Genomic DNA, 72,089 nt, shown 5'->3' with positions numbered 1-72,089 from the left:
TGGTTACAGGGTGTTTCCAACACTCTGGTGGTCAACTCCACAATGGTAAGCATGCAGTGCTTGCCTTGGTGGGTTCATGGCAGTGTGATATAATTGATCTGCCAGGCCTCCCCATATTGATATTGCAGCCACCGTTCTCTGTACCAGAGAGGCTTTACTCGCTTGGCTCGCTTGATTATGGTGCATGTTTTGCTTTCACGGAAAACCTGTGTGATGGCTTCAGTGTTCAGGCCCATCCCTGGATCACCCCTGTCTCTGTACTTTGCATCTCTTCCTAGATGTCCAGATGTTGCACGGGCCCACTGAGCTACGAATAGCTCACCCTTATGCTCCCAGTCCGGGTCCATCTGAGCCACTTCAATTTTGACAACCTCGTCTACCTGTTCGTTGTTTCGATGTTCTTCATAGAATCATAGAATCGTCAAGGTTGGAAAAGACCCTTAAGATCATCGAGTCCAACCGTCAACCTGTCACTGCCAAGTCCATCTATACCATGTCTTCAAGCACCGTATCTATCCGTTCTTTAAATACCTCCAGGGATGGAGACTCAACCACTTCCCTGGGCAGCCTGTTCCAATGCTTGACCACCCTCTTGGTGAAGAAGTTTTTTCTAATATCCAACCTAAACCTCCCCTGGCGCAGCTTGAGGCCGTTTCCTCTCGTCCTATCGCTTGTTACTAGGGAGAAGAGACCGACCCCCACCTCGCTACAACCTCCTTTCAGGTAGTTGTAGAGAGCAATAAGGTCTCCCCTCAGCCTCCTCTTCTCCAGGCTAAACAACCCCAGTTCCATCAGCCGCTCCTCATAAGACTTGTGCTCTAGACCCTTCACCAGCTTCGTTGCCCTTCTTTGGACACGCTCCAGCACCTCGATGGCCTTCTTGTAGTGAGGGGCCCAAAACTGAACACAGTACTCGAGGTGCGGCCTCACCAGTGCCCAATGCAGGGGCACTATCATCTCCCTGGTCCTGCTGGCCACACTATTCTTGATACAGGCCAGGATGCCATTGGCCTTCTTGGCCACCTGGGCACACTGCTGGTTCATATTCAGCTGGCTGTTGACCAACACCCCCAGGTCCTTTTCTGCCAGGCAGCTCTCCAGCCGCTCTTCCCCAAGCCTGTAGCGTTGCATGGGATTGTTGTGACTCAAGTGCAGGACCCGGCACTTAGCCTTGTTGAATCTCATGCAGTTGGCCCCGGCCCATCGGTCCAGCCTGTCCAGGTCCCTCTGTAGGGCCTTCCTACCCTCCAGCAGATCAACACTCCCACCCAACTTGGTGTCATCTGCAAACTTACTGAGGGTGCACTCGATCCCCTCGTCCAGCTCATCAATGAAGATGTTCAACAGGACTGGCCCCAGTACAGAGCCCTGGGGAACACCACTCGTGACCGGCCGCCAACTGGATTTGACTCCATTCACCACCACTCTCTGGGCTCGGCCGTCCAGCCAGATTTTAACCCAGCGGAGAGTGCACCCATCCAAGCCGTGTGCAGCCAGCTTCTCCAGGAGAATGCTGTGGGAGACTGTGTCAAAGGCCTTACTAAAGTCCACGTAGACAACATCCACAGCCTTCCCCTCATCCACTAAGCGGGTCACCTTGTCATAGAAGGAGACCAGGTTAGTGAAACAGGACCTCCCTTTCATAAACCCATGCTGGCTGAGCCTGATCCCTCGGTTGTCCCGCACGTGCTGCATAATGGCACTCAAGATGACCTGCTCCATGACCTTCCCCGGCACCGAGGTCAGGCTGACAGGCCTGTAGTTCCCGGGATTCTCCTTCTGGCCCTTCTTGTAGAGGGGCATCACATTTGCTAGCTTCCAGTCATCTGGGACCTCCCCGGTTGACCAGGCTGCTGATAAATGATGGAGAGTGGCTTGGCCAGCTCCTCTGCCAGCTCCCTCAGTATCCTCGGGTGGATCCCATCCTGGCCCATGGACTTATGCGCATCCAGGTGGAGGAGCAGGTCAGTGATTGTCACCTCTTCAACAACTGGGACTTCACTCTGCGTCCTACCTCCATCTCCCAGCTCAGGGGCCGGAAAAACCCGAGGATGACTAGCTTGACTATTAAAGACTGAGGCAAAGAAGGCATTAAGTACCTCTGCCTTCTCCTCATCCTTCAGTAGCACTGCTCTTAAGCACGTGAGCATCTACATGACATACCTTTACAGCAAGGTTCCCTACCTGGGCAGAAATGTCCTGTCACAATGCAGCAGCCCAGATGGGCTTATTTCTGTGCTGCCAATTGGTCTTCTTCCACTGCTGTAGACACCCTTTGGCCCCTCTTCCCTCCAGGGCCTTATCCCATGGGACTCTTCCAAGCAGATCCTTGAAAAGGCCAAAGTCTTCTCTCCTGAAGTCCAGGGTTGTGAGCTTGCTTTTCACCCTCTTCCCTCCTTCCCCTCAGGATCCTGAACTCCACCATCTCATGGTCACTGCAGCCAAGGCTGCCTTTGACCTTCACATCCAACGAGCCCCTCTTTGTTGGTGAGCAGGAGGTCCAGCAGGGCACCTCTCCTCATTGGCTCCTCTGTCACTTGGGTGATGAAGTTGTCATTGATGCTCTCCAGGAACCTCCCAGATTGCTTATGCCCTGCTCCGTTGTCCCGCCAGCAGATATTGGGGTGGTTAAAGTTCCCCAGGAGGACCAGGGTCTGCAAACGTGAGGCTGCTCCTAGCTGTCTGTAGAAGGCCTCATCCACTTGTTCTTCCTGGTCAGGCAGACTATAATAGACATCCACTACAACGTCTCCCATACCTGTATGCTCTTTAATTCTTACCCATATACTCTCAGTTGGCTCATCATCCATCCCCAGACAGAGCTCCATACATTCCAGTTGTTCTCTAACATAAAGGGCAACTCCCCCTCCTTGTCTTCCCGTACAGTGGGAATTAGTGTACAGGCACTTTAGAGAGGCACCCCAGCATGCTAATTTCCCAGGAAGGATTTTGGGGATTTCTCCATAACAGTGCCTTGTAGACACTTCCTTGCTTATGTGCAAATGCTGGATATGACCCTGCTTAAGCCCCATTTTTTTGGTTTTGTGATCCTTTTCTGTCACACCACCCCAGGCCCCCCCCTCCTTGTCTTCCTTGCCTCTTCTTTATTGCTAACAGCAATTTTCTCTTCTTTATTGTTAACAGCTCCTGCCTGACTCCCCCTTAGGCATGTCTGGGCAAACTTTACTGTTTTACTCTTGCAGCTTCAGATATGACCTTCTGCTTCAGCCAGCATGGCTCTGAGTTGGTGGATTGCCTGGATGCAAGCTGGGAGCTCTGCGATACATCCAGTACTGACACTATTTGCGTATACTCTCATTTATTTTTATCTTTGGCTTTCTTTGGTGTACATGCTTTTCTGCATAGCTAAGGAAGATAATCACAGCATAAACCCAGTAGTCAATGGCCTGTCAATATTTTTAGCATGATGGCAAATTGTCCAGAGTCTATATTTTGGCTAAATACATACTGTGCAGATCCAAAAAAAATTCATTTATGTTCCACATAGGAAAGTCTCTGTCAAATCAAATATATATGGCTATTGCCACCTCTTTGGCCAAATTTTAAATTATATTCAGGACTCTTTTTTGGTTATTTCTTTGAGAAAAGGTTCATTTTTTCTATATTAATAACAATCTAAACTAGTAGTATTACATATTACATTGAGATAAATATTATATGTTTTCTGTATTCAGGACTGTCAGGGTGGGGGCTTTTTGCCATATTTTTTTAATGTCAATACTACACTAATTTTAATTTCTCCAAGATGGTTGTAGCAAACTGCATCCAGGTCAACTTTTCCCAGTCCCATAACTGTGTTTAAGGACTTGAAGGATTGGGTCCATAACAGTAGTTTTCATTGTCACACAGATAGGAACACAAGGATTTTCATCATGGATTTTGTTGCATCATCTCCTGCAGAGACATGTTTGAGAGGATCGAAGTTTCCAAGTGTTTTCATGGCAAAACTGGACAACAGTCAACTATTGGGGTGGTTAAAGTTCCCCAGGAGGACCAGGGTCTGCAAACGTGAGGCTGCTCCTAGCTGTCTGTAGAAGGCCTCATCCACTTGTTCTTCCTGGTCAGGCAGACTATAATAGACATCCACTACAACGTCTCCCATACCTGTATGCTCTTTAATTCTTACCCATATACTCTCAGTTGGCTCATCATCCATCCCCAGACAGAGCTCCATACATTCCAGTTGTTTTCTAATATAAAAGGCAACTCCCCCTCCTTGTCTTCCCGTACTGTCTTTTCTAAAGAGCCTGTGTCCCTCCATTGCAACACGCCAATCTCAGTAGCCATTCCACCACGCCTCCATGATCCCAACAGGATCATAGCCCTGCAACTGTGCACAGATCTCTAATTCGTCATGTTTATTCCCCATGCTGCATGCATTAGTGTACAGGCACTTTAGAGAGGCACCCCAGCATGCTAATTTCCCAGGAAGGATTTTGGGGATTTCTCCATAACAGTGCCTTGTAGACACTTCCTTGCTTACGTGCAAATGCTGGATGTGACCCTGCTTAAGCCCCATTTTTTTGGTTCTGTGATCCTTTTCTGTTGCATCACCCCAGGCCCTTTGCTCATCTACCCTGTCCACAACTCCCTCACAGGGCTCCTGGTAACTCTCTCCGTCCCCCATCATTCCTAGTTTAAAACCCTCCTTACCTGGTCAGCTCCAGGTCAGCCATCCTACTGGCAAAGATACGTTTGCCCCACTTAGTGAAGTGGATCCCATCTTTACCAAGCATATGCTGATCCTCAAACAGGGTCCCATGTTCATAGAAACCAAAACCCTGTTGCCAAGACCAGTTCCGCAGCCAATTATTGACCTGTAATATCCTCCTCATGCCTTTTACCCTCACGGGCAGAATTGAGGAGAGCACCACCTGGGCCCCCATGCCCTTGACTACCGCCCCTAGAGCTCTGTAGTCACTCCAGAATCATACTTTGCTGATGACTCTAGTCATCACTCTATATTTGCAGTTCGGAAAATTCTGTGATTCTTAAAAGGGGCGAAAACTATTTAGGCAATTAACAGAGCTTGAACTTCTAGTGATCTGCTGTGGTCCCAAAGGGCTAATATGATATTTTAATGCATTAATTATTTAGTAGCTGTAGAGATATTCTGCTGCTTCTATTTTGGGGACTTGGTGCTTTGCACCAGGTGGTGCTGGTTTGTTATTATCCTACTAAGAAAAGCACTCTGTAAAGTATCATTTAAAATGCTATTTATTAGACCTAACACTATAAAGAAAGAAAGAATAATATAGATAATCTTACATCCCTTTAGATACTGGGAACCCTGAGTTATGCAGCATCTAATGGGCCTCTGATCCACACACAGCATGCCGTGCAGACCCTGTCCGTAGAAAGGGTTTCCCCATTTTGGCCATTCCAGCTATTATAGGCTTTTCTTAAAAGGAAACAACTCTATTCATCATTTCTACTGGCAAATAGAAATTATATTCTCATGAGAACTTCTTGCTGCACTGTTAGATAAAGGCAAGGCCACGCAGGTGGCATAATAGTGGGTACCAAGTGGGAGCTGCCTGCAGGCTCCTCTGGTACAGTGAGCTGGCTGAGTTTATCCTGCAGCCAAGGGATTTGTGCAGCACAACACAGGCTTGAAGGCCATGTTGTACGTGCAGCACAGAACAGCATGGGCCTGGGCCTACTCTGGTTAGCCGTTATGTGGACCACTAACTAACTAACTCCTCAGTGTCCAATGGTCTTCCAGTCAGGATCACTACACTTTTAGTACAACCATTACTGGAATCCAGTGACTGTTCTGGTATCAGGAGGATGTTGGGAATGAAAATAAAATGCAAAGAGTTCAGGGAAGAGCCAAAGAGTGATTAAGTAATTTGAAAATATTTGAAAAAAATATTAAAAAAAAAACAACTGATGGAGAGACATTAAAAAAAAAAAAGCTAGTCATTAAGTAGCTACATATAAAACAGATAATTAGTAGACATTAAAAAATAAACACATAAAGTCATAACAAAGGCCAATGATTCAAAATTGAAGACAAACAAGTGCAGACAAGAAGTAAGGTATGATTTTTATTTATTTTTAACTCAGAGATTGATTAACCTTTCAAACTCCCTTAGCTTCTCAGGACCATATTCACTCTGGATAGTTTTAAATTCAAGATGGATGCTTTTGTAATGGAGGTGTTTTCCTTCCAACACACTGAATTAGTTTAGGAAAACCCTGGATTATTTTTCAGAGGGCTAAAACTGATAATCATGAAAGTTCTGATCTTGAAAAATCTTCTCTTTCCCCTTCCCCTTCAATAGATGCATTATAAGCATCTATGAGAAAATGTTTTTTCTATCACCACGAGCGCTAGGGAAGACCCTTAGTAAACTTCTATACCAGGAAAAAGTATGTTCTATTGTTTTTAAGGCTGTACAGTGGTAAATGTTCACCGATGAAAGTGAAATACTTTTAGTGGCGACCTAGTGATACTGCAGTGAAACCTGAATCACAGCATGGTATTTCTGGTAAAGTGTTCTTACAAAACCTTGCGTATTGTAACTATGCCTTTGACTGGGATAATTACCATTCTCTGAATCTACACTGGTGGTGATGGTACAAATTTATTGTTAGTGCAGATTGATGTGTTCTGTGGGAAAAAAACCTACCAACTGTTCATGATTTGTGGTCAGATTTGACAAATAGTTTTGATTAGAATCTTTTTAGGTGGAGAAACATTCAGTTTAGACACTTTCAGAATGAACCTTTTTGAAGATTTGTTTCAATACAATATGTTGTTTAGAAATCAATCTATTTTTTAAAGGAGACAAAAATGTGAAAAACAAAACAGTCTTGTTTCCTGTTAAATAACTTGTCTTGTTCATTACCCACCCTATTTATTTAAAAGTTCTTTGTTTTGGTTGCTGAACTAAACATGTCATATTTTTTTGCAAATCTACTTTCTGATTGTATGTGAACTACCTGTGTAATGCATAACATAGGCTTAGTTTGTGCTGCAGTATTATATGCATTTAAATTCAGAACTATAGGCACAGTTATGCCAGCCCCGGTGACAGGCGCTGCAGCTATGCCAGTCCCAGCAACAGGCGCTGTGGCTATGCCAGCCCCACATTGGGCACCAAAAAGGACTGTCGTGGTTTAACCCCAGCCAAAAATTAAGCACCACACAGCCGCTCGCTCACTCACCCCACCCCAGTGGGATGGGGGAGAGAATTGGAAGGGTGAAAGTCAGAAAAATCATGGGTTGAGATAGGAACAGTTTAATAATTTAAATAAATTGTAATAGAGTAGTAGTAGTAGTAGTAATTATAATAATAATGTAATAAAACTATAATAATATACAAAGCAAGTGATACATGATACAATTGCTCACCACCCGCCGACTGATGCCCAGCCCATTCCCGAGCAGCGATCGCTGCCCCCCAGCCAACTCCCCCCCAGTTTATATACTGGGCATGACATCATATGGTATGGAATAGCCCTTTGGCCAGTCTGGGTCAGCTGTCCTGGCTGTGCCCCCTCCCAGCTTCTTGTGCACCTGGCAGAGCATGGGAAGCCGGAAAGTCCTTGACTGGTGTAAGCACTACTTAGCAACAACTAAAACATCAGTGCGTTATCAACATTATTCTCATCCTAAATCCAAAACACAGCACTATACCAGCTACTAGGAAGAAAAAATCAACTCTATCCCACCTGAAACCAGGACATTCCCATTAAAAAAAAAAAAAAACTGTAATGTTCTCCTAGACCCTTTGCATTTGACAGTTTTGAGAATGATTGTTCCTAAAATTGCCATGCCAAGCTCCAGTCAGAAGTTCCTACCTACCTAAGGTGCAAGATCAAGACAGCTACCATCTTCCAGTTCCTGCAGGTGTCAACTGTGTGATGCTATGATTGATGCTTGTCAGATCACTTTCTTAGCAGAGTCACCTTTTTTGCAGGAGCAATTTAGTTTAAAAAGCTGAGGCACTTACTAGTAAAGACAGAAACTGAACTTCTGCTCACAGAACTATAAAGTTTAGGGAAGAAAATGTTAGGATGAGGACTGCTGGGTTTAATTTCTAACAAGAGACCTTTAGTTAGATATTAGGTTTTTTAAAAAAAAAGGAGCCCATCTTACTATCTGATTTTTTTTTTAAGGTAGTTAACCTGCACAGGCTGTGGAATCTCCAGTGTTGGAAGCTTTAAAGAGATCTTAGACAAGGATCTGTCAGGTAAAGTAGAGTAAGGGAAGGGCTTTTCTGTGATTCAAGAAGACAAAGTATCCTGGGGACAGGGCATGCAACCAGAATGGAAGAGAACATTGCCAAAAAGAAATACACTTGGGTTATGGGCTTTTTTTTTAAATTCAAAAAGGAAAATAATTTTATGTGTATAAAATCTGCCTTTGATCAGGTGTCCAAAATGTTGTTCCCAAAGTATACAGATCCATTTAATGCATCAAACCCTCAACGGGCAAGAAAACTGCTAATGCTGCCTGAATAAGGGAGGAAGGGAACAAGAAAACTGTCACTACTGAGACTGTCTGCCTTAGGAGTGTAAAGCTTTGCACTGAACATCATTGAACATTCGAGCAGGTGGGGGAGAAGACCGGCCTAGCTGAACAGAGATCTTTGGCTAGAACTCAAGAAAAAAAGGAGAGTTTACCACCTTTGGAAGAAGGGGCAGGTGACTCAGGAGGACTACAAGGATGTTGTGAGGTTATGCAGGGAGAAGATCAGAAAGGCGAAGGCCCAGCTAGAACTTAAACTGGCCACCGCTGTTAAAGATAACAAAAAATGTTTTTATAAAAATATCAGTGACAAAAGGAGGGCCAGGGAGAATCTCCCTCCTTTATTGGATGTGGGGGGAAACATTGCCACAAAGGATGAGGAGAAGGCTGAGGTACTTAATGCCTTCTTTGCCTCAGTCTTTAATAGTCAGACTGGTCATCGTCAGGGTATTCAGGACCCTGAGCTGGGAGATGGAGATAGGATGCAGAGTGAAGTCCCAGTTGTCGAAGAGGTGGCAGTCACCGACCTGCTCCTCCACCTGGATGCTCACAAGTCCATGGGGCCAGATGGGATCCACCTGAAGATACTGACAGAGCTGGCAGAGGAGCTTGCCAAGCCACTCTCCATCATTTATCAGCAGCCTGGTCAACCGGGGAGGTCCCAGATGACTGGAAGCTAGCAAATGTGACGCCCCTCTACAAGAAGGGCCGGAAGGAGGATCCCATGAACTACAGGCCTGTCAGCCTGACCTCGGTGCCGGGGAAGGTCATGGAGCAGGTCATCTTGAGTGCCATTACACAGCATGTGCGGGACAACCGAGGGATCAGGCCCAGCCAGCATGGGTTTATGAAAGGGAGATCCTGTTTCACTAACCTGATCTCCTTCTATGACAAGGTGACACGCTTAGTGGATGAGGGGAAGGCTGTGGATGTTGTCTACGTGGACTTTAGTAAGGCCTTTGACACAGTCTCCCACAGCATTCTCCTGGAGAAGCTGGCTGCACACGGCTTGGATGGGTGCACTCTCCGCTGGGTTAAAAACTGGCTGGAAGGCCGAGCCCAGAGAGTGGTGGTGAATGGAGTCAAATCCAGTTGGCGGCCGGTCACGAGTGGTGTTCCCCAGGGCTCTGTACTGGGGCCAGTCCTGTTGAACATCTTCATTGATGAGCTGGACGAGGGGATTGAGTTGCACCCTCAGTAAGTTTGCAGATGACACCAAGTTGGGTGGGAGTGTTGATCTGCTGGAGGGTAGGAAGGCCCTACAGAGGGACCTGGACAGGCTGGACCGATGGGCCGGGGCCAACTGCATGAGATTCAACAAGGCTAAGTGCCGGGTCCTGCACTTGGGTCACAACAACCCCATGCAATGCTACAGGCTGGGGGAGGAGTGGCTGGAGAGCTGCCTGGCAGAAAAGGACCTGGGGGTGTTGGTTGACAGCCAGCTGAATATGAGCCAGCAGTGTGCTCAGGTGGCCAAGAAGGCCAATGGCATCCTGGCTTGTATCAGGAATAGTGTGGCCAACAGGACCATGGAGGTGATAGTGCCCCTGCATTGGGCACTGGTGAGGCCGCACCTCGAGTACTGTGTTCAGTTTTGGGCCCCTCACTACAAGAAGGACATCAAGGTGCTGGAGTGTGTCCAAAGAAGGGCAACGAAGCTGGTGAAGGGTCTAGAGCACAAGTCTTATGAGGAGCGGCTGAGGGAGCTGAGTTTGTTTAGCCTGGAGAAGAGGAGGCTGAGGGGAGACCTTATTGCTTTCTACAACTGCCTGAAAGGAGGTTGTAGTGAGGTGGGGGTCAGTCTCTTCTCCCTAGTAACAAGCGATAGGACGAGAGGAAATGGCCTCAAGCTGTGCCAGGGGAAGTTTAGGTTGGATATTAGAAAAAACTTCTTCACCAAAAGGGTAGTGAGGCATTGGAACAGGCTGCCCAGGGAAGTGGTTGAGTCTCCATCCCTGGAGGTATTTAAAAGAAGGGTAGACGTGGTGCTTGAGGACATGGTTTAGTGGTGGACTTGGCAGTGCTAGGTTAACGGTTGGACTCAATGATCTTAAGGGTCTTTTCCAACCTTAACGATTCTATGATTCTATGATCTAGACAAACATAAGCATAAAGAAGAGCAAGGATGGGGTCCTCATACTCATTCTGCAGAAGAAGTACAGTACAACCAAGTGTACAACTTTCCTAGATCAAGTGTACTATTTCCTAGATCAGCTATGGCACAAAGCCTCCACATTTTGAGTTACAGAAAAAGTCTCTTTGCTTTTTTAAACTTGCTTCTTTTCTCTCAGGTTCATCCATTTCTTTTTCCAGGTGGTTTATTTTACTTTCTTTTCACAGACTGTGATTTCCATGACTTCAATATACCTCAGGTACACAGTATAGTTCAACATAGAAGTTGAGGATGCCAGCTATCCACAGCAGATATTGTTTGCACATCAAATTCCGTGAAAGAATTGCTCTCTGCTCTGCTGCTCTCGGTATCAGGTGCTCTCTTATCTAATAAATGTCACAAGGACAAAAAGAAAGACAAGAACAGAAGCACTGAATCAGCAGTTATAGAGCCTTTAGCTTTTAACAACTTGAGTGAGCATGGTTTATCCCCCAAAGAAATTACAGAGAGCAACTTCTAGCATACTTCACACCCACAGAACTCCTGTGTAGTTCTCAGCTCCTCAAGAACAGATTAATTCCAAGTACATAGCTAAGAACACACTGCGATTAGCTTCCAGTCACAGACCATAACATCGTACTGAAATGTATAGTGATTTTCTTTTTGGAATGTTGCTTCTATCTATCTGTTGTGCATACTTGGTCATTGGAAAAGGCTCCAAGGTAGAAAAATATGCAGTCAGTCAATCAGTAGCTGCTGTTACAAAGCATAGGACTTTCATGTCACATCTCATTAATATAAGGAATGGAGGTTATGTAAAAACAGCTATCAGCAAAGTGTATCCTTGCCAGCAGATACATGGCATAACTAAATATAATGGCCTAAGGCTGCTAATTACCTGTTATGCTGTGGTACATTCTCTGGTCAACATGTACAATGCTCTGTTTATTTCTAAAGCATTATAATTATGCTGTTGTGCCTCAAGTGGCTTTCTAAACATATATTGCACACAATTCATAGAATCATAGAATCATAGAATATCCTGAGTTGGAAGGGACCCACAAGGATCATCGAGTCCAACTCCTGTCCCTGCATAGGACAACCCCAAAATTCACACCATATGTCTGAGGGCATTGTCCAATTGCTTCTTGAATGTTGTCAGGCTTGGCACCGTGACTACCTCCAGGGGAGCTTGTTCCAGTGCTCCACCACCCTCTGGGTGAAGAACCTTTTCCTAATGTCCAACCTAAACCTCCCCTGGTATATCTTCCTGCCATTCCCTCGGGTCTTATCATTGGTCATCAGGGAGAAGAGATCAGTACCTGCCCCTCCTCCTTCCTTTGTGAGGAAGCTGTAGACCACGATGAGGTCTCCCCTCAGTCTCCTCTTCTCCAGGCTGAACAGACCAAGTGACTTCAGCTGCTCCTTGTATGGCTTCCCCTCTAAACCCTTCACCATCTTCGTGGCTCTCCTCTGGACACTCTCTAGTAGCTTCATATCCTTTTTGTACTGTGGTGCCCAAAACTGCACACAGTCCTCAAGATGAGGCCACACCAGTGCAGAGTAGAGTGGGACAATCACCTCCCTCGGCCGGCTAGCAATTCCTCTACTTTATTCAGATATATGGACCAGATTTGTCCCTTAAAGTGATACAGGATTCAGAAGCTACCAAGAATCCAAGCTGGTGGAGACTGATGAGTGTTTGGGATGGTTGAAGTCATAATGTCATCATCTGCAAGAGGATTTTGACAAATCTGGTTTTCAGGACAGGATTTTGACTGTCAGACAATTCCCTGCAGTAATAATAGGATCTGTGAAACAGAACTATAAATACATAGAGCTGTTATGAAAATACATCCACTATTTCTGAGAAACTTAGGTATGATAATGATAGTTTTTCAGAGATTAGTCATAAGCAAATATTTCCAAAGTGTAGGATGGGGATGCTGTGTTGTGAAAAAGCAAAAAAAGAACCATCTTCTAAATAACGAGTAGAGGAAAGGAGTACAAAATCTCAGTCACAAACCTGATATTTGGTTTTGGTTTACAGTCAAACATTGTCCCGCTGCATTTGGGGGGGGGAGAGGGAATCCTGTTGCCAGTCCTGCAACTCTCACTTACCTAAACTAATTCATTAATGGAGTGGAACCATTCCCATAAGGTAAGATAAGGCTATATTGCTAAGCCAAGAAGGAATGATCTGCCTCCTGTCCCATTCATGTATCAATACATATTTCATTATATTCTAGTGCTGTGCAACTAATTCTCAAGGACTTGGAATAGCTGAGGAAGTCAGAATGTATTCCTAATGAAAAAAATTGCCCTCTCTGTGTGTCTCTCCCTATTTCTGTTTTAGGGAAATTCTTTCAATGAAAGAATATTGAAACTTCTTTCAATCAGTCAACACTTTTCTCTGAACAGAAAGTTAGACAGATGAATATTGAGGGCATGGAGGAGACAGTTAAGAATAAAAAAATTCAGGTATAAAATTATTTAAACAAGATATAGGATATGAAACAAATGACTCAAATTTGAAACACATCTGTGTTTCTCATCTCACATATTACGTGACAAGTACAAAGTAGATAGTGCTTTGCAAGTCAAATTCTGATTCTGAGGAAGAAAAAAATGTATTCTCTTTTGAGGAAGAAAAAACATGTATTATCTTCTTCAGTCTTTCATAAAACATGCCATTTTCTCTGTTAGATTCAGAGATCTCCTGTACTCTAGACATAATCCCAAAACCATAACTGCACTCTGAACATACTGCTGGGAATAATTAATAAAGCACACAAATTCCTGGGAAGTATTTTAAGCTTGGATAATCTTGCTGGTGTTACTGTCTCTCTCTGGGCCACTGTTCAGGAACCATTTTCTATGTAGAAAGAGACTGCAAGCATGATATATATGACTCAAAATTACAGAGCAATTATATATTGGCCAACACACTCAAAAGATAGCTAGCCTAGTAGATATGTGGAAGGGGGTTGAGGACTTCCTCACATGCTATTGTCCTAAGACACATTTCTTCATTATAGTGATATTTGCTAAGGATGAAATATTAAAAATAAGGTTCCTGTGCTTTGTAAAGCCCTACATATTTATTTCTCTGTTGTAGAGGCTTTTTCAATCCTACCGACTCTTCTCTTTCTTTTATTCAGGAGTCCCACAGGCCTCTTCACTTTAGAGGCCAAATCCTTTCCCAGACTTCATCCCTGTCCCTTATAGAGTAGCTGCTGTTAGAAGGGAAGGGGCAGAGTATACATTGCCTTCTGTCCCTGACCTTGGCCTGGTTGGCTGGCAGAGAGCAGAGAATGCCTCCACATCACAAATCTGGAAAGAGCCTGGATTGTCTTCCCGATGCAATGTTGCCCACAATGACTTCTTCTCTCCAAACAACTAGCCCTTTTCTTCCCTAGCTCTCTGAAAATCCATACTACAGGAATTTTATAGGAACATGTCATGAGGCAGGCTCTACACATTTTCATCTTTAAAAGACACCCCCCCCCTCCCACCCTGCTGCTCACACTAAGAACATTCTTGAATTGCAGCAAGGCCTCTAAGTTTGGTATCCATTGTGTTCATGCTTATTTTAAAGTTTTGTGCAGTACATGTGGTATAAATGCAAAGGAGATTCTCTCTTTGTCTTGAAGAAGGAAAGGTCTTCATTTCTTGAGAGACAAACATAATCCTAGTTTGGTACCTCAAGGCTGAGCCAGAAACTGCTACTTATAATGTGCCTCTGCTAAGTGACACCTTGTGGCTTGAAGAAATCATTTTACTTTGCTTTCTTTAGGCATATTTGTTGTTCTGAAAGATGCTTGTATACTTCCATAGTATCCTAAATGTCAAGAATAACAGTACTGATCCAGACCAGGGGTCTTCATAACCCAGTGTTCTGTCCAACAATGGCCATAAGTTGATGCTCAGAGAAGAGAGCAGAACAAACATGTGATACTCCTTGATACTCTCACAGCTTTTAGCTGTTTTCAGATCAGGGAATTTTGTTAGCCTGTTTTCATTTGTCTGCTTAAAGCCCACAATGAATCTCTTGCATGTACTTGTCCAGTCTCCTGTTGAACCCATGTAAATGTCCTGCATCTACCTCATCCTTTGACAAGGAGTTCCATAGGTCTATGACAGATTGTGTAAAGATTCACCTACATTTTTTTTGAATGTTGCTCCCACTAGTTGCATTTGATGGGCTGTATTCTTATATTGGAAAAGGCAGTGAAGAATTGATCTCTGTCCACGTTTCCCATGCCACTCAGGATTTTTAGGTCCCTACCATATCCCTCCTCCAAACTGTCTCTTTTTCAGGCTGATGAGTCCTGGCCTACTTCAACTTTAATCATATGGAAAAAAAGCACAAAGTGTTTAACAGGTCAGGCTAGCATGGAAAAGGCACATGAGTTTCAGTATCTGATAGCACTGAAAGGAATGACCTACCTAATGCCACGTCCTGCCACATTTGACTTTTCTGACTGGACAGCCACTTACAACAGAGTCACCTGGAAGCATTTTCAATAAAAATATAGAACACACACTTCCGACTTTGCAGGATGCTTTATGCTCGCCCCATGCCACAAATCCCTGCAATCTACAGTCAGCATTATATAATTGATTATACCATGAAATACTCAAAACCTCAGACTCAAAACCTCCACAAGATTTCAACATCCTTTCCTATTACCCCTTTCACCAAAATACTCCTTTCACTTTAAATATTTTTGTCTTCTGTTTCTTACTCTGATATTGTATGTTTTTGGTCAGTGGAAAGATGTCTCTGTATAATGCATTGTTGCTATGAAGCAAGCTAAAGCATTCAATTATGGCCCTAAATCATTAAAACAATTAAAATATTCTGGGTGTTGGGTTTAGAAGTGTGCACTCAATACAGCACTAAAAAATCAATTGATTTCCAAGTCTACCAAAGGTATATAGAAATACAGTAAATGCTAACCATTTTTCCTAACACACTGTTCCAATGCAAACCAATAATAAAAATTAATTGCTTCTTTTATTGGACTACAGTTAAAAGTGAGGGTTTATTTTTCATTTATATTGTATGAGGTCTTATGAGTTGATTTTAGGTTGTCTTCTCTTCTAGAAATTGTATCCTTCCAAGACGAATGGCTAGCACATTCTGTCGTCTCCTGGATGGTCGTGCAACTGCTGCACTCTTTGCAGCAGCAGGCACAGGGGTCCTAACCACTGGGTACCTCCTCAATAAGCAAAATGTTAAGGCTGCTGTTCAAGAAAAACGAAAACTCTTCCCTCCAAGGTAAGCACTTTGGGTCAAGTAGTCAGCTGAGCATAGGGCCCAGTTAACTGGGCTAGGCATAGCGTTTAACTCTTTGGGGGAGGAAGATCATAGAATCATAGAATGGCTTGGGTTGGAAGGGACCTTAAAGATCATCTGGTTCCAACCCCCCTGCCATGGGCAGGGACACCTTCCACTAGACCAGGTTGCTCAAAGCCCCATCCAACCTGGCCTTGAACACTTCCAGGGATGGGGCATCCACAGCTTCTCTGGGCAACCTGTTCCAGTGCTTCACCACCCTCATAGTGAAGAATTTCTTCCTAATACCTAATCTAAATCTACTCTCTTTCAGTTTAAAGCCATTACCCCTTGTCCTATCACTATGTGCTCTTGCAAGATCCCCATTAAAGCTGCAGAGTACCTACTCCCTCATGCAAACACACCATCTATGTGTCTGCATATGGGCTGTTGACTGACAACCTAACACCCAGCATCCTTTATTAATAACCCCAGTTTTAGATAGCATTGACAATGGCCTTCAAGACCAGAAAATAGGGATGTGAGATTGTATCAACACATTCACAAAAACATTGCCAAAAAATGACAAGCCTGAAAAATGGTTCAATTTTTAGGCAAAGCACCAAATCAGTCCTTATTTTATCTCAGCTTTCAGCACCTATCGGACTGGCTGATCGTATAGATTCTACTATTAGGAACCATGAAAGTATTTTAATTACACAAGTAGTAAAGAAATATCTTATATAATTACTGTACTTGAAATATTCTTAATTCTGTTTAAAAACTAGTTGGTTGATGATTAGAACCTAACTACAGATATGTAAGTTGACTTTGCTGGCCATATTTGTGAAAAAACAAAACAAAACACCAAAAAAAAGGACCAGGCTTTGACAGACTTTTTTTTACATGGCAAATAGTATCTTAGTTCAAATACATTCTTATAAAAATAATGGGGTTGTGCATAAAGAAAAGTGTTATCAAAACAAGGTCAATGTGATCTGACTCACTTGCAAAAATGCTTTACTAAAGCATAATGACTTCATTTTCTCTGGTTTATTATACTGTACAGCTTTTTGTAAAACAACCCCAAATACTGTGAAAGAGTTAGATTCCCAGCTGATCTAGATCAGACAGTTCCACTGATGTCCACAAAGCTGCAAGAACAGCCTTCTTCACTGACCTTGGTGTCTGCAGGATTGTTTTTATCAATCACATTTTTTCTCACTTCTCTCTCTCACAACTGCTGTGCAGTGTTTTTTTACACTATCTTAAATATGTTATCACAGAGGCGCCACCAGCTTCACTGATTGGATCAGCTTTGGCCAGCGGTGGGTCCATTTTGGAGCCAACTGAAATTGGCTCTGTCCGACATGGGGGCAGACCCTGATCTCTTCTCACAGAAGCCACTCCTGCAGCCCCCCCGCTACAAAAACCTTGCCGCATAAACCCAATACATGTATAAACCAAGAACTAATCATATTTTTCAACTGTGCTATGTACTCCATATCTCCTGATTGCTTAATTAGTTTCTTAAACTAGCAAAGATTACTGTTTAAAGATATCACATTAAGTACCTGTGATTTTTTTTCTCTTCAGTGCAGACTATCCTGATCTCCGCAAACATAACAACTGCATGGCTGAATGCCTCACACCATCAATTTATGCTAGGCTAAGGGACAAGATGACTCCCAATGGCTACACCCTAGACCAGTGTATCCAAACCGGGGTTGACAATCCTGGCCATCCTTTCATTAAAACTGTGGGCATGGTTGCAGGTGATGAAGAATCCTATGAGGTAAAATATTTTCACAATGCTATCATATTTGGTTCAGTTTGTATGGTATAGTTCACAAGAGCTTGTTATATGAACACAGATTCTTAGTATAATATGCACTCCTAAGAGAAATTGTATCCCAGAGAATATATAAGGGCAGGCCACGTGCATAAAGACAGTATTTTCCCTACTCTTTATGAGGATTTGGATGCTATTCTACATTAGGAAATGCAGTGAATATGAGGCATTGCTAAAGGAGCCCTCTCTACTGCAGTCAAAGTTAAAATATGGCTGCTTGGGAGCAATACTCTATTTGCCTCCAACAGCTGCTCTCTTTCCTACTACTAAACCTAGTTTATGGAAAAAAAAAGAGACACATAAAAATAAAGGTAATATGGAAATTACATTGTAAAGGATTTGAGGCAGAACTGAAAAGAAAATGGCTTCTGTGAAGTGCCGGGCATCTTTAAGCCATAGCTATTGTACCACAACAAAAGCCAAAGATAGTATTAGGATAGACAGGTTTATGTAATTCTGAAACAAGAAGAATAGAAAAAGAAGAAAATCCTTATTTTTATTGACCTCTGTGGTCTGCTTCCTTCAGTCTACCATACAACAGTATCTATTATACAATCTCTTAATAGTATCCCAAATGCTAGGCTGCTCTGGATGGAAGAAGACATCTGGTATTCTGGAACTACCAGCTTCTGCGATTTGTTTTACTTATTTAGACATGGTGACTGCCTTGAAAAGCTCTGTCAGAGTTATTGCTGCACAACAGAATGAAGGTGTGATTGTGATCAGTGTTGACATACATGTGCTAAATGGCTCTAACTAGCACCAGTATCCAATGGCAGTGAAGACATAGGTATTCTCATATGACCTAAGAACAGGACACAAGCTGCCTGGGGACTGAACGTGTATTCTAGTTGCTAATCCTGAAATCTAATCTGGTTGCCACCACATCCAGTACCTATCTGTAGTAACTAGAACAAGCTTGTAACTAAAGTAAGGTGCAATTGTAAGGTAAGGTGCAATTTTTGTTGTGAAGATGAACAATCACTACAGAGCACTGTTTAGGTCAAAAAGACTAAAATCCACCACCAATAATCTCCCAATTTATTGTTAGGAGACAGGGTGAAATTCCATGTTTTGCTTCTAAGAGGTACAGCAGAAACTCAGAGCAACTGAGAAACTCATGGCAAACTACTAGCAGTTACCCTCTGCTACATAAAAGAGAGATCTATTGAAAATAGATCAGATTTTGAGATATAATTTTTCAGAGACCAATTTTCGAAGATACAACCCACATATGACCCTTCCCTTCATATTTACCCCTGTCAGCACTTGCAAAGTCCCCTTTATGGCTGCCATCCAGGAGCCTGTACCAAGGGATTTCCCTTGTGACTGAAGTTAGTGCATTAAAGTGTTTCTATGATACTGAAGACTCTTTGTAGATTCTCTTGACTCCATAGGTATTTGCTGAGATCTTTGACCCTGTCATTAAAGTGAGACATAATGGCTATGATCCACGCACAATGAAGCATCACACAGACCTGGATGCATCCAAGGTAGGATTTAAATAAAATAATGAGGAAATAAAGACTGAATGCTGCTTCTTACAATGATGGTATTGTATGTAATAGTACTTTTTTCCCCCTGATCCAACTCCAAAGAAAATGATTTTAGGGCTAAGGAATGCCACAAATGACTGAAATAGCACATCCCACAGGGAGTATGTCTAAATGAAGTGAGGCCTGGTTCTGTCCTTTCTTTTTTGCAAGGCTGTTAGTTTACAGCTTAGGTTTGCTGGGGTTTTCAGCATCTCACAAAGGACAAACCAGGCTAGCATCTACATGGCCTTTCTTTCTCTTCCTTATTCTTCTCTTCTAATTTCCTCTCTTTACTGGACCTCTTTCACCTGACTACTCTAGTGTTCACCTGACTACTCTAGTGTTCACCTGACTACTCTATTCAATTACACCCTGACATCATGTAGAAGTGTCAGAGGTGTGAGACTCTGCTGCTCTACAAGAGGAGCAAGCCAGGAGCCAAGAGCGATAGCAAGACAGGCAGAGCAGTGGGCTCACCAAGGGCACAGTTCCACAGTACCCAAACAAGAAGAAAACAGGTCTAGTTACAGTAACCAGATTCAGCCAACAGCCCAGTGATTGACAGAGAAGCTCATAGTGACAAGGCAGGCCTGAGGTCAGGTCAGTGAAGCAGGGTCAGGATAAAAAAGGTACAAGGCCAGGCACGGGCATACCTGCAAAGTAGCTCAGGCAAGGACTAAGGGTGAAGGTCTTAGATTAAATGCAGCTAAAATCAAGGTGGAAAGACCCCAGATGAAACTTCTCACACATCTTTTTCAGACAGCTCTTTTCAAAGTTGTTGGATCCATGGTTACACAGCCGTGCAATATCAGAGCTGGCTAAAACCCAGTGGAGAGAGGGTGAAAGAGGTTTGCAGAGCTCCTTGGTGAACTCGTGGCCCTAACAGCAAGCTAGTTGCATCCCTGCCTTGTTCTTAACAGAGGGATCAGTCCCAGCTGGTACTAAGCATTTGGGCCTCTGCCTAATGGCACTGTGAGTCTGTTTATAAGACAAAGATAACCATGTATTTAAGGATGAGTGAAAGCATTCCTCCCCCCCGCACACACACAATCAATTCTTACCCATTGCTTAGTATTTCCTTCATAGTTCAATAACAGTGTAGATTAGCATCATCTTGGGCTTTCCTCTTTCAAAAGATCTTCCATACCTGGCCTTCTTTCTGTTCATATCCATATTTCCAAAAGCCACTCAGATCCTTTCATATTCCATGCTGGAGCTAAGAAGGATCAGCTGGTTACTTTGCCACATTCAGTCAGCAAAAGAACTTTGGAGTTCCTAAAAAAATATTAGTATCTGAAACACTGAGGGGTTCCTAATGTTCTGTGATATCTAGGAGAGGTCATGCTCCCTGGGCAGAAAGATGCCCCATTTTTGTATGATGGGTTTTTTTAAATGGTAGTGTACAAAATGGGGGACTGTGTGTAAATTAAAAAACATTCTTCCTTCAGATAACCCATGGTCAATTTGATGAGCGTTATGTCCTCTCATCACGTGTACGTACTGGTCGTAGCATCCGGGGCCTCAGCCTTCCTCCAGCTTGTACCAGGGCAGAGAGAAGACAAGTGGAAAATGTTGTGGTCACTGCTCTAGCTGGGCTGAAAGGAGACCTTTCTGGAAAGTACTATAGTTTGACCAATATGTCTGAGAAGGATCAGCAGCAGCTTATTGATGTAAGTATAACTCCATGTTACGTGTAGGGCTTTTCATGTGAATAAGAGCCACATGTACACTCAGAGAAAATGCAAAAATGCAACTGATTTGGGGAAATTAGTTCAAATGGTGCCTACACATTTGGGATCTCTAAGGTAGAGGGTAGCAAGCATGCAGGCTAAAATCCAAATTCTCAATGGACACACACACAGATCACGATATTCATAAATTCAGTCTCTCATTTGACAGAAAATAAAATACATGGGAACATGGATGTACAAGCATAAGTATTTTGTTTTAGGGTTCCTTAAAAACAGTTGCTGGCAAAACAGGCTTTCTATTACAAGCAAGGAATCGTATCTTTAGTCAGTCCTTTGTTAATTTAGCAACTCTCAATTTCATCAAATAGGGGCTATATCCTCAAAAATTCCTCAAAAGGGCCCTCCAGAATCAGGAAGACTATCCAATTACAATTTAAACTTACAGCAAGGATGACTAACTAAAGATAGAGGTCTCTGAAAGCATTAGGAAAAGAGAAAGAAAGAGTGAGAGAGTGTGTCTGTATGAAAGAGAGAAAGCTTCATCTTCTCATATGAGTAAAGTGGGGAGAATTATACCTCTCCTTAAGTTTTGCGGTGAGTGGAGATAAGGTTCCTGGTGGTAACTTTGGACTTGCTTGCTTGACTTCCTTTCTTCTTTTCTTCTACTCACTCTGTTTTGCTATGTGTAGACCCCATATTTATATGAAAATTATTCTTTCGGGGAGACATGTACGTTTTATAAAGTTTCACAAAGCTGAGATTGGGGTTAGGAAATTGCCAAGTATAATTCAAGAAATATTAAATGTACAAAGGAAAAAGGGTTTTAAAGCCTCGGATTTTTTAAAAGCTGTTCAGCATTGGCCTCTGTGTTCCTCTGTCAGCCTTGATAAATGTTCAGCTTCAGTGGGAGCAGAGTTTGGTGAATGAAACTGCATTTTCTTGTTTGCACTTCCACCCATCATGTATTATTTCTTCTAGTACTTTACCACTATGCAGCTATAGTAATTCTAAATGGGAGGCTTCAGATATCCTTAACAGTTGTTTTCTATCAATCAGCACATTTTACATTTCATGTTTCTGGACTTCTCTGCCAGAAGTCTGTCAAAAATTAATGTAACGTAGTGAATTAAAAAGTAAGAAAAAAACACATAGGCCCACTGTGATCTCATTTTCCTGACAACCTGGGTCCAGTTTCCTGCTCTGACCAGCTTCCATTTGGGGTGAGTACAGGTGGGTTTCTCCTGCTCTTATGTGTATCTAGCTAAGGAGTAGTTCAGGCAGGTAAGGCAAACCAGCACACAATCATAGAATCATAGAATGCCCTGAGTTGGAAGGGACCCACAAGGATCATCGAGTCCAACTCCTGTCCCTGCATAGGACAACCCCAAAATTCACACCATATGTCTGAGGGCATTGTCCAATTGCTTCTTGAATGTTGTCAGGCTTGGCGCCGTGACTACCTCCAGGGGGAGCCTGTTCCAGTGCTCCACCACCCTCTGGGTGAAGAACCTTTTCCTAATGTCCAACCTAAACCTCCCCTGGCATATCTTCCTGCCATTCCCTCGGGTCCTATCATTGATGGTCAGGGAGAAGAGATCAGTACCTGCCCCTCCTCCTTCCCTCGTGAGGAAGCTGTAGACCACGATGAGGTCTCCCCTCAGTCTCCTCTTCTCCAGGCTGAACAGACCAAGTGACTTCAGCCGCTCCTCGTACGGCTCCCCTCTAAACCCTTCACCATCTTCGTGGCTCTCCTCTGGCCACTCTCTAGTAGCTTCATATCCTTTTTGTACTGTGGTGCCCAAAACTGCACACAGTCCTCAAGATGAGGCCACACCAGCGCAGAGCAGAGCGGGACAATCACCTCCCTCGGCCGGCTAGCAATACAGTGCTTGATGCACCCCAGGACGCGGTTGGCCCTCCTGGCTGCCAGGGCACACTGTTGGCTCACATTCAACTTGCCGTCAACCAGAACCCCCAGATCCCTCTCCGCGGGGCTGCTCTCCAGCCTCTCGTTCCCCAGTCTGTATGTACATCCAGGGTTGCCACGTCCCAGGTGCAAAATCCGGCACTTGCCCTTGTTAAACTTCATACGGTTGGTGATTGCCCAGCTCTCTAATTTGTCCAGATCTCTCTGCAGGGCCTCTCTGCCCTCGACAGTGTCAACGGCTCCTCCCAGTTTTGTGTCGTCAGCAAACTTTGATAACAAACCTTCAAGTCCTGCATCCAAGTCATTTATGAAGATATTGAAGAGCACTGGCTCCCTGCGGAACCCCGCTAGTGACTGGTCGCCAGTCTGATGTAACCCCATTTACTATAACCCTTTGAGCCCGACCCATCAGCCAATTGCTCACCCATTGCATTATGTGTTTATCCAGCTGTATGCTGGACGTTTTGTCCAGGAGGATACTGTGAGAGACAGTATCGAAGGCTTTACTGAAGTGCAAAAAGATTACATCGACTGGCTTCCCTTGGTCAACTAGGTGGGTAACCTTGTCATAGAAGGAAATCAAGTTGGTCAAGCAGGACTTGACTTTCCCCTCGTGAATCCGTGCTGTCTGGGACCAATGACTGCGTTGTCTTTCAGGTGTTTTTCAATAACTCCCAGAATAATCTTCTCCAAGATTTTGCCAGGCACAGAGGTGACACTGATAGGCCTGTAGTTACCGGGGTCATCCCTGTTGCCCTTCTTGAAGATTGGGACAACGTTTGCCAGCTTCCAGTCAACTGGGAACTCCCCAGATTCCCAAGAGCATTGAGAAATCATTGAGAGAGGTCTCGCTATGACATCAGCCAGCTCTTTGAGTGCCCTCGGATGAATCCCATTGGGCCCCATTGACTTATAGGGATCCAGCTGGAGCAGCAAATCCTGCACAAGTTCGGGGTTGGTTGGGAGTTTGTCGTTCTCACAGTCATGGTTCTCTAGCCCTCTCTCTGGGGGTCCCAGAGCCCATCATCGGTGTTGAAGACCAAGGCGAAGAAAGCAGTAAACATCTCTGCTTTGTCTATATCCCTGTTTGTGAGGTGACCATGCTCGTCAAGTAATGGGCCAATGTTATTTCTGGCCTGCCTTTTGCTATTTACATATTTAAAAAAGCCCTTTTTATTGTCCTTCACAGTGCTGGCCAGCTTCAGCTCTAGTTGAGCTTTGGCCACGCGTATTTCCTCCCTGCAGTGGCGAACAGCATCTCTGTAGTCCTCCCATGTCGCCTGACCTTGCTTCCACTGGCCATACATTTTCTTTTTTCGCCTTAGTTCTAGCATAAGATCCCTACTCAGCCAAGACGGCCTTCTACCTCGCCTGCTTGACTTCCGACATTTTGGAATTGCCTGCTCCTGTGCTCTTAGGAGGTGGTACTTAAAAAGTGACCAGCACTGATGGACCCCGGCACCTTCAAAAGCTTTTTCCCAGGGGACCTTACGAAGTAGTTCCCTGAGCAGCCTGAAGTCAGCTCTCCTCATATCCAGAGTTGAGGTCTTGCTGGCAGTTTTCCTCCTGTTACCATAGAGTTTAAACTTGACTGCTTCGTGGTCGCTGTGACCAAGGCAGCCAGCAATCGCCACGTCACCCGCGAGACCCTCTCTGTCAGTAAGCAGCAAGTCGAGGAAGGCACCTTTCCTGGTCGGTTCCCTTAGTACCTGTACCAAGAAGTTATCATCCAGATGGTTTAGGAATCTTCTGGACCTGCTTGTACCAGCTGTGTGGTATTCCCAGTTGACATCTGGCAAGTTGAAGATGACTTGGAAGCATCCCTTAGTTCCTTAAAGAATAACTCATCCGTGTCGTCATCCTGGCTGGGTGGCCTATAGTAGACTCCCACAACGACATCCGCTTTATTTGTCTGTCCCTTAATCCTTACCCAGAGGCTCTCAACTGTGCCATCGCCCACTGCTAGCTCCATGCATTCCAGCCCCTCCACTACATACAGTGCCACCCCGCTGCCTCGCCTGCCCTGCCTATCCCTCCTGAAGAGCCTGTAACCATCCATCGTGGCACACCAGTCACAGGACTCATCCCACCAGGTTTCACTTATGCCTATGTCGTCATATCTCTGGGACTGGGCCAAGGCATCTAGCTCCTCTTGCTTGTTCCTCATGCTGTGTGCATTTGTGTAGAAAGCTGCTCATGACCTTTCTCCTTTGGCTGTTACCAAATCGGCCCTTGGGGTGAAGCAGTGGAGAGGCATCTCATTGCAGTTAAGCATCTGGCCAATCATTTGCTGATGTAATCTCTTTTCCCCTGAGAGGTGTTTGAAAGATGATGTTGCTATCACCCAACTGTTAAATGGCCTCCTTTTGCCACATCCTACTTAAGTCCTCAAGGGCACCCTTGTGTGAGCAAATGTCATTGACATAACTGAGTGAAATAGGATTCGCCACTGCAGCAATTATTTTCCTTTCCCTCTCCTCCTTCTCCCCTCTCATATTACCTGGAATCCTGTGAGCACACAAACTTGTTATTCCATTTACATTCTGGGCTCACTGCAGGTAGCAGGACGTGTCTACCTTCAGCTTCAAGGTCAGTTTAACTAACTCTATTGCTTATCTTATTTGAGGTAACTCAAATGGCAGCATTTCAAATACAAGGCTGATTAAAAATTAATTCAAAGCACCACAGGATGTGATGTAACTTGGTTACAATTTAACTTGGTGCAGGAAAATGTGTCGACCCACTGTGCAGCTGCTTCAAATGTCAACCCTTAAGTAACAGTTTAAATAAGGGGAAAATAAGTTCCTTTGCAGAGGTGTAATAACAGTTCAGAGAAACCATCTTTAATTTGGGAAGTTATTTGAGAGTTAGAGAGTTTGTAGCTCTCTGCACTGTGGAGATGAGTTTTTCATATTGTAAAATAGTGGTTGACTGATTCAAAAGGGCAAACACTCCCAACACCTTTGACTGGCTTCAATAAGAGAATTTGGGGTTCTAAATCTCACCGGGTCAAATCTAATGGACCAGATCTTTAGCTGGTGGAAATCAAAAACAGTGTTGTGACTAAAGGGTAGTTGTTTGACCTATTAAGAGTCAGTCTTTTCCATATCTCCTCCTTTCATAACAAGGAGTTTGGAGTTTTATGGTTTATTTTTTTTAAAAAGAGGGTTAGATTTTTATACCTGTTCACCGACCTCTGGAATTATGAGGAGAAAAGAAACTGAATTTTAGTTTATTTTTCCTAGAGACGTTCCATGCTATGATTAAGACGTAATTAGAATGATGTCTGCACTAACATTATTTCTGCACTCTGGAGATTTTTATCTTAAACAGAGATCAGTCAGAAAGGTTCAGGTCTTGCTCAGGCTGAGCTATGAGAAACTGAAAAAAACCCACCAATATTGCTTTATGAGATTTAATGTTTTAATTTAGATCTTATCCTCTGACCTTGTAGACTGATATAGCAAACCAAGAGCAATGTAAACTGTTTTTTAGGCATCTAAAAATGGCATATCAGGCATGTAGTCACTTACAACATTTCTTGCAGATGTTTCTAAGGTGCCCACAACTGCTGTAGAAGGGCAGAGAAAAATTTCCACTGGCTTCTGTGGGTTCTAGATCAAGCTAAGGATGACTCAAAGGATTTATTTCTCAATTATAAAAGACCAGCATATTTTGTAACCCGTTTCTCCACCGCATGGAAAGTTCTGCTCAGTACAGTATCACCGTTAGACAACTTAACAGTTTAAAATGTGCATATATGTTATCGGTGTTTATGTGTCCGTGTGAACTTTGGCTATGACTCTGCCATTCCTCTAAAATGTCACTCAGGATCACATGGTGTGGCACTTAATATCACCCATGACATGATTCAAATATTTAATCTAGTTCTATTTCTGGAAATGTCACTGTTCAGTCTGTAACCCTTGTATCTTCTTTCCATCCTTGGCTAAAAGCACATGTGCTGCCTAGTGTAAAATAAAGGATAATCAATATTTATGTTCAAATACATGAATATCAATCTAAGAAAATAGAGCTGACAACTTTCTCTTTAAAAGAAGTTCAAGAAAGTAAAAGAGTTTGTTTATATTAAAAGTAGTAGTAAAGATTGCAAGTTCCTTAAAGGGTAAAGAAGTTGTTTGTGCATTTATGATGATTCAGTCTCTGAAATGGATGGAATGGTTTCACCTGTGTGCAGATCACAGGATCACTGTGTGCAATATGACACTGCTGAAATAGTCTGAACAAGGTTGTAGCTGTGAATCAAATGTCCTGAAGAATTCTATGCAACCTCTGGTCAGAGTGGCAAGGGGAGTTTTGATATGTCTTGGTTCAATAGAATTTTCATAAGTTATTAATTAAAAATGGCATCTTTTTAGTGTTGGTGAGGGACCTGATGTATAAAAATTGTATTTCTTTTGGAGCCTACGTTGGCCTTTAACAGAGGCTGTAATCTAGATGTATTGTGAAGAGGGAAAACTGGTTTAATGCCTAAAAGAGGCATTATCTTTTTTTTTTTTTTTTTCATCATGGATTCAGACTGTGGCTTCTAACAGCAGCTCCACCTTAAATGATATTTGGAATCCTTTGGGCTGTTTCTCAGCCAGCACCAGAATTGCTGCAGTGACTTCTACTGAATCTCGCAGCTGGCTTTTGTCTCTGCATTCTGTGCATGGTAGGTTTTAGACAGATAGATAGATAGATAGTATTAAAATGGAATTTTAAAAACACAATACACTCCTGTCAGAACACTAATGTTCTAAAGGCTGGTTACAGGTAGCTGAGCAAATCTTGGGGAGAGAAAAGAGATAGGCTATGACCTCCAAGATCATGACCTTTCAGATTGGTTTTGCCAATTCACTGGAAGCCATAGCTTATTGAATATTGCTCTAGAAAAGGCAATTCCAATTTGGCTCTGAATTGCTTACCCTTTATAGTGCTGATGTGGTGGGAGATCAGGAGTAATTGTGTTCAGCTATGAAGAAAACTTGTTTTTGCAGACACTTAATGATATATGTTGCATGTCTTAGTGACTGTTACTTTAAGTCACCATAGCATTATTCCCTTCACAATTAATCACTTCACACATGAAGTGATCACTCCCTATTAACTTGATCCACAAGATAGTTTGTAAGGAATTAATCAAAATTGTTCACTATAGGAGTAAACCTGTTGCATGGAAAATATGTAGCAGCTGTTGCTGAGCCAATTGTTCTGTATTTCTTCACTTCTGTAGAACAATATTTTTGCTTTCTTCAAGTTATAGTACAAGTACAAATGGCCTTGGAAATAAAACTTTAAAAGGACTTATTGCCAGTGACAAATTCCACTCTCAGAACTATTGAGCTGTACTCCAGGCTCCACCCTTGAGCCAAAGGCATGTGTAGTCCTGGAGGGATACAAAAGATATCATAACTAGCTGTCATGAGGCAAATCCAGCATCCAAATTGTGAGCAGAATGGCATAATAAAGGCAAAATGTGTAAGGCTAGTTGTCCAAGCGTTTTGTAAAGCTGTAAGTAACCCCATGCAACGCTACAGGCTAGGGGAGGAGTGGCTGGAGAGCTGCCTGGCGGAAAAGGACCTGGGGGTGTTGGTCCACAGCCGGCTGAATATGAGCCAGCAGTGTGCCCAGGTGGCCAAGAGGGCCAATAGCATCCTGGCTTGTATCAGAAATAGTGTGGCCAGCAGGACTAGGGAAGTGATCGTCCCCCTGTACTTGGCAGTGGTGAGACTGCACCTCGAATACTGTGTTCAGTTTTGGGCCCCCTCACTACAAGAAAGACATCGAGGTGCTGGAGCATGTCCAAAGAAGGGCAACGAAGCTGGTGAAGGGTCTAGAGCACAAGTCTTATGAGGAGCGGCTGAGGGAACTGGGGTTGTTTAGCCTGGAGAAGAGGAGGCTGAGGGGAGACCTTATCGCTCTCTACAACTACCTAAAAGGAGGCTGTAGCAAGGTGGGGGTCAGTCTCTTCTCCCAAGTAACAAGTGATAGGATGAGAGGAAATGTCCTCAAGTTGGGCCAGGAGAGGTTTAGATTGGATATTCAGAAAAACGTCTTCACCGAAAGGGTAGTCGGGCACTGGAACAGGCTGCCCAGGGAAGTGGTTGAGTCACCATCCCTAGATGTATTTAAAAGAAATGTAGAGGTGGCGCTTAGGGACCTGGTTTAGTGGTGGACTTTGCAGTGTTAGGTTAACGGTTGGACTCGATCTCAAGGGTGTTTTCCAACCTAAATGATTCAATGATTCTATGATTCTAACTCAGCTAAACAGGTATAAGGTCTAGAAGTTCAATCTAGCACACTCCAATCAATGAAGATGTTGCACAGGCCTGGACCCAGTATTGACCACTGGGGTACACCGCTACTTATTGGCCTCCAACTAGACTTTGTTGCCCTGAACATCACCCTCTGTGCCCAGCCGTTCAGACAGTTTTCACTCCACCTCACTGTCTGCTCATCCAGCCCATACTTCAACAGCTTCTCTATGAGGATATTATGGGAGGCAGTGCCGAAAGCCTTCCTGAAGTCAAGGTAGACAATATCCACTGCTCTCCCCTCATCTACCAGGCCAGTCATTTCATCATAGAAGGTTATCAGGTTGGTCAAGCATGACTTCCCCTTGGTGAATCCATGCTGACTACTCCCAATCGCCTTCTTGCCTTTCACGTGCCTGGAAATGGTTCCCAGGACTGGCTGCTCCATCACCTTCCCAGGGATCGAGGTGAGGCTGACTGGCCTGTACTTCCCTGGATCTTCCTTCTTGCCCTTCTTTAAGATAGGAGTGACATTTGCTTTCCTCCAGTCCCCAGGAACTTCTCCCAATCGCCATGATCATTCAAAGATAATTGTGTGTGGTGTTGCAATGACATCTGCCAGCTCCCTCAGTACTCGTGGGTGCATCCCATCAGGGCCCATCGACTTATGCATGTCCAGTTTGCTTAAGTATTCCCCAAACTGATCCTCTTCCACCAAGGGTACATCTTCCTTGCTCCAGCCTTTGCCCCTGGTCTCTGGGGCTTGGGATTCCCGAAGGCCGGTCTTGCTAGTAAAGACTGAGGCATTTGGTACCTCAGCCTTTTCCATGTCCTGTGTCACCAGGTCCCCTACTCCATTCAGCAGCAGGCCCACATTTTCCCTAACCTTCCTTTTTCCACTTATGTGGAACTACTTCTAGAAGCTCTTCTTGTTGCCTTTGACATCCCTGCCCACATTCAGTTCCAGGTGGGCTTTGGCTTTCCTAACTGCATCTCTGCATGCTCAGACAGTATCTCTGTATTCCTCCCAGGTTACCCATCCTTGCTTCCACCCTCTTTATGCTTTCTTTTTGCATTTGGGTTTGGCCAGGAGCTCCTTGTTCATCCGCGCAGGGCTCATGGGATCTTTGCCTGACTTCCTGCTCGTTGGGATGGATCGCTCTTGAGCTTGGAGGAGGTGACCCCTGAATATTAACCAGCTTTCTTTGGCCCCTCTTCCCTCCAGGGCCTTATCCCATGGGACTCTTCCAAGCAGATCCTTGAAAAGGCCAAAGTCTGCTCTCCTGAAGTCCAGGGCTGTGAGCTTGCTTTTCACCCTCTTCCCTCCTTCCCCTCAGGATCCTGAACTCCACCATCTCATGGTCACTGCAGCCAAGGCTGCCTTTGACCTTCACATCCCCAACGAGCCCCTCTTTGTTGGCGAGCAGGAGGTCCAGCAGAGCACCTGTCCTGGTTTTGGCTGCGATAGAGTTAATTTTTTCTTCCTAGTAGCTGGTATAGTGCTGTGTTTTGGATTTAGGATGAGAATAATGTTGATCACACACTGATGTTTTAGTTGTTGCTAAGTAGTGCTTACACTAGTCAAGGACTTTTCAGCTTCCCATGCTCTGCCCAGTGCACAAGAAGCTGGGAGGGAGCACAGCCAGGACAGCTGACCCAAACTGGCCAAAGGGCTATCCCATACCATATGACATCATGCTCAATATATAAACCGGGGGGAGTTGGCCGGTGGGGGGACTGCTGCTCGGGAACTGGCTGGGCATCAGTTAGTGGGTGGTGAGCAATTGCATTGTGCATCACTTGTTTTGTATATTATTTTATCATTATTATTATTATTTTCCCTTCCTTTTCTGTCCTATTAAACTGTCTTTATCTCAGCCCATGAATTTTACTTTTTTTTTTTCCCCGATTCTCTCCCCCATCCCACTGGAGGGGGAGCGAGCGAATGGCTGTGTGGTGTTTAGCTGCTTGCCAAAAAAAAAAATAGAATTCTTGGTCGTGAGATTGTACTCAGCACTTCTGTCATGCCCGTAGTTCGGGAGCTATCTCTCGGAAACTATTAATAATTACACTTTTTACCTCTTCTCCTTGGAGAACCAATCTGTAGGTGAGACAGGGAGGGACACTTTCCCCCGCTCCTTCACCTTCCCTTTCTCCTTCAGGCTAGTTACAACAGCTCTTGAGAATTTTTAATATCCTTGGGATGTTCAAACCAGCATGGTCCTATTGCCATGTCTCCTGAATGGGGTTCAGGTCTTGTTTAGGTTTAAAAAACTATTTAAGAATACCATCGCTACAGGCACTGTGGCTACTCAAACCCCGGCGACAGGCACTGCAGCTGAACCAGAGAAACAACCTGTGCCAGAATCAGTCACCCCTATACAGAAGAAGAAATACACAAGAAAACCAGCTCGTTTAGTAAGGGCTGATGAAGAACCAGGGCCATCACGAGAACAGGAGGAGGAAGAGGCAGAACCCATAAATGAGATGGTAACCACCCGATCCCTGTCCCTGAGTGAGCTGCGAGATATGCAAAAAGATTTCGGTCGTCATCCAGGCGAGCACATCATCACTTGGCTGCTCCCATGCTGGGATAATGGGGCCAGCAGCCTGGAATTAGAGGGTAGGGAAGCCGAGCAGCTGGGATCCCTTTCTAGGGAAGGGGGCATTGACAAAGCGATCGGAAAAGGGGCAAAAGCCCTCAGCCTCTGGAAGCGACTCCTGTCAGGTGTGAAGGAAAGGTATCCCTTCAAGGAAGATGTTATATGTCACCCAGGCAAGTGGACCACCATGGAGAGAGGTATCCAGTACCTGAGGGAATTAGCCATGCTGGAGGTGATTTATGGTGACCTGGACAACAAGCAGTTATCCAAAGATGCAGATGAAGTCCAGTGCACGCGACCCACGTGGCAGAAGTTTGTACGGAGCGCACCATCATCGTACGCAAACTCATTGGCAGTAATGACATGGAAAGATGGAGAGGGACAAACGGTGGATGAATTGGCTGGCCAACTCTGGCAATATGAAGAAAGTCTCTCTTCCTCCCTACGGGATTGCATCTCAGCTGTGGAGAAACTATCTGAAAAACTGTCCCGGGAGTTCCAGCAACTCAAAGAGGATATGTCCCACTCCTCACCTGTACAAACCGGTATCTCAGCCATTAGGAGTAAGCGTCCCTCTGCTCAAGAGAGAAGATATAGAGGGTACACACCATGGGCCACCCTGTGGTTTTACCTGCGTGACCACGTAGAGGACGTGAGGAAGTGGCATGGAAAATCTACCTTGACCCTAGAGGCACGGGTACGTGAGTTGCAAGGAAAAACAATCATGCAAGGGGGTTCTTCCAGGACAATCGCTGCTCCAGTTCCTGGTGAGCAGTTCCCCAGACAGGGCAGAAGGGCTGATTTTGCTTCCGGTCTTAATAAAGGGACTTGTGATTCACATTTACAAGAAGTGAGTAACGAATGCTATGACCAGGACTAGAGGGGCCCTGCCTCCAGCCAGGTGGAGGAAAGGGACAGCCGGGTGTACTGGACTGTGCGGATTCGATGGCCTGGCACATCAGACCCACAGGAGTATAAGGCTCTAGTGGACACTGGTGCACAGTGTACCCTCATGCCATCAAGCTATAAAGGGGCAGAACCCATCCGTATTTCTGGAGTGACAGGGGGATCCCAACGGCTAACTGTATTGGAGGATGAAGTTAGCCTAACTGGGAATGAGTGTCAAAAGCACCCCATTGTGACTGGCCCAGAGGCCCTGTGCATCCTTGGCATAGACTACCTCAGGAGAGGGTGTTTCAAGGACCCAAAAGCGTACCAGTGGGCTTTTGGTATAGCTGCCTTGGAGACGGAGGAAATAAAACAGCTGTCTACCTTGCCTGGTCTCTCGGAGGACCCTTCTGTTGTGGGGTTGCTGAGGGTCGAAGAACAACAGGTGCCAATCACCACCACAACAGTGCACCGGCGGCAATATCGCACCAACAGAGACTCCCTGATTCCCATCCATAAGCTGATTTGTCAGCTGGAGAGCCAAGGAGCGATCAGCAAGACTCACTCACCCTTTAACAGTCCCATATGGCCGGTGCAAAAGTCTAATGGAGAGTGCTAGAACTTCAATACGAATTGGAGTCAAAGGCAGCCAAGTGGTATGCCACAACTGCTATCGCTAATGCGTTTTTCTCAATCCCTTTGGCGGCAGAGTGCAGGCCACAGTTTGCTTTCACTTGGAGGGGCGTCCGGTACACCTGGAATCGACTGCCCCAGGGGTGGAAACACAGCCCCACCATTTGCCATGGACTGATGTGATCAACAAAATGACAGCCATGTCTCCACCAACCAGCAAAAAGGAAACACAAGCTTTCTTGGGCGTTGTGGGTTTTTGGAGAATGCATATTCCAAATTACAGTCTCATCATAAGCCCTCTCTATCAAGTGACCTGGAAGAAGAACGATTTCAAATGGGGCCCTGAGCAACGACAAGCCTTTGAACAAATTAATCAGGAGATAGTTCACGCAGTCGCCCTTGGGCCAGTCCGGGCAAGACAAGACGTAAAAAATGTGCTCTACACCACAGCCGAGGAGAACGGCCCTACCTGGAGCCTCTGGCAGAAAGCACCAGGGGAGACTCAAGGTCAGCCCCTAGGGTTTTGGAGCCGAGGATACAGAGGATCCGAGGCCCGCTATACTCCAACTGAAAAAGAGATATTGGCGGCATATGAAGGGGTTCGAGCTGCTTCGGAAGTGGTTGGTACTGAAGCACAGCTCCTCCTGGCACCAGGCTAGTTAAGATGCAACTAATTCAGTCCTATATGTTTCCAAAATAAAGTCCAAATGTGTATGTAGCTTGTGGTGCATTGAAAGAACTAATTTCTGCAAAGATTGATGCAGCTATAAACCAATTAGCAGAGAAACATTTTTTAAGTAGTGTGGTGGGTTGACCCTGGCCAGCAGCTAAGCACCACACAGCTGCTCACTCGCTCTCCCGGGCCACTGGGACAGGGGAAAGAATAGGAAGAGCAAAAGCAAGAAAATTCATGGGTTGAGATAAAGATAATTTAATAAGCGAAGGAAAGAGGAAGCAAACAAAAGAAGTGATGCAAAGGCAATCACTCATCACCTCCCACAAGTAGACTGATGCCCCAGCCAGTCTCCAAGCAATGGCTACCTTCCAAACTCCTCCTCCCCTCAGTTTTTATTGCTGAGCATGATGTTGTATGGCATGGAATATTCCTTTGGTCAGCCTGGATTAGCTGTCCAGGTTGTGTCCCCTCCCACCCCCGGCCTACTCACTGCAGGGAGCAGAGTGGGAAAAAAGAGAAAGCCTTGATACTGTGCAAGCACTGCTCAGCAATAGGCAAAACACTAGTGTGCTATCAACACTGTTTTAGCCACAAATCTAAGACACAGCACCATACCAGCTGCTATGAAGAAAGTTAACTCCATCCCAGCCAAACCCAGTGCAACCTCTACACCTTGTTCCATGCCATTTACGTCATGCTCCGGTCCTACACTATCCAATACATTCTCATTAATCACCACTCCCCCTTCCTGTCCTTTGATATATACACAGATATCATTCCCTTAGTCTATGGGCCTCCCCTGTAAAATGCCCATAAAACGTCCACTGAGTTCACTTAGTCTATGACTTGGGCTCCATTCATTATGGTGGTCACTCAGGACAGGAGAGGTTGTGTGTTGTGTTGAGTTATTGGATGCCAAAGCCAGCTCAGGTTGGGTCGCTGCTGCACTTGCTTGGCTTCTTGCAAGGCTCGTTCTCTGTTGGTTCAGGTGATTCCTGCTGTTGTACTTCCTATAATATACAACTCAAATCATGGGTTATTTTCCCCTAGGGTTAAATCTTCTCGAGGTGCACAACAGATTTCCCCATCCTCCTGCATTACCCACCAATTATACCTGGGTCCTTGACCAAAAACAATCCTACGAATGGATTTGCCCACGATGTCTTTCCCAGCCAGTTCCCTACACACGCTACAGGGACCTTATCTCCTTCTACAGCACATAGGAGTTTTGTTTGGGCAGGGCCAGGTCAGTTATCTGATCCTCTGGTATTAACCAGCCAAGTGGCTTCTGCTAAATTTGCATCCCAGTCCTTCTATGTCCCAATGCCCATCGCTTTCAGTACAGTCCATTGTACCCTTCAGTCTTTCCAGAGGCTGGTGCATGATAGGGAATGTGGTACACCCAGTCCTGTTTGGTGAAACACTGGAACAGGTTGCCCAGAGAGGCTGTAGAAGCCCCATCCCTGGAAACATTCAAGGTCAGGTTGGACAGGGCTCTGAGCAACATGATCTAGTTGAAGATGTCCCTGCTCATTGTAGGGGGGTTGGACTAGATGACCTTTAAAGGTCCCTTCCAACCCAAACTATTCTATGATTCTATGATCAATGCCATGTTCCTTGGCCCAGATGCTCATGAAGTTGCTTTGGAAATGAGTCCCGTTGTCTGACTTGATTCTTTCTGGGATGCTGTGCTGCCACAGAACTTGCTTTACAAGGATCAGGATGGTGTTTTGAGCGGTGATATTGGTTACAGGGTGTTTCCAACACTCTGGTGGTCAACTCCACAATGGTAAGCATGCAGTGCTTGCCTTGGTGGGTTCATGGCAGTGTGATATAATTGATCTGCCAGGCCTCCCCATATTGATATTGCAGCCACCGTTCTCTGTACCAGAGAGGCTTTACTCGCTTGGCTCGCTTGATTATGGTGCATGTTTTGCTTTCACGGAAAACCTGTGTGATGGCTTCAGTGTTCAGGCCCATCCCTGGATCACCCCTGTCTCTGTACTTTGCATCTCTTCCTAGATGTCCAGATGTTGCACGGGCCCACTGAGCTACGAATAGCTCACCCTTATGCTCCCAGTCCGGGTCCATCTGAGCCACTTCAATTTTGACAACCTCGTCTACCTGTTCGTTGTTTCGATGTTCTTCATAGAATCATAGAATCGTCAAGGTTGGAAAAGACCCTTAAGATCATCGAGTCCAACCGTCAACCTGTCACTGCCAAGTCCATCTATACCATGTCTTCAAGCACCGTATCTATCCGTTCTTTAAATACCTCCAGGGATGGAGACTCAACCACTTCCCTGGGCAGCCTGTTCCAATGCTTGACCACCCTCTTGGTGAAGAAGTTTTTTCTAATATCCAACCTAAACCTCCCCTGGCGCAGCTTGAGGCCGTTTCCTCTCGTCCTATCGCTTGTTACTAGGGAGAAGAGACCGACCCCCACCTCGCTACAACCTCCTTTCAGGTAGAGAGCAATAAGGTCTCCCCTCAGCCTCCTCTTCTCCAGGCTAAACAACCCCAGTTCCATCAGCCGCTCCTCATAAGACTTGTGCTCTAGACCCTTCACCAGCTTCGTTGCCCTTCTTTGGACACGCTCCAGCACCTCGATGGCCTTCTTGTAGTGAGGGGCCCAAAACTGAACACAGTACTCGAGGTGCGGCCTCACCAGTGCCCAATGCAGGGGCACTATCATCTCCCTGGTCCTGCTGGCCACACTATTCTTGATACAGGCCAGGATGCCATTGGCCTTCTTGGCCACCTGGGCACACTGCTGGTTCATATTCAGCTGGCTGTTGACCAACACCCCCAGGTCCTTTTCTGCCAGGCAGCTCTCCAGCCGCTCTTCCCCAAGCCTGTAGCGTTGCATGGGATTGTTGTGACTCAAGTGCAGGACCCGGCACTTAGCCTTGTTGAATCTCATGCAGTTGGCCCCGGCCCATCGGTCCAGCCTGTCCAGGTCCCTCTGTAGGGCCTTCCTACCCTCCAGCAGATCAACACTCCCACCCAACTTGGTGTCGTCTGCAAACTTACTGAGGGTGCACTCGATCCCCTCGTCCAGCTCATCAATGAAGATGTTCAACAGGACTGGCCCCAGTACAGAGCCCTGGGGAACACCACTCGTGACCGGCCGCCAACTGGATTTGACTCCATTCACCACCACTCTCTGGGCTCGGCCGTCCAGCCAGATTTTAACCCAGCGGAGAGTGCACCCATCCAAGCCGTGTGCAGCCAGCTTCTCCAGGAGAATGCTGTGGGAGACTGTGTCAAAGGCCTTACTAAAGTCCACGTAGACAACATCCACAGCCTTCCCCTCATCCACTAAGCGGGTCACCTTGTCATAGAAGGAGACCAGGTTAGTGAAACAGGACCTCCCTTTCATAAACCCATGCTGGCTGAGCCTGATCCCTCGGTTGTCCCGCACGTGCTGCATAATGGCACTCAAGATGACCTGCTCCATGACCTTCCCCGGCACCGAGGTCAGGCTGACAGGCCTGTAGTTCCCGGGATTCTCCTTCTGGCCCTTCTTGTAGAGGGGCATCACATTTGCTAGCTTCCAGTCATCTGGGACCTCCCCGGTTGACCAGGCTGCTGATAAATGATGGAGAGTGGCTTGGCCAGCTCCTCTGCCAGCTCCCTCAGTATCCTCGGGTGGATCCCATCCTGGCCCATGGACTTATGCGCATCCAGGTGGAGGAGCAGGTCAGTGATTGTCACCTCTTCAACAACTGGGACTTCACTCTGCGTCCTACCTCCATCTCCCAGCTCAGGGGCCGGAAAAACCTGAGGATGACTAGCTTGACTATTAAAGACTGAGGCAAAGAAGGCATTAAGTACCTCTGCCTTCTCCTCATCCTTCAGTAGCACTGCTCTTAAGCACGTGAGCATCTACATGACATACCTTTACAGCAAGGTTCCCTACCTGGGCAGAAATGTCCTGTCACAATGCAGCAGCCCAGATGGGCTTATTTCTGTGCTGCCAATTGGTCTTCTTCCACTGCTGTAGACACCCTTTGGCCCCTCTTCCCTCCAGGGCCTTATCCCATGGGACTCTTCCAAGCAGATCCTTGAAAAGGCCAAAGTCTTCTCTCCTGAAGTCCAGGGTTGTGAGCTTGCTTTTCACCCTCTTCCCTCCTTCCCCTCAGGATCCTGAACTCCACCATCTCATGGTCACTGCAGCCAAGGCTGCCTTTGACCTTCACATCCAACGAGCCCCTCTTTGTTGGTGAGCAGGAGGTCCAGCAGGGCACCTCTCCTCATTGGCTCCTCTGTCACTTGGGTGATGAAGTTGTCATTGATGCTCTCCAGGAACCTCCCAGATTGCTTATGCCCTGCTCCGTTGTCCCGCCAGCAGATATTGGGGTGGTTAAAGTTCCCCAGGAGGACCAGGGTCTGCAAACGTGAGGCTGCTCCTAGCTGTCTGTAGAAGGCCTCATCCACTTGTTCTTCCTGGTCAGGCAGACTATAATAGACATCCACTACAACGTCTCCCATACCTGTATGCTCTTTAATTCTTACCCATATACTCTCAGTTGGCTCATCATCCATCCCCAGACAGAGCTCCATACATTCCAGTTGTTCTCTAACATAAAGGGCAACTCCCCCTCCTTGTCTTCCCGTACAGTGGGAATTAGTGTACAGGCACTTTAGAGAGGCACCCCAGCATGCTAATTTCCCAGGAAGGATTTTGGGGATTTCTCCATAACAGTGCCTTGTAGACACTTCCTTGCTTATGTGCAAATGCTGGATATGACCCTGCTTAAGCCCCATTTTTTTGGTTTTGTGATCCTTTTCTGTCACACCACCCCAGGCCCCCCCCTCCTTGTCTTCCTTGCCTCTTCTTTATTGCTAACAGCAATTTTCTCTTCTTTATTGTTAACAGCTCCTGCCTGACTCCCCCTTAGGCATGTCTGGGCAAACTTTACTGTTTTACTCTTGCAGCTTCAGATATGACCTTCTGCTTCAGCCAGCATGGCTCTGAGTTGGTGGATTGCCTGGATGCAAGCTGGGAGCTCTGCGATACATCCAGTACTGACACCATTTGCGTATACTCTCATTTATTTTTATCTTTGGCTTTCTTTGGTGTACATGCTTTTCTGCATAGCTAAGGAAGATAATCACAGCATAAACCCAGTAGTCAATGGCCTGTCAATATTTTTAGCATGATGGCAAATTGTCCAGAGTCTATATTTTGGCTAAATACATACTGTGCAGATCCAAAAAAAATTCATTTATGTTCCACATAGGAAAGTCTCTGTCAAATCAAATATATATGGCTATTGCCACCTCTTTGGCCAAATTTTAAATTATATTCAGGACTCTTTTTTGGTTATTTCTTTGAGAAAAGGTTCATTTTTTCTATATTAATAACAATCTAAACTAGTAGTATTACATATTACATTGAGATAAATATTATATGTTTTCTGTATTCAGGACTGTCAGGGTGGGGGCTTTTTGCCATATTTTTTTAATGTCAATACTACACTAATTTTAATTTCTCCAAGATGGTTGTAGCAAACTGCATCCAGGTCAACTTTTCCCAGTCCCATAACTGTGTTTAAGGACTTGAAGGATTGGGTCCATAACAGTAGTTTTCATTGTCACACAGATAGGAACACAAGGATTTTCATCATGGATTTTGTTGCATCATCTCCTGCAGAGACATGTTTGAGAGGATCGAAGTTTCCAAGTGTTTTCATGGCAAAACTGGACAACAGTCAACTATTGGGGTGGTTAAAGTTCCCCAGGAGGACCAGGGTCTGCAAACGTGAGGCTGCTCCTAGCTGTCTGTAGAAGGCCTCATCCACTTGTTCTTCCTGGTCAGGCAGACTATAATAGACATCCACTACAACGTCTCCCATACCTGTATGCTCTTTAATTCTTACCCATATACTCTCAGTTGGCTCATCATCCATCCCCAGACAGAGCTCCATACATTCCAGTTGTTTTCTAATATAAAAGGCAACTCCCCCTCCTTGTCTTCCCGTACTGTCTTTTCTAAAGAGCCTGTGTCCCTCCATTGCAACACGCCAATCTCAGTAGCCATTCCACCACGCCTCCATGATCCCAACAGGATCATAGCCCTGCAACTGTGCACAGATCTCTAATTCGTCATGTTTATTCCCCATGCTGCATGCATTAGTGTACAGGCACTTTAGAGAGGCACCCCAGCATGCTAATTTCCCAGGAAGGATTTTGGGGATTTCTCCATAACAGTGCCTTGTAGACACTTCCTTGCTTACGTGCAAATGCTGGATGTGACCCTGCTTAAGCCCCATTTTTTTGGTTCTGTGATCCTTTTCTGTTGCATCACCCCAGGCCCTTTGCTCATCTACCCTGTCCACAACTCCCTCACAGGGCTCCTGGTAACTCTCTCCGTCCCCCATCATTCCTAGTTTAAAACCCTCCTTACCTGGTCAGCTCCAGGTCAGCCATCCTACTGGCAAAGATACGTTTGCCCCACTTAGTGAAGTGGATCCCATCTTTACCAAGCATATGCTGATCCTCAAACAGGGTCCCATGTTCATAGAAACCAAAACCCTGTTGCCAAGACCAGTTCCGCAGCCAATTATTGACCTGTAATATCCTCCTCATGCCTTTTACCCTCACGGGCAGAATTGAGGAGAGCACCACCTGGGCCCCCATGCCCTTGACTACCGCCCCTAGAGCTCTGTAGTCACTCCAGAATCATACTTTGCTGATGACTCTAGTCATCACTCTATATTTGCAGTTCGGAAAATTCTGTGATTCTTAAAAGGGGCGAAAACTATTTAGGCAATTAACAGAGCTTGAACTTCTAGTGATCTGCTGTGGTCCCAAAGGGCTAATATGATATTTTAATGCATTAATTATTTAGTAGCTGTAGAGATATTCTGCTGCTTCTATTTTGGGGACTTGGTGCTTTGCACCAGGTGGTGCTGGTTTGTTATTATCCTACTAAGAAAAGCACTCTGTAAAGTATCATTTAAAATGCTATTTATTAGACCTAACACTATAAAGAAAGAAAGAATAATATAGATAATCTTACATCCCTTTAGATACTGGGAACCCTGAGTTATGCAGCATCTAATGGGCCTCTGATCCACACACAGCATGCCGTGCAGACCCTGTCCGTAGAAAGGGTTTCCCCATTTTGGCCATTCCAGCTATTATAGGCTTTTCTTAAAAGGAAACAACTCTATTCATCATTTCTACTGGCAAATAGAAATTATATTCTCATGAGAACTTCTTGCTGCACTGTTAGATAAAGGCAAGGCCACGCAGGTGGCATAATAGTGGGTACCAAGTGGGAGCTGCCTGCAGGCTCCTCTGGTACAGTGAGCTGGCTGAGTTTATCCTGCAGCCAAGGGATTTGTGCAGCACAACACAGGCTTGAAGGCCATGTTGTACGTGCAGCACAGAACAGCATGGGCCTGGGCCTACTCTGGTTAGCCGTTATGTGGACCACTAACTAACTAACTCCTCAGTGTCCAATGGTCTTCCAGTCAGGATCACTACACTTTTAGTACAACCATTACTGGAATCCAGTGACTGTTCTGGTATCAGGAGGATGTTGGGAATGAAAATAAAATGCAAAGAGTTCAGGGAAGAGCCAAAGAGTGATTAAGTAATTTGAAAATATTTGAAAAAAATATTAAAAAAAAAACAACTGATGGAGAGACATTAAAAAAAAAAAAGCTAGTCATTAAGTAGCTACATATAAAACAGATAATTAGTAGACATTAAAAAATAAACACATAAAGTCATAACAAAGGCCAATGATTCAAAATTGAAGACAAACAAGTGCAGACAAGAAGTAAGGTATGATTTTTATTTATTTTTAACTCAGAGATTGATTAACCTTTCAAACTCCCTTAGCTTCTCAGGACCATATTCACTCTGGATAGTTTTAAATTCAAGATGGATGCTTTTGTAATGGAGGTGTTTTCCTTCCAACACACTGAATTAGTTTAGGAAAACCCTGGATTATTTTTCAGAGGGCTAAAACTGATAATCATGAAAGTTCTGATCTTGAAAAATCTTCTCTTTCCCCTTCCCCTTCAATAGATGCATTATAAGCATCTATGAGAAAATGTTTTTTCTATCACCACGAGCGCTAGGGAAGACCCTTAGTAAACTTCTATACCAGGAAAAAGTATGTTCTATTGTTTTTAAGGCTGTACAGTGGTAAATGTTCACCGATGAAAGTGAAATACTTTTAGTGGCGACCTAGTGATACTGCAGTGAAACCTGAATCACAGCATGGTATATTTCTGGTAAAGTGTTCTTACAAAACCTTGCGTATTGTAACTATGCCTTTGACTGGGATAATTACCATTCTCTGAATCTACACTGGTGGTGATGGTACAAATTTATTGTTAGTGCAGATTGATGTGTTCTGTGGGAAAAAAACCTACCAACTGTTCATGATTTGTGGTCAGATTTGACAAATAGTTTTGATTAGAATCTTTTTAGGTGGAGAAACATTCAGTTTAGACACTTTCAGAATGAACCTTTTTGAAGATTTGTTTCAATACAATATGTTGTTTAGAAATCAATCTATTTTTTAAAGGAGACAAAAATGTGAAAAACAAAACAGTCTTGTTTCCTGTTAAATAACTTGTCTTGTTCATTACCCACCCTATTTATTTAAAAGTTCTTTGTTTTGGTTGCTGAACTAAACATGTCATATTTTTTTGCAAATCTACTTTCTGATTGTATGTGAACTACCTGTGTAATGCATAACATAGGCTTAGTTTGTGCTGCAGTATTATATGCATTTAAATTCAGAACTATAGCCCATCCTTGTGGCAAGAGTTGTTAATTAAATTAGGAGTTTCACCATTTTGATAGAAACATAACAGACTCCATTCCACAGAAGTCCAGATGATATTTTTCTTCCCTGTCCTGGTTTTAGCTGGGATAGAGTTGATTTTTTCTTCCTAGTAGCTGGTATAGTGCTGTGGTTTTGATTTAGGATGAGAATAATGTTGATAACACACTGATGTTTTAGTTGTTGCTGAGCAGTGTTCATACTAGTCAAGGACTTTTTCAGCTTCCCATGCTCTGCCAGGTGCACAAGAAGCTGGGAGGGGGCACAGCCAGGACAGCTGACCCAGACTGGCCAAAGGGCTATTCCATACCATATGATGTCATGCCCAATATATAAACTGGGGGAGTTGGCCGGGGGGCAGCAATCGCTCCTCAGGAACGGGCTGGGCATCAGTCGGCAGGTGGTGAGCAATTGTATCATGTATCACTTGCTTTGTATATTATTATTATTATTATTATTATTTTATTATTTATTATGTACAGCTTTCCTCCTTATTCTGAATTAAATCCTAAGAAAAAACCCACAACATTTGATATGACAGCATTTGAGGAATTAAGAACTAATAGTTTTCCACCACACACATGAAAAGCAATACTTATTTGCTTGGGAAAAAAACAACCAAGTGAAAACGAAATGATTTGGAATGTGGCAAGTCTGTGGCACACCAAGTGCTACATTTATTAAATCAGAAATTGAATCTCTGATTCCTCACTAAATTGAGGAATAGAACAAGTCTGTGATTCCAAAAGATCAAGCTTAGCACCGATTTAATTCCTACCTTGATTCATTCTCAAAATAAACTACTAAATCTCTATGCTGGAGAAATCTCTTTTCATATCTAGCATTGGATATTTTGCTATCTTTAAGGACTCATTGCCTTCTCCTACCCTGAAATTTGTGTGCATGTAGATGCACATCTCTAGTTATAGTGGTTAAGTCCCTCCACAATCCCCTCTGTTGTGTGTATGTGGTATTAGGTCCCCACTTCCACTTCCTCTCTACAATTCAAAGATATTTTTTGGCAAAACTTAAGTCATATTACCAGTGTCAGTGAGAATCTTCAAGAACCTGCCCTCTAAGAAAGTCACCTGGGTAAAGTGCTTTTAGTTTTCAGTCAGGAAGGAACCAGGTTCACAAGCCATGCTATGTGATTTACTTGTATAATTACCTTCATATTAAATGTTTAAGACAGTGTTATACTGCTTCCCTGAGCAAACTTCAATTTTGTTTTGTTTTTTCTCTTTCTCTGTTTGTCTCTCTCTCTCTCTCTGGTCCCATTTTGGTGTTCAGGATCATTTTCTCTTTGATAAGCCGGTCTCCCCTTTGCTAACATGTGCTGGGATGGCACGTGACTGGCCAGATGCCAGAGGAATCTGGTATGCTGTGTGACATGTAGAAGCTTGTGTCATGTTTAAAAGACCATATTACAAGACTCCTTGCTTGTGCTAACCCCACAGTCACTCTGCACTGCTACTCACAGCATGTTCAGTTTCTTTTCTAATTTTAAATTGCAATGTTTTAAATGACTAATTTAAAAAAAATTAAAAATTAAGACCTTTACATTCATATAGGCAAAGACATGTCAAAGACACAGCAAAGATGCAAGAGTTGTTGAAGTGTTAGAAACCACAGAAGCACTTGAAAACAGTCACATAGGAATTAGGGTTTCTCCCCCGATAAAGGTGGCAGGAGCAATAGCCCAAATGAAGTGCATCTACACCAATGCACGCAGCATGGGCAACAAACAGGAGGAGCTGGAAGCCACTGTGCAACTGGAAAACTATGATATACTTGCCATCACAGAAACATGGTGGGATGACTTGCACAACTGGAGTGTTGCAATGGATGGCTATAAACTCTTCAGAAGGGATAGGCAAGGAAGGAGAGGCAGTGGGGTAGCCCTGTATGTTAGGGAGTGTTTTGACGGTCTAGAGTTTGACAATGGTGATGACAGGGTTGAGTGTTTAAGGGTAAGAATCAGGGGAAATGCCAACAAGGCAGATATCATGGTGGGAGCCTGTTATAGACCACCCAACCAGGATGAAGAGGCAGATGAAATACTCTCTAAGCAGCTGGGAGAAGTCTCACAATCGCTAGCCCTTGTTCTCCTGGGGAACTTCAACTTACCAGATACCTGCTGGAAATACAATACAGCAGAGAGGAAGCAGTCTAGGAGGTTCCTGGAGTGTGTGGAAGATAACTTCCTGAAACAGCTGGTGAGGGAGCCAACTAGGAAATGTGCCCTGCAAGACCTGTTGTTTGCAAACAGAGAAGGCCTGGTGGGTGATGTGGTGGCTGGAGGCTGTCTTGGGCATAGCGATCATGAAATGACAGAGTTTTTGATTCTCGGAGAAGTAAGGAGGGGGGTTAGCAGAACTGCTGCCTTGGACTTCTGGAGGGCAGACTTTGGCCTGTTTAGGGGCCTGGTTGACAGAGTCCCTTGGGAGGCAGTCCTGAAGGGCAAAGGAGTCCAGGAAGGCTGGACATTCTTCAAGAAGGAAATCTTAAAGGCACAGGAGAAGGCCATCCCCATGTGCCGAAAGAAAAGCCAGCGGGGAAGAAGACTGGCCTGGCCGAACAGAGAGCTTTGGCTGGAACTCAGGCCAAAGCCCAACTAGAACTTAATTTTGCAACTGCTGTAAAAGACAACAAAAAATGTTTCTACAAATACGTTAGCAACAAAAGGAGGGCTAAGGAGACTCTCCATCCTTTACTGGATGGGGGGGGAAACATAGTGACAAAGGCTGAGGAAAAGGCTGAGGTAGTTAATGCCTTCTTTGCCTCAGTCTTTAATAGTCAGACCAGTTGTTCTCGGAGTACCCAGCCCCTTGAATTGGAAGACAGGGACGGGGAGCAGAATGAAGCCCCCATAATCCAAGGGGAAATGGTTAGTTACCTGCTACGCCACGTAGACACACACAAGTCTATGGGGTTGGATGGGAGACACCCAAGGGTACTGAGGGAGCTGGTGGAAGTGCTCACCAAGCCACTTTCCATCATCTATCAGCAGTCCTGGCCAACCTGGGAGGTCCCAGTTGACTGGAGGTTAGCTAATGTGACGCCCATCTACAAGAAGGGCCCGAAGGAGGATCCGGGGAACTACAGGCCTGTCAGCCTGACCTTGGTGCCAGGGAAGGTTACGAAGCAGATCATCTTGAGTGCCATTACACGGCACGTACGGGACACTCAAGTGATCAGGACCAGTCAGCAGGGGTTTATGAAAGGCAGGTCCTTGACTAACCTGATCTCCTTCTATGACAAGGTGAACGGCTTAGTGGATGAGGGGAAGGCTGTGGATGTTGTCTACCTGGACATTAGTAAAGCCTTTGACACCATTTCCCACAGCATTCCCCTGGAGAAACTGGCTGCTCATGGCTTGGATGGGCGTACTCTTTGCTGGGTATAAAACTGGCTGGATGGCCGGGCCCAAAGAGTTTTGGTGAATGGAGTTAAATCCAGCTGGCAGCCAGTCACAAGTGGTGTTCCCCAGGGCTCAGTACTGGGGCCAGTTCTGTTTAATATCTTTATCAATGATCTGGACGAGGGGATCGAGCGCACCCTCAGTAAGTTTGCAGACGACACCAAGTTGGGTGGGAGTGTTGATCTGTTAGAGGGTAGGAAGATCTGGATCAGAGGGATCTGGACAGGCTGGATCGTTGGGCCGAGGCCAACTGCATGAGATTCAACAAGGCTAAGTGCCGGGTCCTGCACTTGGGTCACAACAACCCCATGCAATGCTACAGGCTTGGGGAGGAGAGGCTGGAGAGCTGCCTGGCAGAAAAGGACCTGGGGGTGTTGGTCGACAGCCAGATGAACATGAACCAGCAGTGTGCCCAGGTGGCCAAGAGGGCCAATGGCATCCTGGCCTGTATCAGGAATAGTGTGGCCAGCAGGACCAGGGAGGTGATTGTCCCTTTGTACTCGGCACTGGTGAGGCCGCACCTCGAATACTGTGTTCATTTTTGGGCCCCTCACTACAAGAAGGCCATCGAGGTGCTGGAGCGTGTCCAAAGAAGGGCAACGAAGCTGGTGAAGGGTCTAGAGCACAAGTCTTATGAGGAGCGGCTGAGGGAACTGGGGTTGTTTAGCCTGGAGAAGAGGAGGCTGAGGGGAGACCTTATCACACTCTGCAACTACCTGAAAGGAGGTTGTAGCAAGGTGGGGGTCAGTCTCTTCTCCCAAGTAACAAGCGACAGGACAAGAGGAAACGGCCTCAAGTTGTGCCAGGAGAGGTTTAGATTAGATATTAGGAGAAATTTCTTCACCGAAAGGGTTGTCAAGTGTTGGAACAGGCTGCCCAGGGAAGTGGTTGAGTCCCCATCCCTGGAGGCATTTAAAAGACATGTAGATGTGGTACTTAGGGACATGGTTTAGTGGTGGACTTGGCAGTGCTAGGTTAATGGTTGGACTGGATAATCTTAAAGGTCTTTTCCTACCTAAATGATTCTATGATTCTATATAAACTATCGTTAATATCAGCAACAGAATGTAGCATCATAAGCATGGCTTTTTATATGGGTTTTTTATATCTATTTTTCCTATTTCAATATAGAAATTCGATTTGAGAAAGAGCCAGTGAATCACCATGAAATCAGCAGAGTGAGGTTACAAATACAGCCTAAAACTGGATTGTAGCAACACTATCAGATAGGAATCATTGGCAATACAGTTGCAGGATATTGCACTGTAAATTCCTTCCCCCCCTCCCCACTTTTCAGACACAGAATGTTATTTTAATTCCCCAAGCTGAAAGTAGTCCTTTCTTTCCAAATAAACTGGATAAAGAGTAGATGTAGAAACAGTTGAATTTCCTTTTTGTTTTAGGTCTGTTTCTTCTTTTATAACCTTGATATTTTTTGTGCTTGAATAGAATATTTTTAGAGAAAGGGATAATAGCCCCCAGTACAGTACACACACACCCCCTGTCACATGATGGAGGCAGCTGTGCAGTGCCTAGCATCTGCATCCATCCTGGTGTATTTCTAGGGATTACCAGGTGTTATAATTCTGGAAAATTAGGCTAAAAGGGATTCTGAAAAGCCTTCTATCCTATCTCCTTGCCCTAGGCAGGTTCAAGACTTTCAGAGAGGATGTCATAATCTGTACTCTTTTAGACAACAATTTCTTGTAAAAGAAGGGTAGGTTTTCTAAATCTGGCTCACTGAAATATTTTCCAGTCACACTAACTCTTTTTTTTTTTCTTTCTGACTGATATTTCACATGTAAGACAAGCCAAAATCAGATCTGTTTTATTTAGGAGATCCCTGGATAGTATTTACATTGTTAGTGCTTTTTCTGATTGGTTGTAGAGACAATGAACAGAATGCCTCAGATTTATCATGTTCCTAGAACAAATCTCTTCCTTAGATTTAAATAGACACTGGGGAACTAATCGGAAGATCACTGAAATAAAAAATCCTCACAGATTTCCAACAGGCTTTTGATCAGGTTTCACAGTGCCTGCTCCCTTACAAAGCAGGTTTAAGTTATCATAATAATACTGGATATACTTCTGAACATGATCCAGTATTGCCATAGAACAGATTTTTTTCCTCAGTGTTGTCTCATTCTGCATTCCTTAAAGCAATGGGAAGACTCATTTAATTAATGGGGGAGCTGAGTGAGGCCAACATCAATCTCTTTGGAAAATCCTACCCTGAATATTTGTACGTGACAGAAAATGAGATAACTGGACCTCTCTGTAACTCTAATGTCAGGCCACAGGATGTTTGCACCTGTTTGGTTTTGCATTGGCAAACTCCAAGTGTGAAAAAGTGAGTTGCAGTAAAAGACAAGCTGTAAGTTAGGCTCTCAGTGAATTTTCAAATTTCATGTGTTTCAAACTTGGTAATATTCCACTGTTTGTATGAATGAGTCTAATCTTATCAATCACCTTCTACATTCTGTAGAAAGACTGTTGTAAAAGACAGAAAAAAAAGGAGAAAAGACAGGAAAAGTGACCTCATGTTTGACCTAGCACTTTATAAACCTAGTCATGACTGATCTGTCTGAAGCAAGAGTAGATAACTTCTCTTTAGGCATTTTTATCTTGATTGACAAGCCACCATCTTTAATGCAGTGTCTGGAAGCAACATGTAGCTGTTTTCCTCAGACATATAATTTGACTAATGTGGCAATCCAGTGTTACTAAGTAATATGAAGGGCACTGGGATTTGATTTAGAAGACAATACAATTAAGTAAGGTCATATGGCTGGCCCCTCCAGTTAGTTTTTTTCTAACTGCACAATTTTCTAAGAAAAATACAAAACATCCCCAGTGACTGAAGATGCAGAATTTGGCTTCTCCCTTTGCCTGTTCCCTTAGCAGCTGTACCTCCCAACTGTGTTCATGTTTGAAGACATGTTCTTCATAGCTCAGCTTCGGGGCAGCATGATGTGATCAGAGAAAAACCGCTCTTCTCACTGTGACCTGAGAAACCTGCGTAATTCCACTGGCATGGGGGATCAAGCTGTGAAAGTAGCTCATGTCCTTAACTGTGCAGAGCAATGTTATTTTACAGTGCTTAACCTCTTCACAGTTCTGAAAGATTGTGATAAAACTAAGGATACTGAGAGTTATTTTTCAGGGCTTATCTTGTGCTTTAAAGCTACTAATTTTTCTCTCAACCAGGCATAACAATGACAAGACATTTCTTATCTGGATTAATGAAGAGGACCACACCAGGGTGATCTCCATGGAAAAGGGTGGCAACATGAAACGGGTGTTTGAAAGATTTTGCCGTGGTTTGAAAGAGGTAGTAACTCAATTAATTTATTATGCCTGTTTGTTTATCGTTGGGCTGTTGTCAGCACTACTTAGTGTGGTTAACACCGAACTGACATCTCCAGAAACAACAAAATAAAGTAACACCAGTTCAAATAGCAACCCACGTTAATGGCAGTTAAAGAAGGGAACAAAGACAAATTGTTAGCGGAGTTATAGGGAAAAATAAATAAGATGTCATTTTAGCTTTTATATTGCCATCTTCAGCACTGGCTGGCTAAAGAAATATTTCTTCTTTGCCACCTCGTGTCTGCAGGCTGTAGGAGTTCATAAATAAAGCATTTTATTTCGGAAGACTAGCTTACTGGTTCTCATCCCTGATTCTGGGAGTGGACTGGATGTTGCTGAGGTTGTACACAGGATTTAGGACATAGGACTCCTGAGCTCACTGCCAACTTTGGGGACATACTGGGTTTTGTGACTAGAATACTAAGGACTGATAGCCAGGGCTCCTGGATTTTATTCTAGTCTAGCTATTCTAAAGAAAAAAAAAGCCCTCATAGAATGATGTGTGGGTTAAAACAGTTTTGTCTAGACAATCCAGGTATAACAGCAAGTTGGCTCTGGGGCCAATGCAGGCCTGTGTACTGCTCTGGCAAAGAAAAAGTTGCTTTAACAAAGAAAAAAGATTCCCACAAGCAATACTAGCAAAAAAAGCAGAGCGGGATAGGTGATGTGTCAGAACTCTATTCTCCACTGTTCTTGTCCACATCATTCCTGGATGGATTGCCATAGTACACAGTATCCCCGAGGTTAAGTTACATAAGGTTGAAACCGGGTTCAAATTGTCTCCAAGACTGTAAGAATATTCAGGCTGCATAAAACAAATATTTCTCCCCATTGGGGTCCTTAACATGCTCATTTCATCTGCACTGTAGAAGAACAGTGTTTATATCCATCATACTGCTTTTGTTCCTTGGATCACTTGCTTCATTCCTCTCACACTGGCAAAACAGCTTTCACTCCAGCTTCTCTGGCTTTCTAGAGACTCCTCTGTCTCAGGGAATCCCCAACTGTTGTAAGGCTCATACAGCTGTGCACTCCCATATCACTTCAAAGCCACTAGCACAGGCCCTGGCCTGAAAAAAAAACCCAAGGCAAAGTAGGGAGAGCAGGGAACTATAATCTCTGATTGCGGAAGTGGTCCCTGAAAACCAGAAGAAGGTAAGTTCAGAGCATCTCTAAGAAATTCTGAGTATGTAGTGAGCTTGGGAACATGGAAAAACAAAAGCACCTAATGGATGCTTCTTTGGCATCTGGGTGGTTCACTGGGATCTTGTCGTGGTTTAACCCCAGTTGGCAACTAAGCACCACACAGCCGCTCGTTCACCCTCCCACCCCCCCCCCCCCCATGGGATGGGGGAGAGGATTGAGAAAAAAAAAAAAAGTAAAACCCATGGGTTGAGATAAAGACAGTTTAATAGCACACCAGAGGAAGGAAATAATAATAACAACAACAACAACAACAACAATAATGATAAAAGGAAATACAAAACAAGTGATGCACAATGCAATTGCTCACCACCCGCTGACCAATGCCCAGCACGTCCCCGAGCAGCGATCACTGCCCCCCGGCCAACTCCTCCCAGCTTATATACTGAGCATGATATCATACGGTATGGAATAGCCCTTTGGCCAGTCTGGGTCAGCTGTCCTGGCTGTGCCCCCTCACAGCTTCTTGTGCACCTGGCAGAGCATGGGAAGCTGAAAAGTCCTTGACTGGTGTAAGCACTACTTAGCAACAACTAAAACATCAGTGTGTTACCAACATTATCCTCATGCTAAATCCAAAACACAGCACTATACCAGCTACTAGGAAGAAAATTAACTATCCCAGCTGAAACCAGGACAGACCTGGTAGTATTCTCAGGCATACCCATGAGACTGAATAATGTACAGGATTGTGGCCTAAGTGACATAGCTTGTGGATGTTTCCAGGTTTCCCTCTGCTACTGTGCTTAGCTCTTGTTCAACAGAAGTGGACCTATGGACCTTGCCATGAGAAGTGGTCAGATAGCTTTGGGAACTGTGACCAGAGCAGGTGTCTGAGGCAGGAAATCAGGTCTAGTTTCTTACCAGCAATTTCGGTGTCCTCACACAATATAGAAATTATTTCAGGAGAGTCCATTATTTTATATCCTTCTGCAGAATGGAATTATTTGCCTCTATTGCAGAGGTCTTGTGAACCTGAGCTGGCATATGTATCTGATTCTCTTCTGGCAGTGAATTTACTGAACTGAAATTGTATTGGGATCACAGAAATAAGTCTCGTAAGTGTAGCTGAGTGGACAGAATAGTGGCTTATTCAAAGGTCAATAGACCTTTGTGATATTTCTAAAGCTAATGATTTAAGTCTCCTTTGTAATTGGATTTTAAACTACTAATGAAAAGCATTATATAGAAGCTATGTAGTCTTTTTATAGTGGAAGCAGGGCAGTGAAATTTAAGCATTTAGAAATCAAGTGTCCTTCACCTAGCATCATGGAATCACCTTGAAAATTATATAAAACTAGGCTTTGGCTCCTTTTGTTTGCTCCACAGTGTTTGAGATATTTGAGCTTGTGCTTTGCAACCTTGCTCTAAAAGCACCAAGGCTAGAAAATCATTTATATCCTAGGTAAAAGCCATAATTATTATGTAAACATATGACTTCATGGGCTAAGGCCATGTGATAAAGTGCCAAAGAGCCTTCAAGTTAGTGGTAGAGAGAAAATGATGAAGAAATCCTTGTAATAATCACTGGGGAACTTGTTGCCTGATGAATGCAAAAGTTCACACCACAGCCAAACCAGACTCTACTTGGGTATATATTTATGCACCTCCATTGGTGAATAGTGAAGTTCATCATCAACACAGATACAAGGTGAAAAGAATTTCAGCTATAAACAAGTGTCAGAAGATGAGACATTTGTATGCAGCTCACTCTTTTTCCTTTCTCTTTTTTGCCTTCATAGGTTGAAAGATTAATTAAAGAACGAGGCTGGGAGTTCATGTGGAATGAACGTCTTGGATACATTCTGACTTGTCCTTCCAACCTGGGAACTGGTTTACGTGCTGGAGTCCATGTTAAGCTGCCAAAGCTTAGCAAGGTACATAAGTTGTTTAAAAGGGCAGTGACATAAATCAGGTCTTCATCTGATTTATAAAGGAACAAATAAAAAATGACAGTTTACAGCAATTGGATGTTTGCATGATGTGCAACAACTAGGTCCCAGGCATAATGCATGACTAATTGAGCATACTTTTATTCTGCAAATTATTGTATTTGTTATGGAAATTAATCTACTCAGCAGATAGCCACCAAAACAGGCTATAATCCAAAGACAGAGGAAACTGTCTCTGCCTGTCTTTCTGGAGATGCTATTAAATCATGGATAATAACAATAAGCAAGGCAATAGGCACAAACCTATTTCTTTTGTTAGGATCCCAGGTTTCCAAAAATCCTGGAGAACCTGAGGCTGCAGAAGCGTGGCACTGGTGGAGTGGACACAGCAGCTGTAGCAGATGTGTATGATATCTCCAACCTGGACCGCATGGGTCGATCAGAGGTAACCTGTTTGGTTTTTTCCTTGCTTTTAAACTCAGATCTGCACTGATATAAGTCAGTTTCCCTCCATTTGGGTTCACTCTGATTTTAGAGTCACTTTTTAGAGCTATGGCAGTTTTTTCTCTTGGTGAATTTGATCCAATGGAAAGGCTTACACAATGAAAAATGACTACTGTGCAGTGTTTGCAAATATGACAATGAAAAAAAGAAGCCCTGAGCAAGTTCCATAAATGTGACTTGTTTACACCATGTGCTCAGGCTTTTTGTTGAAAGCGTGCAGGTACTGGAAACATTTGGCTGTGGTAACAGAATTCCCTTAGGACGATATTTCTCAGCATCACAGCATGAACTCTTATACCTGAATACCTGCTAGAGAACACAGATATGAGCTAGGTGTCCAGGTTCTCTCTACAGTGCTGGACATGAGTTAGGTATCTAAGAATGGGGTTCACTGAAGTTGTACACTGGGAACAGAGCTAGGTACTGTACATTGGGCAGGTACCTGCTGTACCCAGTGCAAAACACTGAGGAAAGAAGCAGGATTTGAGGACTAACCCACCCAGGGAATCAGGCACTGAAATCAAGACAAGAATTAACATGCAATTTTCCTTTTAGGATTCACAGTCATGCACTTTCTCTACTGTATTGGGTCTGGCTGGGATGGAGTTAACTTTCCCCATAGCAGCCCTCATAGTGCTGAGCTTTGCATTTGTAGCTAGAAAGGTGTTGATAACACACCAGTGTTTTGGCTACTGCTGAGCAGTGCTCCCACAGCATCAAGGCCGTCTCTCCAATACCCCTGCCCCAAAGGCCAGTAGGCTGGGGGTGGGCAAGAGGTTGGGAGGGGACATAGCCAGGACAGCTGACCCAAACTGACCAAAGGGATATTCCATACCATATAAAGTCATGCTCAGCAATAAAAGCTAAGAGAAAGGAAGGGAGGGGGGCATTTGTTATGTTATGCTCCCAAAGCAACCACTGCGCATACCGAGGCCCTACTTCCCAGGAAGTGGCTGGACATTGCCTGCTGATGGGAAGTAGAGAATGTTTTTTTTTTCCTTTGCTTCCACGTGCAGCTTTTGCTTTTCTTTATTAAACTGCCTTTATCTTGACTCATGAGTTTTTCATCTTATTTTCTTCCCCCCCCTTGTCCTGCTGAGGAGAGGGAGTGATAGAGTGGCTTGGCGGGCACCTGGCATTCAGCCAAGGTTGACCCACCACATCTACAGTTAGACAGCCTAACTAGGCCAATCCTTTCACACCAAAATAATGGAGGAGGAGGAGTTGGTGCCATCTTACATGTCCAATGTCACACTAAGCACAGGATGCAAGAGAACTGGGTTTAAATCAGTCCTCTGCCTTCTGTAGAGCAGAGATTTGAATTGTCATGTCTGAGCCCTCTCTGTTGGGCTGTAGGCTAAGATGAAATGGGTTAATCTCAGACACTTCTTCTGAAGCTATTTCAGTTTGAATGCATATTCGCTGAGCCAGAAAGAGAGTGGAAATGACCCTACAGTCTGGTGGTTTCCCCTTAGTGTCGGGTGACAGATGGTGAAGTTGCTCTCCTAGAACACTCAGGTCCCAGACCTCTTTCCAGTTTAATATTTAAGTATTTTATAAAGCAGAACAGCTCCAAAGAGCAAATCTACAGGTGAATGGGGAAAAAAAATAGCAGTGTGAAATAGTTGTAGACCACTTCTATTAGCTCTATCTGAGCCAAATCCTTACTCCAAGTCATATACTAAATCCTGTAGCACAGCTATACAGCTTCCCTTTCCTCACTGAGATCAGGACTGTGTTCATCCTTGGACATGTCAAGAACAACTGAGATAAAAATTAACCTTGCAAGACCCTGTAAGCCCAGTGATTCGAGCACTTTTCTAGTAGTTAGGAAATATAGGTTCAAATCTGCTGTCAAATATGTCTTTCACTTCCCACGTGAGTGCTCTAACCTCTCAGTTATGGTCAATTGGGAAGGCCCTAGTGGGATAGATGTCTCCTGAAGATTCTTACTCCACTGGACTCTACTAACAACACAAAACAGGGTTTGGTGTCAGATGCCAACCTGCTTGTATGGGTCAGGATTTGAAAGACTGCCTGCCTGCATAGGAGCAAAATTTTAATTACCTTGGGGACTGCTGCAAGTTAAAACTCCATTGCAAAATAGAGTGTACTGTCAAGGTATATTTATACAGACCAGCATAGCACTGAGAGGCTTTAGCAGCTTAGGTATGTATGCAGTTTGGTCCTATTACTGCAGCACAGCACCTGAGTTCAGACTGATTCTTGCCAGGATTTCATAACACAAATAGAACCCTGGGCTAATGCACTTAGACTGCAACTAGATTAAAACTGGTTCACATCCATCCAGTTGGATTCCCTTTTTTGCTCACCCTGCATTTTCTGCCTATGGGACAAGAGCAAATTCAGGTCTTTTGTCCTTTCTTATTTGGACATCCTCTTAAATGTCTGCACAGCCAAGGTGAATTTGGACAGGGGTTTGGATAATTTAAATTTTGGATTTTGATGCCTATGTTGGCAAGTAGGTAACTAACTTCCTTTGGATCTAGCTCTAAATATATAGACATTTATTAATGTCTGAAACATCACCATGTGTGCTTTATACTAAAATAACACTAATAATATAAAAAGGATTACATGGCATGATTAATTAATGAGTTCTACTGACAGATGGCTTGAACCTATAAATTTTGCTTATATGAAGACCTCCACTGAAGTCAGCGGTGCCTCATATAGCGAGGATTCAAAGAATTAAGCCAATAGATAAGATATAATCCCTACCTTGTAGATTTTTTTAAATCTAAATAGGACAAGACAAACTCAAAGGGATAGAAATGATTATTATTGGACATATTTTTTCAGTATATAATAAAATAAATTCCATTATGTGGTAAATGTGTTTACAGAAGTGAATTGTATTCCTAAAGGAGCAAGATAAAATTGTTTGCATTTTTCCTTTGTTTCAGTTACTGGTCAATGCAAACTTAATATGAAATTATTTTTCTCCTGGAGGTTGCAAATTCAGACCTCTGATTTCCCAACACAGCTGGTCTGTAAAAGACAGTAAAATAAACTGCTAAGCCACCAAATGCTTTATAGTAAAAGCAAATCCCTTGAAAATAAGTCACTGTCACAATAAAGAGACAATGGGATTTAGTCTTTGTGTTAAGTTTTAACAAACCAGTCATTAAAGATTGCTAATGAACCATTTCATGAAGATTAAGAAAAATCAGTAATATAGCTTGCTGGCTACTGTGAAGCTAACAATGTCATGGTGTCTGGAGTCCTGGCATGTCACTACCTGTGGAGGAATTATGCTGGGGACAAGATATCTTGTATTCTTCAGTAATTTTGAAAAAGATTACAAAGAAAGATATCACTATGCTATGCAATATAGAATTGCAAATTTTGATGCTGCTCTGTGTCTGAATCCAATCCTACCAGTGCCAGTGTACATCAAGAGCGCGTCAGCTGAAAACGAAGGAATTATAGATGATATAAAGCCAGCATGAGTTTAGGATGAGTCCCTCTACCTGAGAAATGTTGTTCCTGGGCTTAATAAAACAGCATCAGCAATGTCGACACTCCTGTCAGAATGAGTAGGACATCTTTCCCTGCATAAAGGTACCTGATGAATTATCATGGTAGGGAATGAGCAACTCATGATCATCTCCAGGGGAATGTATGATGCTGCAGGTGGAGTGAGACATGCCTTTGAAGAAGTATAAGACTCTGGTTTGATGAGCTCTTTCAGACAGTCAGTCTAAACGACTGTGGCCAAAAGTCTAGTCCTGCCATCCTACCAACTCCCAGTCATGTGAAAGAATGCCCACTTCCCTCCTACCCCATGCATCCAGCAGCATTCAGGGCTTACGGTACCACTGGATTGGGGAAATGAGTGTGTCTCTTCCCCTCCTTGCATCCCCATTTCAATTAGTTTTCAGCTGACTGTGCTCACATAAATTCTCCTGCGAGCACAAGGGAGGTACAGGCTTGGGAACTGGAAACACACAGCAAGGAAGGTGAGACTGCCTCTCTTGGCAGCTGCAAGTGACCATTAAAGAGCAGCTGAGCTGGCCTTCTGCTGAGAGTCCAGAAAACAGGGGGGTTAAGCACTTTTTCCTCTTTGGAATTTGTATGGACTCAAGAGGGTGTTACAATAATGACTATTCCTGAAGCTGCAGCTGGAAACGTGGCTCTTGGGGGATTCCTTCCAGTGTTTGCCAGGAGAGGAGTATATGCCTTCCTGGTAACAGTGGAATGTCAGCAAGCAGAGCAAGGGCCAATTTGTGCTCTAGGGCCACTGAGAGCTGTGCTGGCAATCTGGAAAGACTGGTACAGAAAATGAGAGAGGTTAAATGCCAAACAGGGCCTATGATTTAGGTTCAGTGAGCACAGGGCAGCAGAGTAAAAAATGCAAAAGGGCAAAAAAGATGCAGTAGTAAGAATTTGTGAAGGAATGAGGAGGGAGAAACTTCTGTATCAGAACCCTGGGATTCACAGCTATGCTGCAACTCCTTTACAAGAGGTAGATTAGGCAGGTGCATATGTGGAGCCCAAACAAAGACTGTAGTAAATTGGAAAAGGAATATTAAGACATTCCATGTAGTCTGGTATTTGATACAGGCAAGACTGTGCAGCTGAATGTGTCACAGTGTCGAGTTCTTTAGAAAGTTCAAAAAGTCACTTTGGTTTTGTTCTGTCTGATAATATTTATAATCCTCAAATCCCCAAAAGAGAAGTTTTGTCTGCTGAAGAAGTGTCAGTCTTTAGTTATACTTATGCATGAACAATGGTATCTTTGTTCACTCTTTTTTTGCCTATGATCTTCGGATAGTTAATATTAATTGCCAGAGTGTCAGGTTGATATTTTTCTAGTTGTTATAATTTTGATTTAAGCCTGGGGAGAGAAAGGAACAAGGAAGGCCTGCTTTTGCTTAAATTCTTTTGTATATGTAGCATTCTGAGGGCTCTTGTACAAGGGGCTATTTTGGTTTTTTAACCATAAACTGAACAGATTACTGATCCTTTTCTTTTTGGCTTCATTGTCTTTTTGTAGTAAATGTTTAAATATTCTATATCTAATCTCAAATATTCATGGGTTTTAATTGTTATGCCCAAGGATGCAGTCTTCAGTAAGACTGCTCAGCTCACCATATCCCTGTATTGCTTTTATGAGGCTACGTTGCCTGTGGCTCTGATTCTTCAAGATATTTAAACAAGTACTTAAATGTGTTGCTAGATCAACTCACATATTTAAAAGTTTATATTTCGGCAAGTGTTTAAATGCCTGGATGAACTGAGGCCTTTAAAGATTAGCCCGTGGTTGCCTATTTTATTAGTTACTTTACGCAGTGAGCAAAAAATGCTCTTTAATATTTCTGTATCAAAATGAAAATCTGAAAAAACATGGTTCAGGTGAAGTAGGATTATTAGACACACACTATCATGATAGCAAAAGAATTTTCCCTCTTGTTAATTTTGATGGGTCCCTGTTAAGAAAACATTGTTTTCTCATAGGAGAACATAATTTTTGCTTTTTCAGAAACACACAAAGAACTATATGGCTTTAAACTTAAATAGCACAAAACTACACTAGTATCTTAATATCATAGAATAAATTTTAGTTTCTACAGTTGATGATGTACAGAACACATAAGAATGGATTATCCTCTGCAATTCACTGGTGTCCATTTGGATGCAGTGCATTCTTTCTTCTACAGTACTGACTGTATATTGAATAAAGCTGTTGTGTTTCACAGAATATAGGAAAACAATAGTCTAAAACATCAAGAAGTAAGCACATATGTACAGATTCTTTAGGTATGCTAAACAGTAAGGGAGGGCTCTGCATGATTCTTCGAATCATTTCAGTACTACTCATATCTCTCATTCCTATCCATCAAGAAAATACAACTCCCCCCCCTTTCTACAGAAGACAGACAAAGTGCCAGTAGTCTCTGCAGTCATTTGCCAAATGTCAGACAAATGTTCAACAGCTTTTAAGCCCAAAGGCATTTGGATAAAGACATTAATCCAAACCTCACAAGATGCTGTTGGCAAAATACCAGCGCCTCTTTACTTACACTGGCATTTGTTGCTTCAGAGAGAACTGCCTGGTGACTCTGAACATCCATGGCACTGCCTTTTCAGTTTCTTTGTCCTAATATGTGAATGCTGAGAACATAGCAGATGGGAATCCATGGCTGTGCCAGGCTGTAGTTCTCAGCAAATGTCTGAGGAGGATCTTGTACCCTCAGAGTGGTCACATTTGAAATGGGTCTCTAAACTCATGCCTAAACATTTTATTTAAGCACTTCTGTTTGTTTGTTTGTTTGTTTGTTTGTTTATATAGGGATATGTGTAGGAGCAGAATTTGGTGGAAATAACTTTAGGGGCCTATTTGAAAATTTCTATTGTCAGAAGGCCAAACAGCACAAACAGGAGAAGGGGTAGGGAGAAGGGAATTACTATGGGCTTCCACTGGACCAGTGCATGACCCATACTCCCTGTGCCACAGTATATGTGATCTCTATGCCAGGGTCTCCATGGCCATCCTTGGGTCTGGCTTTACTTGCTGTCTTTGCCATACAAGCCAATTTTTTCCTTCCTCTATTAACAGCGTTACCTAAATCTTTTATTATTATTGTTTTTCTTGTTGTTGTTGTAGGTAGAACTAGTTCAGATTGTCATTGATGGGGTCAACTATCTAGTTGACTGTGAGAAGAAACTGGAAAGAGGTCAAGACATTAAAGTACCACCACCATTACCTCAGTTTGGCAGGAAGTGATCTTGCGGCTGATGACTGTTAATGATGGTAAATATGGCTGCCATTTTGACAGAAAGGCACCTCTGTATATCTCTGTATAAATACCTTCTGTAATAAAACACTGCCTGATACCTAACGTCTCTCTAGATGCCTGGTTGCACCGACAGAAACTAGTCTTAGTGCAGCTTTAGTAGGACAACCACTTTGTGGGGACTGCTTCCCTTTTCCCTTTGTCAACTCAGCAAGCTTTACCTAGGCTTTGAACTTTTCTTTCTTGGCTGGTGATAAGGAAAGTATTAATTGAATGATGCAAAAAGCACAAATCCTTAATTCTAGCCTGTATGTGCACTTATGGCCATATTTACGCAGTCTTCTATGAGCACCTGATTTTTACTCACCAAAGCACTTCTCTCAAGTGACTGTCCAGACAGCCAAAATCAGTCAGTCTGAAGGGCAGGTGCTACAAAGTGCTCATTACTTTTTCAACATTCAACACCATGGTAAGTTCAATAGTTAACTAGAGTAGGCAGCTGCAAATGGCTTCAGTCTCTGAAGTCCGCCACTTGACCTGTCATCTGGAACTCATTGGTGTCTCTGTATGGGAGCTGTCTCTTCTCTGTCCAGGACTGGTTTGCAGACAAACTTTACCATGTCATCCCAAACCCTCAGACTTTCTTAGCCCTGGAGAGTTCACCAGGTCACTTCTCAGGTGTTTTCCTCAGGCACTGCTTGTGGCCTTAGGCTGCAGCAAGCTGGACCAAAAATCAGCAGTAACAAATATCAGTTTGCTGATATTCTGTATCCAACAGAAGCCTGCCCAGCATGGCCTATCCAGTCTTTTCCTGCAGTTTTCAGGTCCCAGGTAATGGGGACCAGGCTCCAGCACTAGTCATCCAAGTGCCTAGGATGTATTGCCACCCTGAGTAAAGTCTTCTCAGTGCTCACTGCTATTCCATGTGGTGAGCAGCCAGTTACGGTCCCTTCGCTTCTCTTTTGCATATTGAAACATATTCAGTGTTTCACAGTAACCTTTCAAAACACCAGTTTTTCTCCGAAGAAAAAAATCAAAACATGCTCTGGTGAATGTGCTGTCTGTGTTGCTGTTGAGCTGGGAATAGTATCTGTAAGGGTATGTAAAAGAAGAGAGTATCATCTGCTCATGTATTGGGTTTGCATGGCAAAGTTTTGGGGGGGGGGGGCGGCTACAGGGGTGCCTTCTGTGAGAAGATGCCAGAAGCTGCCCCCATGTCGGACAGAGTCAGTCCTAGCCAGCTCCAAGATGAACCCGCCGCTGGCCAAGGCTGAGCCAGTCAGCGAGGGTGGTAGCACCTCTGTGATTGATAACACATTTAAGAAGGGGAAAAAAATGCTGTGCAACAGCAGCTGGGAGAGAGGAGTGAGAATATGTGAGAGGAACAACCCTGCAGACACCAAGGTCAATGAAGAAGGAGGGGGAGGAGGTGCTCCAGGCACCAGAGCAGAGATTCCCCTGCAGCCCATGGTGAAGACCATGGTGAGGCAGGCTGTCCCCCTGCAGCCCTTGGAGGTTAACAGTGGAGCAGATATCCACCTGCAGCCCATGGAGGACCCCACGCCAGAGCAGGTGGATGTGCCCAAAGGAGGCTGTGACCCCGTGGAGAGTCTGCGCTGGAGCAGGCTCCTAGCAGGACCTGTGACCCTGTGGAGAGGAGCCCACGCTGGAGCAAGTCTTCTGGCAGGACCTGTGACCCTGCTGGAGCAGTCTGTTCCCGAAGGACTGCACCCCGTGGAAGGGCCCCATACTGGAGCAGTTCGTGAAGAACTGCAGCCTGTGGGAAGGACTCACGTTGGAGAAGTTTGTGAAGGACTGTTTTCCATGGGTGGGACCCCACGCTGGAGCAGGGGAAGAGTGTGAGGAGGAAGAAGTGACAGAGACAATGTGTGATGAACTGACAGCAACCCCTGTTCCCTGTCTCCCTGTGCCGCTCGGGGGGAGGAGGTAGAGAAGCCAGGACTGAAGTTGAGCCTGGGAAGAAGGAAGGGGTGGGGGCAAGGTGTTTTAAAACTTGTTTTTATTTATCATTATCCTACTCTGACCTTTGACTGGCAATAAATTTAAATTAATTTCCCCGAGTCGAGTCTGTTTTGCCCATGATGGTAACTGGTGAGTGATCTCCCTGTCATCTCCACCCAAGAGCCTTTCGTTGTATTTTTTTTTTCTCCCCTTGTCCATTTGAGGAGGGGGAGTGATAGAGCAGCTTGGTGGGCACCTGGCATCCAGCCAAGGTCAACCCATCACAGCTCCCTTAAGGGTATCTGGTCAAGGACCTTTTCAATGCAAAAGTGGATAAAAAGAAAGGAGGGAAGCAAGGAACAAAACATAGAGATACAAACCTGACCAACAGATGATAAGGGAGGGAGTAGCAAGAACCAAACCTGGTCAGTCACACTAATTGATAAGGGTATGTGGAAGGCAAGAACATTTATTTCAGTAAGATTACCTGAACAAGGACCTTGTCAAAATGGGATAAGGACAAGGGGGAGGCAATAAGCAAAACATCCAGAGGCACAGACCTGACAAACAAACAATAACAGAGACAATGACCAGAAGTCACACTAATTGAGGGGCTATCAAGAAACTGCAGGCAAATGGGGACTTTGCAACTGATAAAGATGCAAACCTGAGGGTCCAGGATATTGCAGGGCATGGGGGAAGGGGTGGGAAGGTGGAACTATACAAAATGATGAAGGAATGTGCAGGGGAAGGGGATTGGGGAGGAACAAAGGGTGTAACAGATAGAAAGGGGTATAAAAGGGGCCAGTTGTCTGCTTGTCTGACCCAGCCCTGCACCTGATCACCGCAGTCTGTCCTATCTTCTCATTAAATCTTAACTATCTCTCTGTGCAATCTCACTCTCTGTCCTGTGTGTGAGTGCTGCAAGAACTAAGTGCCAGCTACTGTCAAGACCTGTGTGAGTGGATATGGGGCCAGCAACTGGAGTCAGATTGGGGGTGTAGGTGCCCCGTGCCTGTGGTGCCATTAACTGGAATGAGTGGGGGTCTCAGTTCCAGTCACTGAGGCAGGACCGGTGTGTGTCCTGGGCGCAACTACTGGGGGGACCGGTGTGAGGGAGGAGAGTGAGGGGCTCAGCATGTGCGGCTGGAGTGGGACTGCAGGTTACAGCCTGTGTGCCTGGTGCTGGCTGCTGGGATGGGGGTGGGGGTGAGTGCTTTTATCTTCCCCAAACCCGGTGTGTATGGGTGTGTGCATTTCTAATTCACTAGCAAGCTTCAAGCTGGACTAGCTGGCGAGTAGGAGGCCCCAGGTCTAGGCTGAGGTATCAGGCAGGCAGAGGGTCTGTGCTGGTATTCAGGGGGACCTGTGAGTGTGGAGTGCCTGTGAGAGAAGTGTGCGAGTGCATGCATCTGTTTGCTAGCAAGCACCAAACTGGACTAGCCAGTGAGTAGGACACCCATGGAGCAAGTAAGAGGGCTCAGGATCTGGGCAGGGGTATCGGATGGACAGAGGGGCAGTGCCGGTACTTGAGGGTTGTGCATGTGTTTGTAAATCTAGAGAGTAGGGGCACATGTGCTTTCACTAGTGAACTTCAATCCTTACCAGCCCAAGAGGAGGAAGGGGACTTGGCTGTCTATATTTAGGTTTTATGTGAGTTCTATATGTAGGTGCTGTTGAAGGCAGTGCCTTGTCTGTGGCAGTCTATGTAGTCGGCTGTGTCAGTGTGTTTGTGTGTGTACGTGTGTGTGTGTGTGTCTCTCTGGGATACATACTCAGCTTCACTACTGGTTGAACTTGCAAACAGGAAAGCAGCAGCCACATCCATCAGCCTGGGTGCACCGTGCTGGGCTCAAGCATCCGGGCAGGAGGAATTTCTGGGCCCAGAGCTGCTGGAGGCAGCAGCCACTTATAACATCCCTTAACAGTATCAGCAGAACACATTTCACATCTACAAGGGCAGGCAAAGGACACTGCCAAGGTGCCCATTGCTACTGTAGGTACGGATACGTCTAGGGCATGCAGTCCAGTAACCCCCAAACTAGTACTTGGAGCTCATTCACGCACCTTGTGCAATGTAATTTCATCACTGTAGCCATGCACCAGGACTGAGTAGCTGGGCTAAGCAGACCATGTGCAGCCCTGAGCTAATGTGTTCATAGGGCTTTCAGAACCTCAGCTAGTTCCTCTACAGGGCTATGCACATATTTATTGAGAGATCTCTAACATGGCAGGATTTCACTGTGTATATGTACCTGAAGTGCCAGATACAGCATTCAGACATGGTTTTGTCCATTAAAAATCCTATTCTCCCCTGTCCCTGGGTTCTTCCACTATTAATTAGAACTAAAACATGCCAAGTTGTCCACAGTTCCCTAGCAGTCATGGTAACATTTTGCCCTTAGGGGTGAATGTCAGATCATGCCAGAGAAATGGTCTTATTGCTAAGTCTCTTGAAAAACATTTCCCATTTCTAGTCAGCTCCTGAGAAAGCTAGGGTCAAATGGCGTTAGTTATGCTAACCATATTACCAGGGGTCAGGAGCAGGGGGTTCTGGTCACACTTGAGGTTCAGGTGCTTGAGAGATGTGGGAAGAGTGATTACCAGTGAAAACAGAAGCAAAAAATGTGTTGGATACCTCAGCCTTCTCCATGTTGCTTGTCACTAAATCTCCTGTCTTATTTATCGGGGGGCGGTACATTTTCTTTAATATTCCTTTTCTGACCAACGTACTTGTAGAAGCCCTTCTTATTATTCTTCACATTCCTTGCCAAATTCAGCTCCAACTGTGCCTTAGCTTTCCTGAGCCCACCCCTACACATCTGGGCAGCGTCCCTATATTCTTCCGAGGATACATGTCCCTGGTTCCACTGCCTGTGCATTTCCTTCTTACACTTTAGTTCGACCGGGATGTCCTTCCTCAGCCATGCTGGTCTCCTACTTTCCTTGCCTGATTTCTTAGATGTGGGAATCGAGAGCTCTTGTGCTCTGAGAAAGATGTCCTTAAAGATCTGCCAGCTCTGTTCTGCTCCTTTATCCCTGAAGGCAGTTTCCCAGGGGGTCCCACCCACTAATTCCTTAAAGAACTGAAAGTTCGCTCTCCTAAAATTCAGGGTCCTGACTCTACTCTTCACCTGGCCCATATCCCTCAAGACTGTGAATTCCACCAGGGCATAGAAAAATAGAATCATAGAATCATTCAGGTTGGAAAGGACCTTTAAGACCATCAAGTCCAACCGTTAACCTAGCACTGCCACATCCACTGCTAAACCATATCCCTAAGCAGCACATCTACACGTCTTTTAAATACCTCCAGGCATGGGGACTCAACCACTTCCCTGGGCAGCCTGTTCCAATCCCTGACTACCCTTTCGGTGAAGAAATTTTTCCTAATATCTAACCTAAACCTCCCCTGGCGCAGCTTGAGGCCATTTCCTCTCGTCCTATCGCTTGTTACTTGGGAGAAGAGACCGACCCCCACCTCGCTACAACCTCCTTTCAGGTAGTTGTAGGGAGCAATAAGGTCTCCCCTCAGCCTCCTCTTCTCCAAACTAAACAACCCCAGTTCCCTCAGCCGCTCCTCATAAGACTTGTTCTCTAGACCCTTCACCAGCTTCGTTGCCCTTCTTTGGACGCACTCTAGCACCTCATTAATGTTATTTTAGTATAAAGCACATGTGATGATGTTCGGAGGGATGGAACACCTCTCCTATGAGGAAAGGCTGAAAGAGCTGGGGTTGTTTAACGTGGAGAAGAGAAGGCTACAGGGAGACCTTATTGCGGCCTTTCAATATGTAAAGGGGGCCTACAAGAAAGATGGGGACAGACTTTTTGCCAGGGCCTGTTGCGACAGGACAAGGGGTAATGGTTTTAAACTAAAAGAGGGTAGATTCAGACTAGATGTAAGGAAGAAATTTTTTACTGTGAGGGTGGTGAAACACTGGAACGGGTTGCCCAGAGAGGTGGTAGATGCCCCATCCTTGGAAGCATTCAAGGTCAGGTTGGACGGGGCTCTGAGCAACCTGATCTAGTTGAAGATGTCCCTGCTCATTGCAGGGTGGTTGGACTAGATGACCTTTAAAGGTCCCTTCCATCCCAAACCATTCTATGATTCTTTGTTTCAGATATTAATAAATGCCTATATATTTAGGGGTAGATCCAAAGGAAGTTAGCTACCTACCTTAACTACCTACTAATATTAAATGATTCAAACCGTAATATTCCAGGAGATTTCATCCTGAGCTACCAAAGAAGCCACAGCATCCACTGGTCTGGGTTTTCACCTCTGTTGTCTCAAATCCCCAAAGCATTTATATTCTTGATGGGTCTATGAAAAAAATATGGTGAGAGAGGCTCTAGACTCTGCTCCAAACACTGTGCTGTGGACAGGCAATATGATATTTCTTAACACTGTGAATATTTTAAAACATAAAAAAAAAAAAAACCAACAAATTTTTACAATGATTTGTGTGATTGTTTTCTTACTAATTTTTCACCTGCTATCTGTGGACAGCAGACCTCCCAGTTGACTAAAGTCAAATCAAAACAAATCTAAACAGGTGCAAACTGTGGTCACTATCAAAGAAGTGATAACGTATGGGGGATTTTATTTTATTGATTTATTTTATTGATTTTGTAGAAATGTATTAAATGGCCTTTTCTACTGCCTGTAATCTTGATTTGGGATCCTACGGGACACCCATACTGCCCAGAATCCTGGACTTACATACACACAGACATACATATACACAGAAAAATTTGCAGACTGAGGAAAAGAAAGGCAACACGTTTAATATTTTTGTAGAACAGAAAGAAAGAAAGAAAGTCCCTTTTTGCTGGTCTTGCTTATGCTGGTCTTCAGCTTTTCTTTACATCTATTTGCATGTTCAGTAAGGCGACTGAAGAGTTTTCTGTTGTGAACTCAGTAAGAACAGGAAGCTGCAGCCAAGTGAAAAGCTGTACTGAAGGAAAACCAGCAAGAAGTCTGTATGCACCAGGAAAAAGTATGCTGTTGTCTCGTCATAATGAAAATAGACAGACAGACATATATAGATGGATATAACTGTGTGTGTGTGTTTCTTTTCATTTTGCAAATGAATCGACTTTTGACCACTGTAATACATAAAATTATTCTGGTCATGTATGTTATGTACAGATTAGCAGGCACTTAACCCCAGCTCTTTAAAAAAAAGCCTAATAAGCTGTGACGGATGCACTCGACCCCTTGACCAGACTGGCAGTAGTTTGGTGCAGTCTCTGAAAGAGATAAAAGGCCTGAGCTGTAGACGGGCTGTGAATTCCTCTAGTTTCAGTCTGTTTTCTGAAAACCCACAAAGGAACAGAGTGACTCCTTTATCATAAAGTTATGGGTACAAGGAGTCTCCTGCATACCTTTTCTATCTCGTGTAATTTGGCTACAAGCCAACCACTTTATCCTATAAATATGACAGCTTAAGTGAGCCTTTTTGGAGCTCTCCCTGCTAGGCAGTGTGGCTGCATGGTGGTGATCTTCCCCTCACCCTGGGACACCTCTCAAGGTTGCTCCTCGAGGCAGAGAGACCTTTTACCAATGACAGATCTTTGCTAAGCCACCGATATCGCACATAACCTTTTGTCTTGGTGTCCTGGTTTCGACTGGGATAGAGTTAATTTTCTTCCTAGTAGCTGGTATAGTGCTGTGTTTTGGATTTAGGATGAGAATAATGTTGATAACACACTGATGCTTTAGTTGGTGCTAAGTAGTGCTTACACTAGTCAAGGACTTTTCAGCTTCCCATGCTCTGCCCAGTGCACAAGAAGCTGGGAGGGGGCACAGCCAGGACAGCTGACCCAAACTGGCCAAAGGGCTATTCCATACCATATGATGCCATGCTCAGTATATAAGCTGGGAGGAGTTGGCCAGGGGGCAGCGATCACTGCTCAGGGACTGGCTGGGCATTGGTCAGCGGGTGGTGAGCAATTGCATTGTGCATCACTTGTTTTGTATATCCTTTTATCATTATTGTTGTTGTTGTTAGTATTATTATTATTTTCCTTCCTCTGCTGTCCTATTAAACTGTCTTTATCTCAACCCATGGGTTTTTCCTTTTTTTTCCCGATTCTCTCCCCCATCCCATGGGGGGGGGTGGGAAGATGAGCGAGCGGCTGTGTGGTGCTTAGTTGCCGACTGGGGTTAAACCATGACACTTGGTAACTCTGACTGCATGCTGAATTGTTGCTAATGAAACATTATATAAGCTTTGCATATATAATCCTTTAGATATAAACCGTCAACCAAGTCTGAGGCTAGGATTGGATCCAGCCACACCTAGACTCCTCTCTGAGGAAGGAGTTCAGAAAGCAAGAGGGTCTACTCTGAACCTCATGACTCAATGGGAGGGTCCTCCTTACCCTCTGCATCTTCAGTCTCTCTGTGAATCATTCTAACTTGAGTGTAACTCAGTTTCCCTTTGTATGATTCGTCCCTATTCGTGACAAATTGGCGTAGTTGGCAGGATAGCAAGTAGTATCACTGATTACTTACGAAAGCATGTAATAAGTACAAGTCCCAAATTCTCAGAAGAATGGACTCGTGATAATTGGCATGATTGGGAAGCTATGGAAAAACAGCTAAATATAGCCAGAGGGCATATAAGAGATGGAAAAAGGAAAGGAATTACTTGCAAAATGCTAGGTACTTGTTTAGAAGCTGCTCATCAATATGGGAATAATAACAATAAAAGGGAGCAGGACCTAAAAGAAGAAATAGAAGGCAGAAAATCAGCTGCGTTAATACTGTCTTTGAAAATTGAACAGCTGTAGAAACAGTTACAGGAGGAAAACGAGAAAAAACAAAAAATAGAAGAAAGGGTCAAAATGATGCTTATGCATGCTCCTCACCCCTCTGACATTGTACAGATTAGAAAATTAATTGCATCCCCGGAAGAATGGGATGAGAATATATGGGGTAATCCCAATAATAGTGATTCAGGAGATGATGACTTTTTACTTTCTTCAAATCCCCCTGCATATGAAGCCAGACCTATTGTTAAAAGAGAAATATCTGAAGGACCTTGGGGTGGTGCTCTGCGATATATTGTACGAACCACTCCCTGGGATCCAATACAACTGGCAAATTTACAAGAAAAATATGGCAGAAAGCCAGGTGAAACTGAAACAGAGTATTTGTGGCAAGTCTGCCTGAGTGGCAGCAACTGAATAATGCTGGCTGGAGATGAAGCGAATGGCTTTTGGGGTCCAGGAGTTCTCTTAAATTCAGGACCCAACCAGGCAAATGCATCCCATTCTATTGCTAGCAGTATAGCTTATTGGGCTGGAGGAATAGATGCTATGGAATGAGGTGAACCCACCATAATCCCCATAAGATCTCTTAACGAGCTCTCTACAGCCATCACAAAAGCTGCCTGCATACAAGTCATGCATAGATGAGAACTCGGTGATATCCCAATATCTGCTACAATTGATTATGCGATGCTAAAACCACTACTTAAGGAGCCCCAGCAGTTCTTAAACCCTATGTAATTGCCAAACAGGATGAAAATAGAAGAGACACAGAACACAATAAGGGATTAGGTGAAAGTGATCCCCACAACCATATCCCTACCTGGGCAGAATTAATGCATGACATTTTAAACCATGCCTGTGAAATGAGGTGGGACAACCCGTTGACCGAAAAATCAGACCCAAGGCCCCGAACAGTAGAACACCGAGTGAGACCACTAAAAACACCCTCACAGGGACCAGGAATTAAGGAAAATATACCTAAAGACTCTCGAGCAGAATCCCGAGAAAGGAGAAATGACCTGTGGAAGAAAGCATTAGCACTAGGCATTCCCAGAGCCATGATTCAAGGTCAGCCTACTGGCATTATCTTGAGTCTGGTTGAAGCATTGCAGAAATGAGATAAGGGTGAAAGGAAGGAGAGTATTTCAACTCCTCCTTCGAAAGTCCTCAGATCGGGAGACAACCCCTTCCTCTCCCTTAAGGAGGAATTGCAGGACATGAAGTCAAAAAAACGAGTAATGTCCGGAAGGCAATTCATAGAATCATAGAATCATAGAATCGTCAAGGTTGGAAAAGACCCTTAAGATCATTGAGTCCAACCGTCAACCTATCACTGCCAAGTCCATCTATACCATGTCTTCAAGCACCACATCTATCCGTTCTTTAAATACCTCTAGGGATGGAGACTCAACCACTTCCCTGGGCAGCCTGTTCCAATGCCTGACTACCCTTTCGGTGAAGAAGTTTTTCCTAATATCCAACCTAAACCTCCCCTGGCGCAGCTTGAGGCCGTTTCCTCTCATCCTATTGCTTGTTACTAGGGAGAAGAGACTGACCCCCCACCTCGCTACAACCTCCTTTCAGGTAGTTGTAGAGAGCAATAAGGTCTCCCCTCAGCCTCCTCTTCTCCAGGCTAAACAACCCCAGTTCCCTCAGCCGCTCCTCATAAGACTTATTCTCTAGACCCTTCACCAACTTCATTGCCCTTCTTTGGACACACTCCAGCACCTTGATGGCCTTCTTGTAGTGAGGGGGCCCAAAAATGAACACAGTACTCGAGGTGCGGCCTCACCACTGCCAAGTACAGGGGCACTATCACCTCCCTGGGCCTGCTGGCCACACTATTCCTGATACAAGCCAGGATGCCATTGGCCTTCTTGGCCACCTGAGCACACTGCTGGCTCATGTTCAGGCGTCTGTCAACCAACACCCCCAGGTCCTTTTCTGCCAGGCAGCTCTCCAGCCGCTCTTCCCCAAGCCTGTAGCGTTGCATGGGGTTGTTGTGACCCAAGTGCAGGACCCGGCACTTAGCCTTGTTGAACCTCATGCAGTTGGCCCCAGCCCATCGATACAGCCTGTACAGGTCCCTCTGTAGGGCCTTCCTACCCTCCAGCAGATCGACACTTCCACCCAACTTGGTGTGTCATCTACAAACTTCCTGAGGGTGCACTCGATCCCCTCGTCCAGATCATCAATGAAGATGTTCAACAGGACTGGCCCCAGTACAGAGCCCTGGGGAACACCACTCGTGACCGGCCGCCAACTGGATTTGACTCCATTCACCACCACTCTCTGGGCTCGGCCGTCCAGCCAGTTTTTAACCCAGCGGAGAGTGCACCCATCCAAGCCGTGTGCAGCCAGCTTCTCCAGGAGAATGCTGTGGGAGACAGTGTCAAAGGCCTTACTAAAGTCCACGTAGACAACATCCACAGCCTTCCCCTCATCCACTAAGCGGGTCACCTTGTCATAGAAGGAGACCAGGTTAGTGAAACAGGATCTCCCTTTCATAAACCCATGCTGGCTGGGCCTGATCCCTTGGTTGTCCCGCACTTGCTGCATAATGGCACTCAAGATGATCTGCTCCATAATTGGGCCTGCCTGTCTGGAAAGTAGAGGCTTATCAGTGGATAAGTGATGATGGCCCATATATTTTATTTCCAGTCAGTCCTCAAGGACAATTGGTAAAGTTTTTAATAGATACAGGAGCACAAATTTCAATCTTAACACAACAGGATGCCGAGATGCTGGGTGTATGACCTGGATGGCAAAGAGTTAAAATTACTGGTGTGAACGAGGCAAGTGCTATTTGCCAAACCGTGAAAGTTAATCTATGGCTCCCTGGTCAGAAGTGCATGTTGTTTACTCGATTTACAATCAAAGATCACAATGAAAATATTTTAGGGGTTTGATGTTTTGAATGGCCAAACCTGGCGCTTGCCGTATGGCAGTGTGTGGTCCTTCGGTTTAAATATTAACCCGGACCCTGATAAAAATCAGGAGGCTACAGTGCATGTACTCCATGCTGCCCCAGCATCTCCCTCTGAGTGGGACATCTCTCAGAGATGCGAACTTCTAAGTTTGCATACAGAGGCCTGACAACAGGACCTGGGCTGATCTCCAGCACCTTTCACTCCTTGAGACTCAACCTTCGCCCACTGAGATAATCATTGTAAGTAAGTATTTCACTGAACTCAAGGGGAATTTTTATTAGGTACCTTTATATATGCATATTGTGAGTATTTCACTAAATTCGCAACAAATTACTAGGCCTTTTGTGTGTGTGTGTATCGATACAAATATTGTAGTAAACCCTTTTTAATCATCTTGTAGATGCTAAATTAACCAATGATTAATTACTGCTAAATTCGTGTGATTCTCTCTTAACTGTGAACAAACCTTAAACTGCTGCTAGGCATATATAAT

General features: G+C 44.4%; 1 protein-coding gene across 1 annotated transcript; it reads left to right on the top strand.

Moving 5' to 3' along the window:
* Window positions 1–15,745: 15,745 nt before the first annotated feature.
* Window positions 15,746–60,026, top strand: LOC309601525 (creatine kinase S-type, mitochondrial-like; the record flags this gene model as incomplete). Its single annotated transcript, XM_082334570.1, has 9 exons — window positions 15,746–15,897; window positions 17,491–17,689; window positions 19,144–19,239; window positions 20,730–20,951; window positions 44,059–44,144; window positions 49,400–49,523; window positions 52,507–52,641; window positions 52,976–53,101; window positions 59,792–60,026. 9 exons carry the CDS (start codon window positions 15,746–15,748, stop codon window positions 59,909–59,911), a joined length of 1,260 nt encoding a protein of 419 aa, XP_082190696.1. The 3' UTR covers window positions 59,912–60,026.
* Between the last annotated feature and the right edge of the window lie 12,063 nt (window positions 60,027–72,089).

Source organism: Platalea leucorodia (assembly GCF_965183815.1).
Source record: "Platalea leucorodia genome assembly, chromosome: W".
Taxonomy (NCBI): domain Eukaryota; kingdom Metazoa; phylum Chordata; class Aves; order Pelecaniformes; family Threskiornithidae; genus Platalea; species Platalea leucorodia.
Note: the sequence above shows the minus strand (reverse complement) of the source record. Positions and strands in the feature narration are given on the sequence as shown.